A 52,485-nucleotide genomic window follows, 5' to 3' on the forward strand; every position below is an offset into this window, starting at 1 on the left:
AATAAAAATACTACAAAATAAAAATTTGTTGTAAATTGGTAATAATTAAATTCGTATTGTTAGATAAAATCTATCGCGCGACCGATTACGTGACAGAAAAGACCGCGACTGTTCCCGGGTTAAACGAGATAAAAGATAAAAAAAAATCGGCTACTATAATAGACATTTATAATGGGTGTAAACTATTCAATGGCCGCAACTGTACCGTACTTGGAGGGACCAGAAGAAATAAAAAAGATAAGCCCAAATTACATAAAAGACATAGGAATAATAACTTATATGGATTAAGTTCCCCTTTGTCTTAACTAGAGGGTTAGGGTTTATTGGGTTAAATTTATCTGTTTATAGTTTAGTTTTCATGTCAAATAGTCAAATAATATATTTTTATGTTTCAACCATTTTTTGCTTTAATTTTGGACTTTGTTGGATGTTGGAAGAGGGTGAAGTTTCCCATTCCCTCCGTAGATCCGCCATTGTTTTGAAACCGCCCATTTTAGTTCCCGGTCCAACTACGGGTAGCGCTCGTAGCGCGGAACTGTTGGGTGGATGTGGATATTCTGTCACTGTCACTGTCGTCTGTCATAAAATTTTTGTGGACATTGCAAATATTGATTTTTTTATTTTATAAAATATTAAACAATTCGTTCAGGGTTCAGGTGCAAATTCGATTAACATGTCGCTGTTTCCATTAGAATCAAATCCAGATGTAAGTAATTGAATTTGTGTTTGGTATTTATAAGTAAATAATTATTTGATTTTGTTTTAGGTTATGAACAAGGTAAATTATTGTAAGTAATGTTTCCTTCTGTTCTTTTATTAATAGCTTAAATTACAGTTCATGCATGTTCTGGGCGTTCCTGAGAAGTTTAAAGTAGTAGATGTGTATGGTCTAGATACAGATGCACTTGCTTGGGTGCCCCGGCCGGTGATTGCTGTTATCCTACTGTTTCCCTGCAGTGAAAAGGTAAAATTGCTTTTAAATAATTCAGATGTTTAATATTGATCCCAACCAGTGGCGTAGCTAGTCCCACAGGAACCCCGGTTCAAAGTTTGTCACAGGGTTCTTTCCGGGACCGATACTAAAGTCAGTTCTTGAACTGAACTAAATATTCATTAAATATAGTTAGGATACAGATAATATTACAAATACAGATGCTCCTGAGAGCCAATAATAAATATGTTACCCAAACAATTAAAAAATGAACTCTTCTAGCCTTTTGTTCCCTACACTTATTTATTAAAGCGTTCATACCTAAAGAAGATTTAAATTTCTCCAGATTTTTGGTTTCTGTAGACAGTAACAAAAAGTGATAGTTGTTCTTGTTCCATAGAAGTCCTTTGCGTTTATTCTTAAATCGAGAGAAAATTTTACTCCCTACTACGCTAGCTTGCTTTTCTACTCCTTCATAATTTCTCTCGATTTCAAAAAGCTGTATTCTTGAATCGAGGGAGTAGAAAGGAATGAGAGAAACTGCGAACAGTGTTGCCGGATTGTTGTTGAAAATTTGAACCAATCACAAAAGTTAAATATTGGCAAATGACATACCGTCGACTGTCAACCTGATCATTTGTTTTTGTTTACATGATTTTTCAACTTCCTACTTCGACAAACAAAAAAGAAACAGTTTTTCTGAAGAGTGTCGAGTATTTTCCTAAATACAACTCAAACTCTTGGATAGTTGTTTTGATTGTGGCTTTTAATTCATTTGCATATACATGCTGTGATAATAGTATTGTTTACCAGCTTTGCACCTTTATTTTATTTCTTTGTTGAGCTTTCTTAAACTCAACATTAAACTGTGCTTAAACTGGCCTTTATTTTCTCTTTTTGTATGTACACAACGTTGACAAAGATTTCTCGTGTTCTCACTAAAGTTACATGTTTTGTTTGTTATTCAATGTGTTTATTGGTTGTTGTTTTTTTTAGATATACAAAAACTATAACCTACCTAACTTTGTAGAATAAATAAGTAACCAACAAATTAAATTCATATTTAGTTTAAAATCATTTTGTTATACAGCAGGATAAAATAATACAAATGATTTTAGTAGCACAAAAAATATGATTATAACTTGGCCATATGATATACTATGCACTATGCTAAAACAAAAAAATGAGAGATATATACACTGTTGTATGTATAAAAAAGAATATTGTGAGGGCAGGAATATCTGTTCACCCACTTACATAATTATTTATTGATAATAAAATTATACATTGATTAAACCAAAGAATATAAACGTTAAACGAATATAAATGGAGAGTATATATTCTCTGTTATAACTGATTAGCATGTATGAGAAGTCTGATATCAATATTTGCTCGCTATCCTCTTGTTCTCCGGTTAACATTTACCTATACTTTAGAACTCCTTCTAAAAAAAATATTTTTTTGTATAAAATTGTGTAGGGGGTTAATTTTTCTACTTTAACAATACCTATGCACATCATTCCATTTCATTGATTCCTTGCTGATATTTTTTGTGTAGTTAGCTGTGTTTTTAACTAAAGCTTTAATATTCATGATATCTCGAAATATAATACAGTCGACTCCCGTTAATTCGAAACTCGAGGGACTCTTAAAATATTACGAATTATTGAGTGTTTGATATATCAAATGGTTTGAAATTTGTGAGAGAAAATAAGCAAAACTTCGAATTATTAAGTGTTGATCAATTATTATTTATTAAGTGCTATTCTATAACGATGACAAAAGTTTAGAAGTACATTCGTGTGCATACATGTATGTATTCATAATATGAATTAATCAATCTTTCGAAAGAACTCTATTATACTGCTTTGCTTCAAAGCACATTGCTGCTCAGACTGCTCAATAATTTTTTTTAAGAGAAAAAGTGCCTGAAATGCTTTTTCATCACTTTCGTTCTGTAGACAAAAGGTTTGTAAGGTATCGAATGAGGATCTTGCTTCCTTAACTGAAATAAAGGTGCGTTGAAACAAGTTTGAAAACTGTACTTACTACAATCTTTCTGCCTCTTTCTCTCTGCAACTTTGAATTGTCGAGTGTTGGATGCCGATGAGTTCGAATTAACGTGTCGTTTTTGACATATAGCAATGATTTTTTTCGTTCGAATTACCAAGTGCATAAAAATGGATTGATTTAGTTCGAACTATAAAGAGATTTTGTAAGGAACTCGTGATAACTTTGAATTATAGAGAGTTTCGAATTATCGCAGGTTTGAATTAACGTGAGTCGACTGTAGTAATATAGGGTTTTCCAGTTTTCTTTGCCCAATTTATTATAGGTGTTAGTTGTGAAGGCACATACAGTGGTCCTCCTTTCAGAGCATTTTATTTTTCACATTCTATAAGAGCATGCATTGTATCGCCCTAGTTTTGGATGTGTTCTACCACAAAGAACTTACGAGTAATGCTTTCAATATGTGTATTTAAGACAATGTATGATTAAAGGGCACATATAAACTTATTTTTATTTCGGAGCCCAACACTGAAAGGTACAAATGGACTTAACTGATTAAATAAAATAAAATATGACGTTTTACTGTAACATGATCCCTCAAATATTTCTAGTAAACAACCACCTATTTTGTTAACACCCCTACAAGCTACCCGTCGTACCATAAAAAGTAATATCCTTGTTTATTATGTATATCGTAAATCGTGTAATTGTAACAGGCAAGCCCTCTTTTATAAAAAAGTCACTTCTGTCTCCGTTTGGAACAACCTGAATTGCTAGCAAGTCAAAACAACATACAGTAGAACCTCGGTTAACCGATATCCGGTTAACCGAGGCCATCCTAATATGAATTTTATAAATTTTAATAAGAAAGTATCACGTAATGAGTGATAATTATTGATTCACATGTAGTGTATTTGAGATTCAACTGTTTTAAAGTTATGTATTATTAAATGCGTTTTATACCAAAATAATGTGTGTTTGTCCCAATTTTTATGTTAACCTTACAATCGTCTTTATATTGTACCATATTTAGGTTACGTTCCGTGTTATCAGAGTTTTGCCGTATCCGAGGTACCCTCGGCCCCAATTACCTCGGTTAAGTGAGGTTCTACTGTACTAGAGTTTTGACGAAGAAGGCAGTTTTAAATCGTTTTCTTTTCTAATTGACTTTGGTTCTTTTCATTAATGTGAGGAGTAAAGCTTTCCTGTTTTTTCAGATTCTCTTCATTAGATAGATCTTTAAAATATTCACAGAAAGAACATGCATTTTTTTGGCTGAAAAATTTAAATATTGTACTCAGTATTGAAAATATTTCCATATAAATGCTTTTTAATAGACTGACAATTGAATGGTGGGCTACAACAATGTTGTAAGCGACAGAATTAAGATTATGCAGGAGATGGAAAAAACTTATTGACAAGTCATTTATGACAATACGGATACCAATATTGTGGTACGAAAAACTCGGGGAAGGTAAAATGTTTTTGGCCTGATTGAAAGATGCTCGTATTGGTCATTGGATATACAATAATATTGCATTAAAACCTCACTTTGACCCAATCTGTCGCTTACAACGTTGTTGTAGCCCACCATTCAATTATTTTCTGTGCACTGCTTTAGATACAACTGATACATTTCAGATAAGTTCAAGCCCCCCTGTAAATATATTCTCTGTGTGTGAGCTAAGCAGTAATGAGATTCCATCATAGGAAAAGAATATATATGCCTTCTTGCGAAAATATTAATTTCTTTCATCATCTGTCCTTGGACATTCAGTCTTTGAATTTTTTTAACGTTCAAAGCCAACTCTCAAGAGTAAAATTTAGAAATCTAACTGTTTGCAACTGAGAAAATAAAACGCTTAGGAAAAAAATCAGTTACAAAATGAAACAACTCGAATTGTTACACTTTGGAACTAAAATAATTACCATTTTATGACAAAATATATGCATGACATCTTCACTGAACGTTATTATAGAGTTATTACCATTTGTAATTCGTAAATATTGGTTATTGAAGCACTTCCCAACATTTGCCTTGAAGCCACTATCATTCAGACTTGTTACTCTTTGAAATATCTTTGTATAGATAGCTAATAGACATTATTCTATAGATATGGAGATAGATAGAAACATCCATAAATCTGCATATGGAAGTTACACTATAACATCTACATGTGGATTGAAGGATAAGTTTCAGTGTAAAATGACAAGATCTGACATTGGGAACCCTCTCAATAAAAAAACCTCTCTAAATTGTAATTAAAAACCAGAGTTCCATACAATAGGATCAGCTAAGATATTTCAGAAATGAGAAAAGATTAATATTATGGAACACAAAGATGCATAGAAGACTTACTATCACAAAAACAGCTATGAATATGGAACACATGAAAATATGAAAAACAGCCACATAATATTATGCATCCCAAACATGGACATTGAAGAAAGCAGATAGAAATAAAATAGACGTTTTTGAGACTTCTCTCCGCTTTTGTAAGGTTATGTATTGTTATTTTCGCTCCCATTTTCAATTTCTCTTACATACTACCAGTAGAAATTATTACTCCCTTAGGGAGTGACATTTCTCTCAAAGATTAAGAGAATTTTTTTCAAGAATACAGCATTTTCGGTTTTAGGGAGCCACGCCTACTTTTACGTCACTTTCTCTTACCATTTCTACTCCCTGAAATTCAAGAATACGGGCCCTGAGGTAGTTTTTAATCATTTTTAATTTTGAAAAACTTCTTTCAGCTATGGCAGTAGCTATTTGAAGGGTTAAAAACAGAAAACATTCTGTTACTACCTCTGGAAAACTGGATGCAAGGTTATTTCATCATTAATAATTCTGAATGTTCTGTAACAGATTGAATTTTTGGAATTTCTGTAATTTTTCAAAATACAGTCAAACCTGCTTATTAAAATACTGGCTATAGGAATATCTTGGTTTAACCTTCGGAGTACGGAGATTATTTGACTTACTTAGATTACGAAGGTGGGTCAAGCGTGACCCATTCTCATTTTATTTATAAGGATGTTTTAAATAGTCAGTATTATTAAACAGTATCTTTAATTCAACAAACAACAAAGGAACACAAAAATTATAATCATAAATTTTTGTATTTAATTTTTTTAAGATGGTTCACCATCCTGGTCTTTTTGGCAGTAGTTGCATTTAATTTTGACAATATGGACTTCTTCGCGTTTTGAATGGGTATTACAAACAAATCTTTTACACATGTCACATCTTTTTGAATATTTATTTTCACTACCCCTACAAGAATAACAACGACCTCGTTTTGTTGCAGATTGCGGCACTTCGATTTGCTTTTTTGCACTAACACCGGTGGTTTCTATTGCAGCTGTTACAGATTTAGGGTATCCGGTGGGTTCTTCTTGTAGTGCTTCCGCTCTTCGGTTTATATTGGGCGAGGTTAATTGTTTTCCAAGCTCCTCCAGAAATAGTTTTCTGCAATGTTTTATATTTACTTGGCTGTTCCATTCGGGATTTTTCGTATTCCAGAGAACGAAAGCATTGTAGCACGCAATATCCAAAAAGTTGAAAAATATACGTAAGGGGCGTATTAGACACTACATTTGCTCCCAAGGTTAACTATCCACTAATATTTCTACAAACATAATCATTTGCCCTTGAATACATTCACTGGTAAACAGAGACGATTGCGTTTTACGTGTATCTACAAACACATTGAAAAATTCGTCGAAATCCGAAGACCGGGTCAGGAATGACCCGTCATCATAGATTTTACGTAGAGGAAAAACTGCAATTTGCATGTTCACGAATGATACACGAAAAAATAGATTGAAACAAATAAGGAGAACTTACGATCAATCAGATTTGTAAAAAAATTATTTCATGAAATATTAAGAAATAAGTGAATTTCGGGTCACTCTTGACCCAGTCTTCGTACTCCGAAGGTTAAGGAATAGAAATTTGAGGTCCCGAAACGTTTTTTACTAGCTACAAATGATCACTTATTAGATTATAGGCATACTTTTGCTTGACACAATGGCTATTCTAATAAACGGGTTCAACTGTAGTAATTATATTTTTACATTCATCACATTCGTGTTTTTTAATAGAAAATAAATTTATTTCCTATAAAGTTTTCATTATAAGTAAATGATTTTTTTATAACCCATAAAGCATTGTTCCTTGAAGGCCATCTAGTAGGACCTACTCTCTTGAAAGTAATTTTATATATTTCCTATGTATTGTTACTTAACATTGACCAGCTTTTTATACCATTACAATTACAACAAAAAAGGATATACTTTTTCCAAATTATCAAAAAAAAATTGGCACTTCATAAATGGGTTTAATCTAATCATTTAAAATTAAATTTAATGTGTGTGCCATACAATGAATGTAATCTGCATTTGGCCTATTTTTTTATAACATCGCGTTTCAGATTGACGCATATCATTTGTTGTGTTAACAAAAATGGTTTTTCATATTATTTAAAATTTCAGTGTTTGTTTGTACCTGTACTTATATTTCATTGTTAGAACAACTAACTATTGATTACTTTTGTTAATTATTTATTTTTAAGGTAATGAGACAGCAATATTTTCAAACTTACAAATTGTCATTATACTACATGAGTCTGGCTACAGTTCTGTCGAGCAGAAACTTATTTGCTTAGTTTCGAGATTACTCTTACACTTTTTATTTTTTTATGTATTTTTGACCGTTTTATATATATCTTTATATTAGTAATAGCGTTGATTGAAATATTGATATGTGAAGATCTCTCATGCTTCACTAAAAATTGAGGCATTCTATCACCGACATTCACCGAGTATCTCTATCCTTCTTTCAAAAACGCGAATACGATCTTCTGTCTCTTACAAACTGGAAAATTATTGAAAAATAGATTCTTCGATAGCTACTGCCCCAGTGAATTCATCGCAAACTATACTGTTAGCCTGTAGTTTCCTGTTTTATTTCGTTTACCGTTACACTCTAGACAAGGAAAGAGACTCAGCCAGCCTTTTTACACACCAGCTCTGTTGCCACATCTAAGAAATTTCTTGTTAGTCATAAAATTTAAATGATTCTTTCTTTGTAAATATATTATAGGTCTGAAAATGATAGGTCTGAAAATGAAAATGATTATTTTAGCTTTTTCAAATTTTAAATCGCGTATAACCCAACAACAATCAATTTTAGAGAAAAATAACAAGAGACCTTTTTTGCTGAGAATGACCAAAAGAATCTAAAAAAAATTGTTCGAAGTGAAAAAAAAAAATATTTTTGTGAATTTGTTTAAAAAAAATTTTTAAACAATTTTCCGACCGCGGTACCGCCCGGTACCCTGTGGATTTGTTATAAGGATCTCTTTTTGAGTAAATTTGTGCAAAATAATCGAAAAGGAATAATTTACATAACGGAGACGACTATACAGCTCGGACTAATAAATATTTTCGATGCCGATTATTTCCAAAACATTTAGAACTGGCAACCCTGTCGATTGTAGCGTTTTGTGGTCAAATCCAAAAATAATACAAGTTGAATTTTATACAAATTTCTTTATCGTTCTAAGGGTTAGAGATTCACATATCTGCTCACTAGATGGCTTTTGGCCTGCCATCTATGAGGCGAATATAGCAGAGGTCTCGTTTTCTTTCGTAACATGAGATATCTTCTCCAATACCTCAATCAACGGTAATAGTCGGTATGATGTACAAGCTGTTTAATGTTGATTCCTCAATCTCCTCAATAGTGAATAAAAAAAATCAAACACTTCAATAAAATAACTTTATACATCCACTGGGATAATAGCCATTGTCGACAGACCTGTCTTAGGTCTGATTTCACCAATACCAAAGAATCAATGAATAGTTATTCGCCGAATAAAATTTATTAGACGTTTATATTTTTATTTTGTTTCAATATATAGATATATTTATATATCTATATTTCTTTGTTATAGATATTTAAAGTACGGTTAACTTGTCCATTTATTCAAAGAGTAAATTTTTATTTGATAAATAAATAAAATAAGTCTTATTTGTAGACTAATAATAGAATAAACTACTATTTGTCGTTGGTGAAACTGGCCATTAATGTTTTGATTTAACTTGTTTGCAAATGAATCATTACGATTCCACTCTGAGTTTTTCTTCTTCTTCTTCTATGTCACTACAGCCCAAATTGAGCCCTGGCCTCCTTTATTTTTTGCCTCCACCCTTGCTTGTCTGTGGCTGCTCTTCTCCATACAGGGACTCCTAAAAGGGCTTGTGCGTCGCTGTTTACTGTGTCTTCCCAGCGCTTTCTTGGCTTTCCAACCGGTCTTCCAACCTGTGAGTTTTATTTGTTTGTATTTTCTATTTTATTAACATGTTCAGTGCTGATGACGCACCGGTGCATCAAGCTGTTTCTTGTAGAGGGGCGGATGACGCACAGGTGCGTCATATACCATATCGAATATAATGTTTAGTTGTATGCTAGCACTTGTAGTGTGTGTATCGCAGGAGTGATAGCACTTGTGGTAAGGTGTAGGTACTTATTTTGTCTTGTTTTTAACTCTTATAATAACACAAATTAACAATAATGGAGAGGCAAAAATGTAAAAAATATGTATCAGGCCGGCAGCAATGTTACTAAGATGTGAATAGCACTGAACGTGTTAATTGTTTTTAATAAAATTTTTAGTGCACTCCTGATGAAGCTGATAACCATTGGACAAATATTGAGTTCAACTAGATAATTGAATCATTTTATTTTTTACCAAAAAACATGATATCTCTCTTACTAGTTTATACAGTATGTCCCTGTAAGTTGTATCCATATGGAGAACTTTTTTGAGTGGAGAACTTTTGATATGGAGAATACAATATTGAAAATTGCTATTATGAAAAGTTGTTTGGAAATAACAACTATATAGGTCTGGATCCTGCATATGAAAAAAAAGTTGATTAATAGCAAGCTGAAAATTTGTTAATAGCTTAAGGGTGTCTAGTCGGACAAACTTTGATATATGGGAACACTGGAAAAGGGGAAGTTTTAATTGTGGAACAAGTTAAACATTTGGAACGGTCAGACCACAAAAACTTCACATGTATTTTGTCTGACAGAACTTCCAATTGATTTGTTACCCTTTCATTAAACTCTCATGCAAAAATCGGGCTGCTATTTATCACCAAATGGGCATTATAATGAGTGGAACACATAGAAAATGTCAAATGACAGGAATTATGACAGGTGATAAATAGCAGTCTGATTTTTGCATGAAATTTTAATGAAAGGGTAACAAATCAATTGGAAGTTCTGTCAGACAAAATACATGTAACATTTTCGTTTTTTGACTGTTTCAATTTTTTAACCTGTTCCACAATTAACACTTCCCCTGTTCCAGTGTTCCCATATATTAAAGTTTGTCCGACTAGACACCCTTAAGCTATTAACAAATTTTCAGCTTGCTATTAATCAACTTTTTTTTTTCATACGCGGGATCCAGACCTAATATTCTAATATGCAATTACATCCTTCTAATTGAACAAATTTTTTTTTTGAAAAATTGCAGATAACTGAGATAACTAACATTTTCAAATCCACGAGGAAAAATTTCCTGTAGTTGGCTGTATACCATTACAAAAACATAAAATCCTTTATAAAAGGTATATTTGTTAAAATTAAAATGAAACATTTTCAGTTATTTCAATTTTGATAACTCTTTTATTATTAATTTTACGAAAAAAAGTAATTCTTAATAAAAAGTTCTGGATGGTCTAAAACCTAAAATACAACCATCTTATATCAAATTTTATCAATTTTGTTCGAAGTATGCCAAACAAGATAAATTTAGATCAAAAGCAAAGTACCTTTATAGTTCAGAATAGTTCGATTAGAAGGATGTAATTGCATACTAGAATAGAGTTTTTAATTCTAAACAACTTTTCATAATAGCAATTTTCAATATTGTGAAAAATAAAGTTACTTTACTCTTGAATGAAATTCAAACTTTTTGACATACCTCATATAATATTCAAAAAATTTGATATTTGATGGTTAAATCTTAGGTTTTGGACCATGCAGAGCTTTTTATGAACAATAACTTTTTTTCGTAAAATTAATAATAAAAAAGTTTTACATATGGATACAACTTACAGGGATAACATAAAAAACTAAAAACTATCTTTAAATATTTCTGATTCTGAGCATATTTAGATTGTTACACATACATTTTTCACATATGTATATTTTAAGTTACAGTATGCAGAAATTTGGTTGTTGGTGTCTCCTGTAAAAATGTGTGTAAATAAATGATTGATATCGTTTTTATATAAGCCATCGATTATATTTTAAATAAGTTATTCTGTTTTAGTTCTATGCACACGCCCAGAAACAAAAGGAAGAATATTTGAACAAGGCACCAGAGCTTAGTCCAAATATATGGTATATGAAACAGAAAGTATCAAATGCATGTGGTACTATTGCTTTGATTCACAGTATTGCAAATAATGACGAGAGGTAATGGTTTGTTTGTTTTTCTTTTACTTCTGGTACTGGTAGATAATTTTTAGGAAGGTTGCATTCTATAGTAAATGTAAAGTCTCCTTTTCGGCATTTAAAAAAGGTATTCATAATATAAGCCGACCCCGCATAGGGATAAGGCAAAGAGAATGACAATTCATAATATATACAGAATTCCTTTTTTTTCATAATTTTACAAATCGGTCCACTTATATGGTTACGTTTTCCAAGACCACACTCTCCTACAACATTTTCTTCTTTATATTCATCAATCTTAGCATTTAGATTTAATTTCACTATTACAATTTTATCTAAAAATATCTTCAAAGCAGTTCCCCCATACTTAATGTCTAATGACTAAGGATTAGGTCACTGAAACCTCATAAAATATGCTAGTTCAGTTACCTAAATTTAGTAGGAACTGTATTTAAGAGGCTACAGTAGCCATCAACAGGTAGCAACAAACGCGTTCCAAGATTGCGGCTCTAATTTTGTATATTTTGTCGAGATATTTGGCACACATATTCTTAATATAATAAAGAATGGCGGTACAGAGCCCAATTTCAGAAATATGTTAGTACGTGGCAATTACTCTATAACTAAATAAAATATTGAAAAAAGGAGCCTGTACCGCCATTAAGAAGAAAAAAATAAACTTTCTTCAAATAAACTTTTTTATCCCATGCCTAGATTTTGTGTAATCTTGGAACTACTAAAATTTTTTATTTCTAACACGAAATCGAACATATAACTAAATAACTAATTAGGCAACATAGAGAAATTATCACTGTCATTTTGACAAACCTGCGTCAGATTTTCTCTAATCTGTTCTGTCATCTTTATCGATATTTGTTCAGTGCAGTAGTGTGTTAATTTAAGAATTTGTTATTGTTGTTTCATAGGAAACAACAATTCTAGTAGTGTTTATTGATAGTTAATTTATTATATATTTGTTGTTGTATAAGTTGTTGGCCTCTTTGAAAGAATAGATTGCTGTTAATTGTGAGTTTTAGTCATACGTAGGTAGGTAAGTATATTTTACGTAAAAATATTTCGAATTCTAATGCGAGTATATAAAGTTTTAGGAGGATTTTTTATTCTAAAAATATTATCAATAGTTTAACAAAATGGAAAAAGTAAATCAAACGAAAAATAAAGTGAAACCTTCCAAGAAAAAGTCCATTAAAAACCATGCCAAAATTATGCGAAAATCGAAATTTGTTTCGCTTCACAACAAAAAATGATTATTTGGGTCATTGCTTACAAAATGTACATTTTGATGTCCTTTAAGCAAAATTAATGTTTATTAAGAAAAAATAATTAGCATAATATTACACTCAAATAAAGTGCATTAGAACTTAGCTTCCTATGATTATTTAAATCCCACAAATAAAACCAATCCTATATTTCTTTGAAATTAAAGGAGTCAATTCTCACTTTCGTTAATGTCCCCACCTTGCTAATATAAGCTTTGAAACAAAAAAACGGCATTTTAACATATTATGTAAAATAAATAATTACAGAGAATGTAGCTGACATTATTTCTTAGTTTTATCATCCCCTATAAGAAATACTTTATTTTATAGTTTAAAATCAGATTTTTATAGGTGTCCTCATCATTCATTCTCACTTTCGTTAATAGAATTATTATTTCACATAAATTCAGTTAGATGGCGCTGATAGTGTGATATTAAGTGTTTGGACAAGTCTTCTTTAGTTGAATAAAAGCCTTGAGAGAGGTAGATTGTTCTGTGAAATTTAACAAATATTAATAGAAAAACGGAGTTAAGACCCACAGACTGTAAGCATAATGTTTCACTTTTGTTAATAAGTATATTTTGTGAAAATTGTTTAATTAGTAATGTTTGTAAACTGTATATGCTAGGAAATTAAGCAAAGTAGTTATTCTTAAAAAGGCGTCACCATCCAAACAATTTATCAGGGATTTGGCGGGAAGTTTAACATAAAACCTCACTTTCGTTAATCTCACTTGCGTTAATTTATGTGTTAACGAAAGTGAGACAGAGTTAACATAAATAAGGTTTGATTAAATTGTTACAAAATATTATTATTTTTTTGCTTAAACGATTGCTTCAAACTTATTTTTTTAAAAATAAACATAGATTTTTTTAATAATATAGTAGGTACTGACATTTTGTAGAAATGGCAAAGTCGGCGAAAAACAATGAAAAAAAGGAGAGTGTTCTTAGGGAAAGATCAAAAAATGCGATGCGTAAGTTCAGAGAAAAAATAAAAAATAATCCGGCATTACATGAAGAAGAAAAACGGAAGGCTAGAGAACGTTATAGAGCTATAAAAGAAGCCGGTAAAGTAATAGGTCTGGATCCCGCGTATGAAAAAAAAGTTGATTCATAGCAAGCTGAAAATTTGTTAATAGCTTAAGGGTGTCTAGTCGGATAAATTTTGATATATGGGAACACTGGAACAGGGGCAGTTTTAATTGTGGAACAGGTTAAAAATTTGGAACGGTCAGACCACGAAAACGGCACATTTATTTTGTCCGACAGAACAGACTTAAACTCTCCGAACAGAGATTAAACTCTCATGCAAAATCAGACTGCTATTTATCACCTGTCATAATTCCTGTCATTTGAGATATTCTACCTGTTCCACTCATTAAAACACCCATTTGGTGATAAATAGCAGTCTGATTTTTGCAAGAGAGTTTAATCTCTGTTCGGAGAGTTTAAGTATGTTCTGTCGGACAAAATACATGTGCCGTTTTCGTGGTCTGACCGTTCCAAATTTTTAACCTGTTCCACAATTAAAACTTCCCCTGTTCCAGTGTTCCCATATATCAAAGTTAGTCCGACTAGACACCCTTAAGCTATTAACAAATTTTCAGCTTGCTATTTATCAACTTTTTTTCATATACGGGATCCAGACCTATAAAGACAATTGATGAATTATCAGAACGAGAGCAAAGGAAGATTAGAAAATGTTGGCGAGAAAAAAGTAAAAAATCGTACTATGCTAAAAAAGGAAGAGAAAGACTTTTAGCTCAGCTTAATGAAATAACCCCACCATCCACTCCAGTCCCTGAGGAATTTGCATGAGATATTACACCTCAACAAAATCCACAGCCTGGTTCATCACGACAGTCCTTAAAAGTTTTTTTTTATAATTTCACATTGCATTTTTATAACAGAATAAAATTTTTATTTTGAAACTCATTATATTAATATAGATTCCTGTTTTCTCATTTTTGTTAATTACTGTCTCACTTGTGTTAACCAAAACATTACAAAATCTAAAAATATAAGCAATATAAAAAAATTTAAGCTTTACCTGTTATTAGAGTATTAATATTTAGATTTTCCTGTTCTATGAAGGTCTTTCATAGTTGGCTTTTTAAATTTTTAATTTATAATTTTTTTATAATTGAAAATGTACATTTCAGTAGCAATGCCCCATTTATTATTGTTTTATTATTAGATATTTCATGCAAATACCTTTCTAAATACCTATCTTAACATAAAATGTTACCCATTTTGGTTTATTTTTATAAATATCTATTTATTAATAATAAAATCGTTTTATATTACTTCCATTTAGCGCGACTATGATCCCGAACAGGGAGAAGTTGGTTTTTTGCGGTTTCCCAACTTCATTGCACAATTATACCTGTTCGTCCCAAGAAAATAGCCGCAACTATTTTCTCACTCGAACGCTCACTGTCCATGCTGCGCTCATAAGCCACCTCCTGACCTCCCACGAGGGACGCAGGTTCGCCTGTCGTTGTACAATGGTTTCTAGGGACCTTGGTCGAGAGCAAAGCACGGACAGTACTCGTAAATGTCTATGGAACCAACATCATTTCCATCAAACTTTCGCCTCTGTTCTCTTGTAGCCTTCTGGACACCACCGTCCGGCATAACCCAGGACACCAGGATACGACACATACCCCAGTGTGTTTTTCGGACTGTTTGCTTTTGCGGCCACTTTTTCGTTGTTCAACTCAATACATTCACTACAAACCCTGAAGAGGACAAAATCCTAAACGGGGACACTCATTGATAGCATTTCCATAAAGCATTTTATGTTTACACGCAAATCAATACAATGAGATGATGCGACTATGATATTGTCAAAATATTAATCTTAGATAATGTCAAAGATTACCACTGTTGCCAAAGTTTATGATACTCTCTCCCGAAGTTATATTTTATTGCTACCTGTTGATCGCTACTGTTTACTATTAAAATAATAAGCATTTTAATTTTTAATCTTAAGATTTAATTTTAAGATTTTAATCTCTTTTTTTTCTATTTCAGATTGCAGTTGGCAGAAGGAGCATTTAAAAAGTTACTCTCTGAGTCTAAGACTATGACCCCCGAAGAAAGAGGGGATATCTTGCTAAAGGCAGAGGATTTAGCCTTTAATCTGATTAACACTCATCAAGAACTTGCTATGGAAGGTCAAACAGAGGTAATGTATTAATTATACTTAATATTTTTTTTAATTAAAAAGTAGTTTATAATTAATTATAACTAAATTTTTAACTATTACAGTAGGACCCCGATTATCTGTGTGCGGATTATTCGGACTGCGGATTATTATTACATTTTGCTAGTGTATATGATTCACCCACATGCCGATTGCCCAAAGCGGACTCGTGTTCAAGTGCAGATATTTCTTTGTATACTATTAAAATCTCTGATATTTATGATGGTATATGTCAACTCAGAAACTCTTTTTCAACGGGACCAGATAATATTCCAAATTATTTCTTGAAACGTTGTTCATTTACAATATCCAAACCAATATATCTACTGTTTAACTTATCTTTGCTCACATGTTCCTTCCCTGCTAGATGGAAAGAAAGCTATGTATCACCTATTTTTAAAGCTGGTGACAAAAATAATGTAAAAAATTATCGTAGTATCTCTAAGCAATCAGCAATACCAAAGTTATTCGATAAAATAGTATACAATCAACTATATTGGCAATGTAAAGAATTATTATCTGTAGTTCAACATGGGTTTGCAGCTGGGAAATCCACTATTACTAACTTGGCAGTATATGAAATGGATCTGTTGGAGGCATTGGAGAGGAAGGAACAAGTAGACTCAGTCTACACTGACTTCTCTAAGGCCTTCGACAGAGTCAATTTCGACATTTTGCTTGCAAAACTCCTAAATTTAGGATTTACTAAGGAGGCCTTAGAATGGATATCAAGTTTTTTAAAGGATCGAAAACAAAGGGTGAAACTATTTAATTTCCTATCTGAATCATTTGAGGTTTTATCAGGTGTCCCCCAAAGTGGCCACTGTTCACCATTACTACACACACCGGCAAAATTAGCCGAACACGTTAAAAATGGGACATGTTTGATGTCTCGTATTTCATAAACCAGTGGTCCGATTTGAGTGATTCTTTAGTATGTTATAGCCTTATTATTTAAGAATATCGTTGTAATAATATTGTTGCTAGACAGGTAAATACCATTTTATACCGGGTGTACCAATCATACTGTGTTTTTTTCTTAAAGTTTGGAACACCCTGTGGAATATTCTAGCATATGTAAAATATTAGAATTAATACTCGATTGTAGACTTAGGCTTGCTTAACATTTTCCTTTTCGATTCATTTACTTATGTGAGATAATAAAAAAGTTATGTGCGTTAACAACTATCCATGTTTTTCATCAATAAATCCTCATAGTAGGGGAGGAAAGTATACTAAATTTGCAGTTACTCGAGAGTTATGGAAACCTATTGGATTGTGAAGAGTATGTGCTAAAATCAGAAAAAGGTTAAGTTAAGTTTTCCATAAAGTGGGGGACTTTTCATTTTTTAATTTAATTTTCCATTTGAAACAATCATTTTTCTCCGATTATAGCGCTATCTATCCATAATTCGAATAAAAATGTCGAATAAAAGTTGCTTATTTTTACGTAAAGAATCCAAATCTGCAATAAAAATTGGGGCTCCTATTTAAGATTTTAAATTAAATACCACACCCCACCTCCGTGGTGGCTCGTGACACTCCACGGAGAGGGGTGGGGGTAAATTAAAAATTATAAATACGAACCCTGCGATATTTTGCGAAATGAACATCAGATCGTAAAACTGCAAAATACACCTATTCAATATTTTTCAAAAATCTACCGAATGGCACCAAACACGACCCCCCACGGAGGTGGGGTGGGGGGTTACATTAAAATATAAAATAGGAGCCCCAATTTTTATTGCAGATTTGGATCCTTGACGTAAAAATAAGCAACTTTTATTCGCAACATTTTTTCCTATTATGGATAAATAGCGCTATAATCGGAAAAAACGATTGGTGGAAATGGAAAATTGTAGCACCCACTCTTCACAATCCACTCCAGGTCACAAGATCGCTCGAGTAATTGCAAATTTAGCATACTTTTCTCCCCTACTATGAGGATTTATTGATAAAAAACATGGCTAGTTGTTAAAGCACATAACTTTTTTATTTTCCAACATAAGCAAATGAATCAAAAAAGAAAATGTTAAGAAAGCATAATTCTACAAACGAGTTTAAAGTTTAATATTTTATACATTCTGGAATATTCCACAGGGGCGTTCCGAACTTTAAGAAAAAAACACAGTATGCTTGTTACACCCGGTATAAAATGACATTTACCTGTCTAGCAACAATATTATTACACCGATATTCTTAAATAATAAGGCTATAACATACTAAAAGAATCACTCAAATCGGACCACTGGTTTATGAAATACGAGACATCAAACATGTCCCATTTTTAACGTGTTCGGCTAATTTTGCCGGTGTGTGTATTTAATCTCTTTATAAATGATATTTCTGATAATCTTGAATCATCAGTTTTACTTTTTGCAGATGACTTAAAGTTATATAGATGTATAAAATGTGTAGCTGACATACATATATTGCAAAAGAATATTGACAGATTATGGACTGGAGTATACAGAATAATCTTACATTAAATATCGATAAATGCTATTATATCAGTTTTTTTAGGGGGAATAAACAATATGACTCAAACTATCTTATGAATAATGTTAACTTAAGATATAAAAATCAAGTTAGAGACCTGGGCATCACTTTTAATGAAAGAATTAATTTCAATGACCATATTTCACAGATTACATTGAAAGGTCTTAAACTTCTTGGATTTACATTAAGAAACTGTAGTGAGTTCGCAATTGATGCAACGAAAGTTGTGTATTGTTCTCTTGTACGCTCTCAACTAGAATATGGCACGCTAGTCTGATCTCCTATGTATGACCAGTATGTCAATTCTATTGAGAAAGTTCAGAATAAGTTTCTAAGGTATTGCGGTTACAAAATGGGAATTCCAGTTGCAAATATAGAAAAAAAGTAATTTTAGACAGATTAAATCTAACAACACTTTATAACAGACGAATTCAGTTTGATTCTGTATTTATTTATAAATTATTAAATAATTTAATTTAATGTCCGGAACTTTTAAGTAAAATAAGCTTCAATATTCCACAGCATAGACTAAGATCTTTTGAACTTTTTCATATAAACTTTCATGCTACCAATTATGCCTGCAATAATCCATTTGATAGGGCCTTAAGGTTTTTAAATAGTCACTGTGATATAGATCCCTTTAATTTAAGTTTAAATCAATTTAAAACCAAGATTTATAGTAAACTCTAGAATAGGGAACTTGCATAAATTTTTAAATATTAAAATAATATTAAAAAACATAAGGTAACATGATCTTAAAATGCTTGCATGTAAAAAAACAAATATTTTTAACCCATACGCTTATTACGAGGCTTTGAAAATTATATAAAATTCAAATTTCTTAGAAAGCGCTTGAACGTCCTTCTATTGGTCTGACGTCACGGACCACAACCGGGCTACGAGTCAAGCCCTGTTAGGCCGATGCCACATTATGCGTTTTGACCGGATGCGGTGAAAACGCATCCATTTCCAACGCAACCGGACCGACCTGTCACACTATGCGTTTAGTCTGGTGCAGTTTGTAAGAGCGTACCGATGACTCAAAACGCATCCGTTTCCAACGCAACCGGACCGATCTGTCACACTATGGGTTTTCATCGGATGCGGCGGAAACGCATCCGGTCAAAACGCATAATCTGACATCGGCCTTAAACGCGATTAGAGTATTACAGGTGTTGTATATAACATCTCAATCGTATTTAATAGGAAATTACCAGATATTAGTTGTATTCTTGCATAGTTTTACAATCAGTTTATTTAGTTTCAAAGTGAAATTTATAAATCTTTAGAAATTGCTACTTTCTAAAGTGCTTAAAACGCAAAGTCGATACTATTACTCACGAGGGTTTTTCAAAAGAAAGCGATTAGGCTATTCTGGAGAGTATAGTACATTTTAATCGTCTTTAATTGAAATGCTAAGGGTACGTTTAATTTAACTGGACCAACTTGGGTCCTTTACTTTCATTTTACCAATAGTCATCACTACCATTATATTCACTATTATCTTCAAATACAGAACGTCCTGATTCACTTTTTGTATCTTCAAATAATTTTTGCAAGTCTTTTATAGGTAAAGTTCATGCATCCTTATTATGTATTTTCAATTGCGACAACCCGACTGTAACACTCCTTTGAAATTTACACTGAATACCTTTATCTTAATCTACATAGAACAGAGTTATATGTGGAAGCGGCATCTTCAAGAAACTGACGTTTAACCCTTTTAAGGGTTGCTTCCCTCATGGCCTCATGTGCGGGACAACACCTGACTTAATAATTTTGGGACCACCCATAATATTGAATTTATATAGTTATCCATGTCTTGTTCCAACTGCAACAAATAAACAAGTTCAAGTAGGCACATTTCATGAAACGACAACTACCTAATATTTTTTCTTGAAATAGAAAATGTCTTATTAGTATTAGATACCTAATTAGATAAATACTCACATCGAAATGATCCTCACAGACATAAAGACCTTTGCTACTTTGTGAAATATCCTTTTTATCTCGCCTGCATGCCTTTAGCCATTTCATTCGACGTTTTTGCTTTTACTGGTAGAGTAAAAAAATTGTTGGATGTTCTGACAGTGATGTAACGAATATTCGTATTCGCATTCGCATTTGCGAATATTCGCATGTTTTTGCATATTCGCATTCGCATCCGCATTCGCGAAATTTGTGCGAATATTTTGCGAATATGAAAACCAGAAAAAAATAATTTTAACCCTTAAAAGACTATGGTTGCCATATGGCAACCATTGTAAGCAGTGATCTAAATAATTTTTTCAGTAGGTTTCTCTATTAAAAAGCAGATGGCTCATGCAGTTCTGAATAGTAAAATAAGTATATTTTAAGGTGTAGTACTGAAAGTTCAGTCTTAAGTTAGTGTTTGTTTGATTAACATCGTTGTGTATATATCCGATTTTTGTTGGTGCAAGAAAATGTACATCAGATTTGTGTAAGTAACTTTTTAATACCTAATATAAATTATTTTTTGTTTAGTATACGATTTTATTTATAAGAATATACTATATTTTAAAAATGTTGCATTAGTTTGTCTTTTTCTTTTAGTGTGTAATTATTTTAGGGCGGGAAAAACTAAAATTGCCATATGGCAACCAGAGTCTCTTTCAGTATCTATTATTTAATGTTTTTATTTTATTTTAGAAGAGGCTTTACTCTTGAAGAGGCGTTACAAATGCCGTACACGGACGATTTAGATGTGGGGGGAATCTACATTGAACCACCAGACACAAATGAATTGACCGATGAAGATTCTGCTGATGAGGATAATGGTGGTATGATAGATAATTTACCAGCAAGCCAATTACGAGTTCCCGAGATTCAGGTTCGCAATTCGAACGAAAAGGATTTTGCAATGGAGAAAATAGACGCTACCAAGGCATATTTTGTATTTTTACGACAAATATAGGTGATAAAGTTTTATCGGAATTTTGCCGCTACAGAAAGTAAAAAGGTTTTCCCAAAAAGAAAAGAAAAATATTTTAGTTCCTAGACCATATGTTTTCGGTAAATACAATTTAGCAATGGGAGGGACAGATCTCATGGACGAAAATATAGCCAGGTATAGAATAAGTATCAGGGGTAAAAAATGGTGGTGGTGCATTTTTTCTTGGCTTATTGATGTATCGATACAAAATGCGTGGATTATTTACAAGAAGTCTGGCCACAACTGTACACAGCTACAATTTAGATGTGATATTGTAAAAGTAGCTTCTACTAAGTTTCGAGATCCACCAAAAACTTTAGGTCGACCATTGTTAAGCTTATCATCCAGCACTAATAGTAGAGTTAGTGATGATATTAGGTAATTTGTGGTATCTACTCCGGAAAATAAGAAAAAGAAATGTGCAAATAAAACGTGCAAGTCTATAATGAGAACGATGTGCTCTAAATGTAACGTTGGCTTATGCCCAGCGTGCAATGTGCAATTTCACACTAAATAATTTATAGTTTTTATTGTTATTCATAGTTGCAGTAATTTTTTATGTTTATTATAATATAGGTAGTAGGAAGGACTACGGTTGCCATATGGCAATCTTCTTTTTTTATAAAAAATACTTAAATTGTTTAATTTTTTTTATTATAATTTTAATATTTGTTCAAAATAAAACATAAATCACGGACTTTTTTTCAGTTTTTTAATAAAAACAAAAGTCCGTCCTTTAAGGGTTAAGATAATATTAGGATAATAAAATCAAAATCTATTCACTTTTCATCTTTTTTTATTAAGAAAAGGTAACCTAAATCCTAACCTCAAACATGCAGCTACTCTCAAATGGAAATATGCAGGACACAACAGCAGACAAAGAGGTGGAAGATGGAATAAAGCGAAGCGATAACTCGCTGGAGACTGTGGAGACCTTGGGACTACAAAAAAGGAAGGGGCAGACCACAGACGAGATGGTCGGATAACCTAAAAAGATACACGGGGATCAGATCGACTGAACCGAGAAGAGTGGAAAAATAAGGGGAAGGCCTACGTTCAAATTTGAACAAATGAAGGGCAATAAATATATAGAACTTAACCTTGTATAATCACATTATCAGCCTTCACTTTTTTTATTATTTGGTATTATGTAATAAAGCTTAAGATTCAGATTGATCTACACTCAATATCAATTAACTTTTCATTATAAATTTAGGAAACATTACAAAAATGGAAACAAATTAAAAAAAACTGAATATTCGCATTTGCATCCGTATTCGCGAATGTCAGTAGAAGATATTCGCATTCGCATTCGTATTCGCGAATGTTCAAAAAATGACATTCGTTACATCACTATCTGGCAGTTGTGCTTTGGCATTCCGGCACTATATAGTTCTTATATTGCGCAGATTTGTTTTCCATTTTGATACAGTATATTATACACTAAATACAATAATATAAACACCGAGCAAACGAGACAATTATTCGACACGCACAACTAGCAATGGCAAAATGCATTAAATGCAATAGCTCACCGAACGGGCAAACTAGAACAGTGGTTGCTGACGTCAGACCCCAGCCAGCTCGCGCTCTTGAAGTTGTTTGAAACCAAAATTTTGGGCGCGGAACTATTATCAGTTGTTGTATGTACACTATTCATTGTTAAGATGTAATATTTTGAATATAACATTTTTAAACATTAACAATTTTATGCAAAAATATTTTTGTGTGCAAGTATTGTTTCTAAGTATTGTATTTTAAAGTGTAGTTATAAGATAAATTAGATTAAAAATATAATGTTATTATAATGCTGTAATGGGGTAACCTCGTCTATTTAATAAAAATAAAATATTATTTTTATTTTGAGTCTAATTTTGATCACTACTGGGTTGCTATCCGATTCTTATTCGGAACTCAGATATGTTTTTGATGATATAATTGCGTTTCTATACATTTGTCGAACTAATAAATAGTCTATTTGGTTTCTTACAATGTTTACAGTATCTTCTTTGGTTTAGTTTAAACATTTAATACAACATTTTCATTTAAACAAACTAAAAAGATCAGTAAACAATAGTTTACTGGTCTTTTTAGTTATGATTTTCACATCAGTTACCGTTTACAATTTTAGGTCCAACCTGATGAGCAAGTCAATCACCACTTTGTAGCCTTAGTAGAAAAAGATGGAGAACTTTACGAATTAGATGGACGAAAAGATTTTCCTGTTACGCACGGAAAAACAACTCAAGAATCATTTTTGGAGGTAAGGTTTCATTAGTATCATTCTAATTCAAGAATTTTAATTTCGTTTCTTTTAAAAAGATAGAAAATCTTTTCTCCTGTTCTTCTTATTTCTATGTTTGGTACTGTATCTCTGATGGTAATACCTAACATTGACCTTTCCATAGCATGTTGTGTAACTCTGATTTTAGTTTTTCCTAAACCTGTTGTCCGATTTAAGTGATTTTTTTAACATGTTATAGCCTTATTTTTTAACCATATCGCTGTAATAATATTGTTACTAAACAGGTAAATTTTCATTGTATACCGGGTGCACCAATCAAACTGTGTTTTTTCTCAAAGTTTGCAACACCCTGTGGAATATTCTAGCATTTATAAAATACTGAAATTAAAACCCAACTATAGCCGCAGGTTTTTAATATTCTGTTTTTTGATTCATTCGCTTATGTTGGATAATAAAAAAAGTTAGTTTTAGTTAACAACTAGCAATGTTTTTCATCAATACAGAGTGTTTTTAGATAAGTATGACAAACTAAGGGGTTATTCTGCATGACAAAATAATTAGTTTGTATTATAAACGTATGTTCGCAAATGATTCGTTTCCGAGATACGGGGCGTTGCAATTTTTCTTACAAATTGACCATTTTTGTATTGCTCTAAAACCGATTGAAATATACAAATTAAATTTGGTGGGTTTTAAGAGCTAGTTATTGTGCATTTTTTGACATAAAACTAAGAATTTTATATTCACCATTGGCGCGCATATGGGTAATATGGCCCGTACGGGCAATGGTCTGAATTTTTTATAGAAAAATCAGTACGGCACTGAGATATTTAAAATTAAAAATCATTTTTGAAGTCCTCGTTCAATTTACAAAAAAGAATGTGTGTGTGTACTTAGTACGCACGTAAGAAGTTATACTTCTATTATATGATTTCAACGAAATTAATTTACTTTAAACAGTTTATTTATATTTTATTTAAATATTAAACTAATTTTAATACTTACCACTTTTCAAAAAATTTTATTAAAACAGTACCATAAATTAAAAAAATAAAAGAATAAAACACACACAAACACATTGAAAAATGCCACAAATGATTTCTGAACAATAATTGTCTGAAAAATTTTTAACTAAGTACGTATTTTCTGAAAAAAAAATTATATAATAAATATACTTACAATCATAAAATGTATAAAAAAAAAATAAAAAAAAACAAAAAAAATAATAGAAGTTTCTATTGGAGTTCGAACCCGCTTATGTTTGCGCAGTTAGTATTGGAATTCATTCATTTTACACTTCTACCCACGGACTAACGTTACCAGGTGTCCCGATTTGCGCGGGACGTCCCGAATTTCAGGGATCTTGGGACGCGTACCGATTTGTACCTGATCGGGACACTAAATGTCCCGATTTTCACAAACGAAAACCAATTTCAGGAAGACTTACAGTGAATTTTATAACTATGTTATAAAAACAAGGCACCCCTAAAAGCGGCAAAATCGAATGAAAAATGTAATTTTAATAAAAAATAAATAGTTTACTTAATCTACGATTTTTTTTTGTAATTTCGTCTGATTATTATTATTATGTAGGATTAAATACAGATTATAGAAAACCTTGTAGTCCAGTAAATGAACGGGAAATACGGCGATACCGTGTAATTTTCAGGATCAACTCTTAATTGCATGAAAATTTGGACGACTTGTGCCATTGGTTGCTTTTACTCGGAGGGTGACAGTCACCCCTAGTTGGGGGTGAAAAACCGCGCGTTTAAAATAAATCCGGAGATGGATAAATTGACTAAATCTAAGCAATTTTAGTTCTACAGAATTTTAACTTGCTTAATATTTTCGAGTTATTTACGAATGAAAATGTTTATTTTTCGACAAAAAATCACGTTTTCAGGCGATTTTCACAAATAACTCAAAAAGTAAATATTTGATCGAAAAAAATATTCTTAGCAAAAATGTAGCATAATATAAAAAAATGAAAAAAATTGTGAACTCGTAAAGTCTATAGACCCAGCAAAAGCAAAGTTGTAGCTCATGAAAAATGCGTTTTTATTGGTCAAATTCCAAATAAAATATTTCTACGTGAAATAACCAAGAAATTAAGCACTTTTCGGGAAAAACCAAACTTTTTTAATAAAGCTTATTTTTATGTTTTAAAAAAGTTTCTAGCATCAAAACTAAGCGAGTTATGCTAAGATCAAGTTGACTCCTTTTTAACAGAAAAACAAAATGAATCTATCATATTTATAAAAGCAAAACCTACCTACTTTTTACTCCTTAAGATTTTTAGTAACTTTTTGAGTTATTTTGAAAAAAGGGCAATTTCCAATATTTTAGGAATTTTTTTTTACTATAAAACTAATTTTTTTCAAAACTAAGCACTCCCAACCGGTAAACCTTACAGATCGTATAAAATAAACAATACATATATAAAGTAAATGGTAAAGGAGTAACGATTAATTTTATTTACGGTGCTAAATAGGGGGAGATTTTCACGATTTTTTGTTAACAAAAAAAGGAGCCAACTTTATTTTGAGCGTAACTCGCTTAGTTTTAATGCTAGAGACTTTTATTTACTACTGGGCTATTGTTATTTATTTGTTCCGATGAACAACCCTAAATCCCGATTTGTTTTTGCTTATGTACCGATTAAAAACAAATCGGACCTGGCAACACTACCACGGACACACCTGCATTATGTGGGAAGATGGACGAACTAAACAGTTTAAACTTTTGACAGTTCTGAATTTAACCAAATTATTATTTTTTTTTATTTAAATTAACGTGCATGTGACATCTATGGTCATTAGCACGAGTTACAGTTTACATGGTAATATTATAAATTACAAATTATAAATATATAGTTAACATTAGTAGTAGTTAACATAAGTAAGAAAAGATCAGTTAACAATAATTATATTTTGTTTAACAGTTGATTCTTCTCGAGGAATTTGATAACCTTGTTGATTTGGTCTGTACTGTTGAGGACATCTTTGAAGTTAGGACTAATACCAAGCTGTTGGCGTTCTTTGGCATAAAAAGAACAGTCACTAAGTATATGTCTGATCCGGAGAGTAGTATTGCAGTGTTGACATTTTGGTAGTGGAGATGATGTTATCAAATTGCCTTGTGTTAGACGGGTATGTCCTATACGCAGTCTTCGTACGATTGCCATGTTTTTCCGAGATAAACTAGGGCAGGTAAATAGGTTCACTGAGGGCTTAATTTCATGCAGCACTGAAGTAATTTTATTCCAGTGAATTTGCCAGGTGGATAGAGTGTGCTTCTTCAGTCTGACTTTTAGATCATTGCAGATTTGTACATTAAGTATGGTATCCATCGATGATGCAGCTTTTTTGGCAAGGCAATCGGCTTTTTCGTTACCACTAATGCCAACATGGGATGGTACCCATAATAAAGTGACTTTTGTATTTTGATTTATAAGAAGCTGATAAATGTCATGAATATCTTGGACAAGAGGATGGTTGGTGGTTATAGTATTGATGGAGTGTATAGATGAAAGTGAATCAGTACATATGACTATGTGTGTGTTTGGATATTTTTGAGCATGTTTGAAAGCACACAAGATAGCTAGCAGTTCGCCAGTGTGAATACTACACCAAGGAGAAATTTTACAGAGTTGGATAGGCTGTTGAAGAGTAGTTAGAGAATATCCAGCTCCACTTTCAAATTTTGACGCGTCAGTGTAAACAACTATGTTATATTTACTTTTGTTTATGAGTTCTAGGAAGAGATTTCTTAATGTGTTAACACTGACATCTTCCTTGTTAAATTTGGTGAGGGACAAATCATGCTGAGGTAGTAGGTTGGTCCAATAGGGATTATTGGAGAATGGTAGAGTTCTGGTTTCAGACAAATTTTGTATCTTTTAATAACGGCTGTAGAAGATGAGGAAAAGGATGTATAATTAAGTTACAAGGAGCATTGTTATGAGGTTGATGTAATGATGTAATTAAAGGATACACTGGATTGGAGGGATTGGAAGAAATTGCTGCAGCCTAGGAGGAAAGCAGGTACTCCCGTCTAAGCCACAGGGGAGGCTCATTAGCTTCACAGTAAAGACTTTCTGCCGGACTGGAACGAAATGCTCCAAGACATAAGCGGATAGCCGTTGTGTGCACTGTATTTAGTGAATTTAGGTTTGACTTAGATGCAGACATATAGATGAAACATCCATAGTCAAGCTTGGAACGGATTAGTGATCTGTAAACTTTTAGTAGCGTAGTTTCATCCGCATCCCAATGATAATGTGATAGTGTTTTAATTATATTTAACCTTTTAAGGCACGCTCCTTTAGTTTCCTGAATGTGTTGTTTCCAGGTTAATCTTGAATCAAATATCAGCCCTAATATTTTGCAATTGTCAACGACCGGTAATTTAAAGTTATTGACGGTGATTTCAGGGTTAAAAGAATTTATTCTTCTACTAAATTTAATAACTTTGGACTTAGAATGGGAGAGAGTAAGTCCTAGGGAAGCAACTTTGATTTGTAGATCATTTACTACTGATTGTAGAATTTTACTAGTAGTAGCGTTGGATTTACCCTGGCAGTACATTATTAGGTCATCGGCATATAATGAGCATTTGATAGGTGGAGGGATATTGTGACATAACTGGCTAATCGCAAGAATGAATAAAGATGTGCTTAAAACTGAACCTTGAGGAACTCCGTCATATTGGATATGTGGAGAAGAAAGGAAGTTATTGGCAGAAACCCTGAATGTTCTAGATGTTAGGAAGTTTTTTATAAAAGCGTATATGTTGCCAGTGATGTTACATTGAAAACGTTTGTCAAGAATTGCGTTTCTTGAGATGGTGTCAAATGCGCCTTCTATGTCGAAGATTGTAGCTATCAGATCTTGTTTGCTATTAATCGCGTTAGATATATGGGTTTGAAGTAGTGCAAGGTTATCTCTTGTGGAGCGCTGTCTTTGGTAGCCAGATTGCATTCTTGTATTTTTCAAAATACCATAGCAGTCGTTTGTTGATCATTTTTTCCATTAATTTGCACATAGTGCATGTAAGGGAGATAGGTCTGTATGATTGTGGAAAACTAGTTGGCTGATTTGGCTTCAGTATAGGTATTACAATAGACTTGCTCCATTGGGATGGAAATTTGTGTGAGCTCCAGATTAGATTATATAAAGTTAGTAGTTTTTTAAGAGCATAATTAGACAAGTGCTTTAGAAATGCATAAGGAATATCATCGGGCCCAGCTGCAGTGTTTCTGCTATTAGCTAAAGCAGATATAAGCTCATGGATAGTGAAAGGAGAATTAAGGGGTCTGCTATGTTCAGAGGATATCAGGTTATTTCTGTGTGAATTTACTTCACGAAAAGACATATTAATATGATTAGTTTTGTTTCTGAATTTATCTTCGAAATGTTTAGCAAAGGTGTTAGGAATAAGTTCATGTGAAGTGATCTCTATACCATTTGAAATTAAACGAGTAATTTTATTATTAGTTTTGTGACCTTGAATTTGTCGTATTTTTTTCCAAATTTGGCTAGGATTGGAATTTTCATTAATGGAAGATACATAATCCTGCCAGGATGATTTTTTGCTTTTTTTACTATGTGTTTGGCTTTGGCTTTAAATTTTTTGTAATTTATTAAATTTTCAAGGCTTTTGTTTTTTTGGTACTTGTTTAGAGCTTTTTTTGGATAGACGAATTGCCTCTTTACAAGAAGAGTTCCACCAAGGAACTGCCTTATGATTTGGAGAGAATGTTGTTTTGCCGATGTGAGTCTTAGCAGCCGTGAGAATTGTCTCTGATATTGACGTTAGTAAGTAGTCAACATCATTGGTTAACGGATGTTCATTTGCGAGCAAGAGAGTATCAACAGATTTTGAATATTCTGACCAGTTAGCTTTGTTTAAGCGCCAATAACTTTTGGAAGATGCAGCTCTACTACAGTTGTTGGAAATTATTATAGGATAATGATTGCTGTCAAAGAGATCATCGGCTGTTTGCCAGGACAGAAAAGGTGCTGATTTAGGGTCACTAATACTAAGGTCAATAGCAGAGAATGATCCAGAGGAAATGTTAAAGTGAGTATTAGATCCTGTGTTAAGAAGACATGAGTTTGTGCAATTAAGGATATTTTCAACTATTTTTCCACGACCAAATGTAGATTTAGAACCCCACATACTGTTATGTGCGTTAAAGTCTCCTGTAAGTATAAACGGCTGTGGTACCTAGCTGGAATATAAGGTCTAGGAGCTCTTCCTCTTTTAAAGGATGGTTTGGGGGAATATATATGGAACAGATAGTAAGCTTATTAGGGCAAAATGTAGTTATGGCGATTGCTTCAAGATTCGTTGTTAAAGGAAGCATTGTTGAGTAGATTTCACTGGAAGCAAAAATTGATGCACCTCCACTAGCTCCGATGCAGTTCGTCCTAATGAAGTGGTATCCTTCAAAGGATTTAGGGTGAGGAATATTATTTGTAGTAAAATTAGTCTCTTGTAGACAAATAAAATCTGGATGGTAAATTGATGTAAGATATTGTATGTGTTCAAGGCGCGGATAATATCCGTCGCAATTCCATTGTAAAATAGTGAAAAGATATTTTTTTATTTTTAGAAAAGATCGGTATCATTGGTGTTGGAGGTACATGAATTATTGGATGAAAGGCTTGCAACTTCGTCAGCGTCTACGGGATTTAATGTGATCTTAAGCTTTTTAGATAATCTTGTAATTCGATTTTTAAGCGATCTATCAGATACAGTTTGATATATTTGCGTAAGGTCTTCTAAAAGAGACTTAATGTTGGTGGTAAAGTTATGAGCTTCTTTGAGAGGATCACTGCTACCAAAGGAATTTTCCAGGAAGGCAATAAGCTGTAATGCTGTCAAAGAAAATTTCTTTGGATTAGCACTAATTAATTGTTCAATAGTTGATTGAGCAGAGGGAGTAATTTTACCAAGTTCTTTGTCATCAGTTTTTAATTTCTTTTTAGGAGCTGTTTTAGGAGTTGCAAAGGCTGTGGTAGATTTATCATTTATAGGGTTTAAGTCTGGGGGGTTATCAGTAACCGATAAAGTGGGTGATTCGAGACTTGTGTCGGTAGAATAAGTTCTTTTGATGCAAGGATTTGAAGGTAAGGACACTGACATTAGAGACTGTTCATTTGGAATTATTAAGTCGTTATTAGTTGGATTTATTTCTTCTTTTGAGGAGGAGGAAGGAGGAGACACAGTAGAAGGAGGTTCAAATGGGATTAGGCTAGAAGTTGTATTTTGAGAAAGATTGGTAGATATTTCTTGAGGGTTAGAACAGGAGTCTGCAGTGTGTCCAGATTGTTTACATAAGAAACATTCAAGTTTATCCGAAGTGATAAAGATTCTATTATTGGTATTTTCATGCGATATTAAAATTGAGGTATTTAATTCAAAGTTTTGTTTATCCGGTATAATATAGATAGAGCGTCGAAAACTGAAAATGTGAGCGTATTCGTCCTCAGGTGAGCCGCATCGGATAAAAGAGATAGGAGAAGCAAGTTGTAATCGAAGTTCGTCTTTAATTGCTTGCTCTATGAGTGAATTCGGGATCGAAGGGCTCACGTTGGACAGTAGTAGCCTCTTTGCAGGTGTAATAAGTCTGCGAATAGATACTGTTTGATTTCTAACAGTAATGGTCGGATAATTTTGCAGAAGATTATCCACTACGGATAAGGAAGAAAGATATATGCATATACGCTGGTTAGAAATTCGTGAAGCAAAGGTTATTTCTTTAGGGGTAACAATTTCGCCGATTGCCTTGATGTAATCAAATAGCACGACGTCAGGAAGAGCGTTCATAACGATGGCGAAACTTCTACTGGGACATGATATTGCTGTTGTAGGTTTTTTTGGTGTGATTTTTGTTACTGCAGCGAAGCTGGGTTGTACTGTTTGTGATGATGTTTGTGATGTTGTTTGAGATGAGGTTGATGCCATAATTTGATTTTAATATTCTGGATGCCAAAATATTAAATATGTATGGCCAGTAAGTATGTCGATATTTGCTGTTAATTAAAAATCGCCTTACCACTATTTTTGTTGGTAAACACAGCACATTAACTAACTAGTTTTTATATGAAACACTATTAGCAGAGACGATAAGCGAGGAGTACTTTACTCGTTGGCCTCTGAAATGGGAATGAAATTATTATTATTTATTTTTTATTTTTGTAGAATATTGAAATATTAAAATACAACAAAACATAGAGTAAGAAAACAATATATTAGGTGAATATTGGCAGAAATTTTGATGGTAATCAAATTATGTAAATCAAAGCATTACATGCTATTTTGATAGGTTCATTTTAAATTTTCCAAATAGGTAGGTACCTATGTAATTTTTATTAGGATACTGAAACATTTACAATTATTACTTACCTGTCGCTTTTAAAAACTATTTAAAAAGTTACTACAATTATAAACTTGCTGTTTTCTCTGCCATCACAACATTAAAAACTAATACACACAACATTTGTTGATCCATATCTCCAACAATTATTGACAGATGATTTTAACACCCAATACGATCCCGTATAACGTTTGAGCGAATAAATATACTTTCATATATTGAACTAATATATGATATTTCATAATTGACTAATATACTGTCGGTATGCGCATGCGCCAGGGAATGTAAAAAATTCACCCTCATGCCTAAAGAAGTATAACTTCAATAAAAAATCTTTCTTCCCATTTTTTCATATGAGGCACCGTTTTTATGCAAAAAACATCTTAACGTTTACAAGTATTTGAAATAAGTTTCTATGGATATGGAAACTACATCGAATACTTTGTAAGCGTTAAGATTTTTTTTTCACAAAAAAAACGGCGCCTCATATGAAAAAACTGCAAGAAAGATTTTTTATTTTAAATTGAACGAGGACTTAAAAAATAATTTTTAATTTGAAATATCTCAGTGCCGTACTAATTTTTTCTATAAAAAATTTAGACCATTAGCCGTATTACTCGTATACGCGCCAATGGTGAATATAAAATTCTGTAGTTGTATGTCAAAAAATGCACAATAACTACCTCTTAAAACCCACGAAATTTAATTTGCATATTTCAACGAGCTTTAGAGCAACACATAAATCGTCAGTTGTAAGAAAAATTTCAACACCCGGAAACCAAGCATTTGTGAACATATGTTTATAAAGCAAACTGTCGTTATTTTTTCATGCAGAATTACCCCTTAAAGTTTGTCATACTTATTTAAAAGCACCCTGTATTGATGAAACACATGGCTAGTTGTTAAAGTACACTTCGCGTCAAAAAAACTGGTACAACTCTTATAACCGAAAATCGTGTTTTTCAAGTTGTGTAAGTTGATCTTGTCACAAGTGTCATTCCAATTTCTAGGGTAACGTTGCCAGTTCAACGAAAATATTATATCCAACTAGGTAAAAACGGGGCTGTGCGTCAGACCGCATTTTTTAATATACTAAAAACTAAAAAATTGTAATTTTCCGTCATCTCAATTAAGTATCCATACATTGATTCGTGCTTTATTATAATTTATGGAAATATTTCAATTCAAAAACAATGATAGATAATAAATCTTGACATGACTTTAAATTATTATGTTTAATGTCAAATGGAGAGGTGTGATTGGTTTCTCGTAAATTGTAGGACAAAACTGCATTAAGTTGTGTAGAATAAATAAAACATACTGGAAAAATAAAAAAATTAATTTGAAATTAATACAAAATGAATAACTTTTACAGTGAACAAATCGAGGGTTTAGTGTCAAACAACGTTATCTACATTTTTTGTGAAATTGAGATATATCTATAATCGAGTTTACCGTTTTCGACTTCATTTAGTAACAAAAACCTGTAGCTCTATCTGCAGCAGATTACAAAATCCATTAAACGTTAACTACCAATTGTGAAAAAATTGTTCGTGTCAAAAACATCTAAGAGGTGATAACGTTATTTCACAGTGAATTTCGTGATACATCAAAAACAGTTATCGACTGTTAACGTTTATTGACACTAATATTTTAAGCTGTAATTGTAGACAGCGTTATTATTATAATTCGTATTTGTTTGAAAAACGTCATTTTGATACTGGATAGCTAAATAAATTTGTTTATTTTCGATATTGTTCGATTCTACCATCTGATTACTCATTACATGATTACTTGATTACAATAATCTGATTACTCATTACATTTTTTAGTTTTGCCGAAGTTAAAAGAAAACATATATGTTATTTTCTTATTGTCGGTTACGTATATATTTGTCGTAATTATTTAATATTTTGATTTTGTCAGTGTTTAACACAAAAAATGTTTAGTCGTAGCACAAAACTTTGTATGACACGAAGCACTAGCGGGTCGTGGATCTTCTGAGGTAGTCTCTTGCCTTACAAATACAATGAAAAGTGAAGTTACTGGGAAAGACTTCGCTTTTATGTCTGAAAGTTGTTCGGGAAAAAAGTTTCTGTTTGTTGTTGAAACACTAAATATTTCAAAAATCGACCAGTTATTTTTTGAGCCCGGATATTCCCAAATGGAACGTGATATGGTCCATGCCCACATCGAAAACGCGAGTAAAGGCTTGGAAATTTATGATCCATCCATCCATATGGGATGGTATATGTACAGTGATTAAAATGGCTTTAAAGAAATCAAAATACGAAGTAGTTGAAATATATCAGGAAGACATTTTGAATTTTAAAAAACTTCAAATTAAAATGATTAAAAATAAAAAAACTGACATTGAAGGAAATGTTATCAAATGGTTGAACATAGTTTGGCTACAATATACATATTATAAAAGAAGACACTGCACACAGTTATTTAAAATATAATTTTAAATCAGACAACTTTACGAAATTAAAAATACAGAGAAGGCAACTTTGAACATTTTCAATTAACAAACTTGTGCCAAGAAGAAAATATGACAAACCGTTAACGATTAATAATAATAAGTTAAAAGGTTTAGTAGAACTCTGTGAGCAAAAATCAAAGACCAATATCACTTCTTTTACTAGAATCTTCAAGGAAGGGGTGATGATCATAATGAAAATGTTTCAGAAGATGAAGACGTTTAAAGATGGTACCTATAAGTATTTAGACATTTGATAAGTTTAATATTTGTATGTTATTAGAAAAATAAAGTTTTTTATTTAAATACACTTGATAACATTTTTTATAATACAGGGTTAGTGCTGCATTGGATATCCTGAAAATTTTGAAAATATCAGCGAATTTAAGTTAAAAGATATCCTGAAAAAAGGGGAAATATCAGTGAAATTTTCTCAACATTTTAGGGAAATTATATTTTTACATTTTCACCCAGCAGTGCTAACCCTGTAGTAAAACTATTATTATCAGTTGCGACGTTAACGGTTACAAAAAATATATATCGGTAATATCAAAAAGCGTTATCAGGACATTATTAGAAAAAAATTCTATTTTTTTCTCTGTAGAATAACAATAACCTGTAATAATTTTTACCATATGTCAAAGAAACCATAATAATACTATATAAATTTACAGATTTCTATTGTAATGTATTTTGCCTCCGTAATTACAAATTTGTTGGCCGATATTACGTTTCAAAACAGTTTTTCGCATTTTCTGCCACTTTATGTTTTTGTAGTTAACGTTGTTTGATACTAAACCCTCGAAATGTGTAATTTAAATATATATATATTACAATTCGAAATATATACATGTTAAACGTTATTTTTTTGTATTTAAATTTAGTGCAATTCCGTTATCTGTTATGGCAACAACGAAGTGATTCACGAACAATAATTGTCAGTCTGAACACAGGTTTACATTGGGAAAAAAAAGTGTACCAGTTTTATATGACGCGAAGTGTACCTAACTTTTTTATTATCCAGCATAAGCGACTGAATCAAGAAACAAAATGTTCAGAAAACCTGAGGCTATAGTTGGGTTTTAATTTCAGTATTTTATAAATGCTAGAACATTCCACAGGGTGTTGCGAACTTTGAGATAAAAACACAGTTTGATTGGTCAACCCGGTATACAATGAGAATTTACCTGTTTAGCAACAATATTATTACAGCGATATTGTTACAAAATAAAGCTATAACATATGGACAAAATCACTTAAATCGGACAACAGGTTTGGGGAACTTGAGACATCAAAAATGACCCATTTTTAAGGTGTCCGTTTTTTTTGGCCAGGAGTGTAGTTATAAGCTATAACTTAGTCGATGCCATGGCTTTCAATTTGAATTTTAACGCTGACTACAAGGTTGCTCATAAATTTTGTCTTTGAGTTGTTAATTTTAAGACTAATTGATTTTGACGTTTCATAGATGAAATTGATTATTATTATATTATGTAATTACTCTATTTGTTTTAGGATGCTGCAAAAGTATGCAAAGAATTTATTGAGAGAGACTCTGAAGATGTTAATTTTACTGTGATGGCATTGGTTGAGGCCGAGGCTTCTTAAAAATCGAAAAATGATCTGTCTAAAAGCTTATTCTTACTATGATTAAATTTTTGTTTGCAAAATCAGCTGTTACTCATTTCTACGGTGTAGCTTTTGTACGTGCCTTGTTTTTCTATATTATTTTTTGTACTGAAATTGTGATATGAGCATTGGAGCCAAATAAATAAATATTAATCAAATTTTTGTAACATATTAATATTGCGATATTTCTTTAAGGATAGAAAATGTGGAGATCAAAAGAGGTGTCCTGCAGGGATGTATCTCATCCCCACTCCTATTCAATATTTATTCCGAGGAAATATTTAAAAAATGTATGGAAAATGCAAATAAGGGCATAAAAATAAACGGTGAGTTAACCAACAATATAAGATATGCCGATGACACTGTGATCCTTGCCAGTAGCGTAGATGAATTACAACAGGCAATGGAAAGGGCTAATTCAGTTAGTGATGAATACGGCCTGAGCCTCAACTTCAAGAATTCAAAATGGATGCTGATAAGCAAAAAGCAACAACCTGCTCGACAGTTACGGATAAACAACATACTAATTATAGTTCAGAGAAATAAGGAAAAAAAAAATAGCCCGTTGGTGACACAACCCCCTCCAGGCCGAAACGAAATTTTTTGAGTAGTATGGTCATCTATAATATTAACCTATATGTTTCCTGCAGCCGATTTTGATGATATACATAGTTATAAACAAATGAAGATCAAAAAACGGTAAATTTTCGCTTTTTTTCATCTATTACTAAGAAAATAGTCATTTTAAACAAATTTGAGAGTAAGAAACTCATAAACGGTATAAAAAACTTCAATATGGCGTTTGCTTAATATGTCTATCCTTATTGGTTGCTTAGAAAATTGCAAAATAAATCATAAATTTTGAGTCTTTATAAATATTTATAACTTATGTAAAAATTAACTTAGAACCTTCTTATTACACGGAATGCTGAGACTTATGGTGCTTAATTCATACCCTAAATAAATTGGTCAAATAGTTTAAAAGTTATTTAATTTGTTTTTCCCAAATTTATTTTTTTTGCAACACTGTAAGTCAGAAAATGATGAAGCTACAGTAATACTTTGGATAGTTTATGGAAGAAGGAAATTTACAGTATTAATTTAATTAAAAAAAATTACAAAAAATAATTATAAATATTGCAAAATTATTTTGCAAAAACATGTGAATTAAATAAATGGGGGGGCTAACTTTGTCCCTAATTTTCCTAGGACAGTTGTTTTTATTTCTAAATGTGTATAAAAATTCGGTCTTTCTAAATATGAAAAAATAATTTTTCTACAGGTAACGGTTAAAAAGTTATTCTAATTGTTTATAAGTAAGCAAAAAATCGACATGTTTTTTCAAAATAATTTTACACTGTTTAAAATTATTTTTTGTCATTTATTTTTAATAATGGTAATAGTATAAATGTTCTTCTTTCATAAACTGTCCGAAGTATGATTGTAGCCTCATAATTTTCTGACTTGTAGTGTTGCAAAAAAAATGAATTTGGGATAAACAAATTAAATAACTTTTAAACTATTTGACCAATTGCTTTGAAATTTAAAATATAATTTAAGTACAAGAAGTATCAGCATTCCGTGTAATAAGAAGGTTCTAAGTTAATTTTTACATAAGTTATGAATATTTTTAAAAACTCAAAATTTATGATTTATTTTGCAATTTTCTAAGCAACCAATAAGGATGGACATATTCAGCGAATGCCATATTGAAGTTTTTTATACGATTTATGAGTTTCTTACACTCAAATTTGTTTAAAGTGCTTAACTTTTTGGTAATAGACGAAAAAACCGAAAATTTAGCGTTTTTTGATCTTTATTTGTTTATAACTATGTATATCATCAAAATCGGCTGCAGGAAACATATAGGTTATTAATATAGATGTCCATACTACTTAAAAAATTTGGTTTCGGCCTGGAGGGGGATGTGTCACGAGAAAAATCTTATTTCTCTGGACTATTAACCATGTATAATCTTATGTATACCTAGTAGGGTGGGCTGAAAAAACAATTTTTTTTTATTTGATTCGCAATACCTCACAAAAGTTGTTAATTACCTATCTGAGTAAATTTCTGAAAAAAATTTCTAAATAAAAAAATATCTTCCGTTCGCGCATTCCATTCAAACTTTTGAAAAGTTGCGAAAATAATATTGTGAACTAAATTCACTATTATCAAAACTCAATAGGTCCTAATGTTGAATTTAGCGTATGAGAAACCTAAAAAAAAAATAGAAATCAGTAGTTTTTCAACATTAACTGACCGCGCAAATCGTGTAAAACATGGTATTTTTACAACTTTTTGCTTAATTTTGAACAAAACTAGTAATAATAAGTACCGCTTATTTCAATCTCCCACCGAAGCTGCGGTTTGAACAGTTCATATGGTCGTATTCTAAAGTAATAATCGAATGTAAAAAATCGTGTAAAACCGGTTTCCGCCCGGGCGAATTTACTATACGCGGTTGTTACGGAGGTTACTCTAGATCATATGATCTGTTGGGGGAAACCGGTTCTTCCCAACACTCCCCACTCTTCACCCGAGTGTTTCTCTATCTCGTCTAACCTTCCTTCCTCAGTTACCTACTACCTATCGATTACCGAAGTCATATTTGTGAACTGTTTCAAGTTCGTTTTCAACATTTTGTTTTGTTCATCGTGTTAGTGAATTTTGGTAAAAAATGTCGTGTAAAAAAGTCACTACAAGAAAGGATTTTGAATGCCCGATTCTTGGTAATCCTCGAGATTTTCCAAATAATAAACTCCCCAATTACGAAGATGTCTTATTGTGCTGCTTCCAAGTAAGGTATGAGATGTCACTCTACACTAACAACAAAAAAGTGAGCTTTAGTGAAGTAGCTAATACGGTTGCTACAAAGATAATGAATTTGTATTCAAAAGCTTCTATTCCTTCGGTGACCAAAGAAAGAATAGCGCAACTTATTAATAAGTACCATGATAAGTACTACAAAATCAGAAAATCTTACCATCGTGACATAAACAAACCCGATTTCAAAAAAAAGATTGACGAGTTCAAACGTGATTCTGCCTTGCTTTTTGATATGGCTGCGTGTAAATGTCCAATTGTCGTGAACTGCACTTGTAAAAAAACTAAGTTGAGTGAGTGCAAGTGCACGATTTCAATAAACTGTCATTGTGAGAAAGCCAACAAAATTCCAGCTATTGAATTACGATTTATTTATCTACAAAGAAGGTATGGTTTGGGAAAGATTGGATCGTTGGACTTGCAGGAAACACGCGAATTAGCGAAACGGCTTGACAGAAAAACCAAGAACATAGAGCCCCAGCCAAGTACGTCGAGAGGAATAATTAAGGAATCTGACGAAAACGTACAGTTTATAAAGGTCAAAAAAGATTCTGATAGTGATGATGACCTTGACTTATACGACCCTCCAGTGCGGCACCGAGTTGTCAAAAATAAAAAATCATGGCAGATGAGGATCAATCTCAAAACAACATCTCTAGCTAGTGATCGTTTCGGAGTCTCTGATCGAGCCACGGCCGCGATCGCGTCATCTGTCCTTCAAGATTTTGGTATCATTAATGACACATACACTTCCCAAGTTATTGACAAAAATAAAATACGCAGAGGAAAAACTCAAAACGGAAATTTTTTGCAGTGTCAATCGATTAAGGAAGCATTACATGGATTGTACTTTGATGGGAGAAAAGATGAAACCATAGTAATAAAAGAAATTAATTCAAATCGCTTTCGAAAAACTGAGAAAGAAGACCACTATTCCCTCATTCAGGAACCTGGATCAAAATATATTGGCCATGTTTCTCCCTCTTCAGGACTATCCAAAGACATAGCTTCTTCTATAGTTGCCTATTTGGCTAAACAAGGGATTTCCCTTGAAGAACTTGATGTGATTGGGAGTGATGGAACGGTGATTAATACAGGTTGGAAAAAAGGTGTCATTCATCAGATTGAGTTGCATGTTGGAACACCAGTGCAGTGGGCTATTTGTCTGCTGCACTTCAATGAGCTACCGTTCCGCCACCTTTTTCACCACTTGGATGGAGTTACCACAGGGCCAAAATCTTTCAGTGGACCAATTGGGAAAAAACTTGTTGGCTGTGAAAAACTACCGCCGGTCCAATTTGAGCCTGTGGATTGCCCCATACCTATTATAGACAGAAAAGTCCTGAGCAAGGATCAAATGTACCTACTTGACATTTCTGTTGCCATCAATACAGGTACTATTTCAGAAGATTTGGCGGCCCGTGATCCTGGCCCCCCTTTCACATTCAAGGTGGTTGACTGCGGCTAATCGAGTACTCCGACTTTATGTAAGCATGGAAATACCCTCTGAAGAGGTTAAGCAGTTAATACATTTTATTTTAAAATGCTATATGCCTCTGTGGTTCAAAATTAAAACAAGCAAAAAGTTTACAGATGGTCCGAAAATTGTTTTTGAAACCATCAGAACATCACGCTATCTATCTCAAAACTTGCTGCAAGTCATTGACCCTGTGATTGAGCGGAACGCATTTTTCGCTCATCCCGAAAATTTGCTTCTTACAATGAGAGTTGATGAAAGTAGATTCATCAGGGAACTAGGGTTGCGCCGAATTTGGAAAGCACGATCGCTTATGAAGGGAAAGCTAATACGAAATTTCACCACTCCGAGGATAAATTTCGATGCTACAGACTACACCGACATGCTTTTTTGGGACACGTGTAAACTTTCTCCTCCTCCCCTTTTAAGGAGGATCACGGATGAAGAAATTAAACAACTGATACACTCTGGCACCTGATTTTGATGATTTTCCTTGTCACACACAAGCAGTAGAACGGTGTGTAAAGCTCGTTTCTGAAGCTTCAAAAAAAGTGTGTGGAGTAGACGCAAGAGATGGCTTGATAAGAACCACCCTCCTGTCACGGTCCATAAAACTGTTCGTCACTGTTTAATAAAATTGTTTGTTTTTTGTTTAATTATTTTATTTTGTTCTAATTATAGTTATTTGAGTAAGTAAATGTGATTTAAAAAAAATTGGAAAATCGGTCATTTTTGTGAGAAATTGTAATAGTTAACTGCTTTGCGCGAACGTTTAACAATAAAAATTTATTAAATTCGTCGTTTTTTTGTTTTCTTCATGCCTTAAACTCATCATTAGGAGCTATTGCGTTTTCATAATAATACATTTTGTATTTTTAAAAAAATTAAAGAAAACAGCAAATTTTCACAAATTTTTAAAAGTTTGAATGCAATGCGCGAACGGAAAACATTATTTTATTTGGAAATTTTTTTCAGAGTTTTACTCGGACAGGTAATTAACAACTTTTGTGAGGTATTGCGAATAAAAAAAAAACAAAAAGTGTTCTTTTCTTCTTCTTCTTCAGGTGCCATCTCCGCTACGGAGGTTGGCAATCATCATAGCTATTTTAATTTTTGAGGCAGTAGCTCTAAATAGTTGTTTCGAGCTGCATCCAAACCACTCTCTCAGGTTCTTCAACCATGAAATTCGTCTTCTTCCGATGCTTCTTCTGCCATCTATCTTTCCCTGCATTATGAGTCGTAGGATACCATACTTCTCGCCCCGCATCACATGTCCGAGATACTGTAGCTTCTTTTCTTTAATTGTAAGTTCAACTTCCTTTTCTTTACCTATTCTTCTCAGTACTTCATTGTTTGTAACTCTATCTACCCAGGAAACCCTCATAATTTTTCTATAGGTCCACATTTCAAAGGCGTTAAGTCGTCTCATTGTCTCTACATTTAACGTCCATGATTCCACTCCATAGTATAGAACACTGTAGACGTAACATTTTGTTAGGCGTACTTTAAGAGCTAATGTTAAATCTTTGCTACATAGGACCTTTTTCATTTTTATAAAATTAGAACGTGCTTTTTCGATTCTGACTTTTATTTCTGCAGTGTAGTCATTATTTTCTGTTATAAGTGTTCCTAGGTAAGTGTACTTTTTTACTCTTTCGATCTGCTGGCCCTCTACTATCAAGATTTCGTTAGTATTATGGTTGTTTTTATTAATTTTCATAAACTTCGTCTTTTTGATATTGAGAGAGAGTCCGTACTCCCTACTACACCTTACTATTTTACTCATGAGTCTTTGCAGGTCTTGTAAACTATCGGCTATTATTACTGTATCATCTGCATATCTGATGTTGTTAACTAAGACTCCATTTACTCTTATGCCGACTGTTTCATCTTCCAGAGTTTCTCGCATTACCTCTTCAGAATAAGCGTTAAATAATAGAGGTGATAGTATGCAGCCTTGCCTGACTCCTCTCTTTATTTCCATTTCTTCAGATGTTTCTTTTTTAATTCTTACTATTGCTCGCTGATTGTAATAGAGGTGTGTTATTAGTCTTAAATCTCTTTCATCTAGGTTTTTATTTTTTAGGATTTCCATGAGTCGATCATGTTTTACTTTATCAAACGCCTTATTGTAGTCTATAAAACAGACGTAAAGAGGATGGTTAACATCCAAACATCTCTGTGTCAGCACGTTGAAGGAGAATAATGCCTCTCTGGTACCCATACCATTGCGGAACCCATATTGAGTGTCACTAATATCCAGCTCCAGTTTAGAGTGTATTCTGGCGTGGATAATTTTCAATAGAATTTTCAAGGTATGTGACATTAAGCTTATGGTTCGGTAGTCACTGCATTTTTTTGCATTCACCTTCTTTGGCAAACACACAAAGGCTGATGTCAACATTTCTCTAGGGATGATTCCAGTAGTATAGATAGCGTTGAACAGTTCTACTATTATGTCCAGGTTTTTCTCGTTGACCAACTTTATCAGCTCGCTAGGCAATTCATCTGGACCAGCAGATTTATTGGTTTTCATAGAGTTTATTGCCTGACTAACCTCTGATTTGGTTATCTCTGGGCCTACATCTCCCGTTTGGCTATCTATGGATGTACTAGCTTCTCTCTGGTCATGAAATAGTTCCTCGATATACTCTTTCCATCGTCGTAGTTTTCGTTTTGTCTCCATTATAATATTTCCATTTTTGTCGAGCAATATATTTGAGGTTCTTCTATTTCCTATTCCGGCTAGTTCTTTGACTTTTTTATGTAGGTTGAAGTTGTCATATGTGTTTTGCAGTTCTTCTATTTCTTTACATTTTTCAGAGAAGTAGGTTTCTTTAGCCTCCCTAATTTTTCTTCTTATTTGGTTTTGAAGCTGTTTATAGCGGGTCTTATTAATGGTTTTGTTTTTTCTTCTTTCATTCATCAAGTCTAGAATTTCCTCCGTCATCCATTCTTCTTTCTTACATTTGGTTGTAGTAAGTACTTTCTTACTTGGTTCTAATATAGAGGTTTTGAAGAATTGCCACTGCTGTTCTACGTTGCAATTATTTCCTGGGTTTCTGTCTAGATTTGTGTTGATTTCGTGTTTCAGATTTTCTTTTGTTTCTTCTGACTTTAGTTTCTGTATGTTAAGTTTATTGTTGTTGCGGCTTTTTTGCGTCTTTTTTAGTTGAAGTTGAAACCTAGCAATAAGAAGACTGTGATCAGAGGATACGTGTTTTAGTGTTTTTTTAGCCCACCCTAATACCTAGGTACCACCGTAAATGCAAAAAGGGAACAGAAATTATGGCGAGAATAGAGCGAACAGCATTTATTTATTTTATTATCCCGGTTATTTATAGCGTTCTTCGCTTCCGGTTCTCAGTTTCCAGCTTCGTCGGTCGTTCCATTCGCCAGGATGAAGATTCCTTTCCGACATTGCCTTTTGAATGCCGCCTAGCCAGGATTGTTTCGGCCTTCCTCTCTTCCTTTGGCGTCCATTTTAGAATTTGTTTTGGCAGTCTGTCGTCGTCCATTCTTTCTACATTGCCATACCAGATCAGTTGTCTCCTTTGAATGACGTCTATGATGGTTGACTTGACTCACATTATATTTCTGATTTGGTCATTTTGTATTCTTTCAAGCCTTGATTTTCTAGCCGATCTTCTCCAGAAGTCCATTTCCAATGCAAGTAGGCGTTGTTCCAGGGATTTAGTACGTTGCCATGTTTTGGCATCCATAGAGCACTATACTTTTAATGATTGAGTTAAAGATAAGATGTGTTTTCTTTGATTAGATAGTTCTTTTGACCATAGCATCGGGTTTAGGCATCCACCCAGACAAACAAACGACGTTTTTATAATGTAGATAACACGTCATAAAAATGACCAATTGACGTGTTTCTATGACGTAGTACTGACGTTGAAAATCACGTGTATTTGTCTCATCGATTTGACGTCATAATTGTGACGATTTTAAAACGTCAAAAAGATAACAACTTTTACACGTCGCCGTCGGTAAAATCACGTCTGTAATACTTTCAAAAAGTGACCTCTTTCTCTTTCAGATGTTTCAAAATAGTATAAAAAATAGGCTGCTGTATTTCACCAACTTTGTTCAAGATATATGTTGCAAAAGCACTAAACCAGTGGAAACGTAAATGCCACGGTATGGGTATAGACCTCGGGGAGGTTTGTTTATATACCTTACAATTTGCTGATGACCAAGTCATCATAGCTAATGATAAAGACGACCTACAGTATATGGCAAGAAAACTAAAGGAGGAATATGAACAGTGGGGCTTGGAAATTAATGTGGAAAAAACTAAATACCTACCCATAGGAGCTGAGTTATCCAATATCGAACTAGAGGATAATGAACAAATCACATCCTGTAGTGAATACACTTACCTGGGAGTAATCTTCGATAGAACGGGAAAAGACGATGGGGAAATAAAGAAAAGGGTAACACAAGCTAGAAGAACAATTGGCTGTCTAAATGGAATACTTTGGAGCTCCGAAATAGGAATACAGCGAAAATACAATATCTATGAAACACTTATTAAAAGCAGCCTACTTTACGGAGCAGAAACTTGGAGAATAACCGAGAACAACAGGAAAAAATTAGACGCTGTAGAAATGGATGTGTTTAGAAGATCGTTAGGTATATCCCGTAGGGAAAGAGTTCGAAATGAGGAAGTAAGACGACGAATTGGAATAGATGGTTACTTAACAACATACATTGAGAGGAAACAGTTGATTTGGTATGGTCATGTTCAAAGAATGGAAGACACAAGATTGCCCAAAAAATCATGCAGTGGGTACCACCAAACCGCAAAAAACGAGGAAGACCCAAAAAGACATGGAAAGAAGGGGTAACCAAAGCAATGAGTACAAGGGATCTTAGAGATGGCCAATGGGATGATAGAAGGACGTGGAAGTTAGGCATCGGACAACGTCGAAAGACGTTCTAAAACCGATACATACATACATACATAAAAAAGAGGTAACATAAAAATGTAGGCTAAAAATTAATTTAATTAAACTCGATAACACATAATTAGTTCATTAACAGAAAATAAACATAACCTCAAATAGTTGACAAGAAGAATTACTGCATTAAACTAACTCACTGAGCAAAAGCGAATAAAAATCTCTTAATTAACACGTTTTTTCAACTAAATATCTCAATGAAACATCTTATTTTATCACACAAGACACAAAGAACGTAAACAATAAATGAGAAATTTCTTATGAACAACGTTATAGGTAAACTAAATTGTTTGAAGTCAAAACAAACAAGCTTTTTAAGCTCCTCACAATTTTGTGACGTCAGACTTAGGCTGTCTCAAATGAAAACGTATTTTAACGTCATTAATCTTACGTATTTAAAATCACCTACAAAAGACGTCTATATGACGTGATTGATGTTCAAACACGTGTATATATTCAACCAAAACTGACGTTTCCTCGATGTTATATGACGTCACGGTTGCCTGGGCAATTACCCTTTTTCCTTTCACGATCCTTTGCTCTATCTCTTTTTCGGCAACAGCATTTAACAATATGAAAAAGCTTCTCATAAGCAAAGATTTATCTCTTACCCTAAACCCATGATACTATGACCTATGACAAGAAGATAAATCAACGCGCAGGATGGTCTTGCATCCCTATCGCTCACTGTGACGTAAACCAGAGACAACTATACAGAGAATTCTTTATTTGTGTTCATGTTCATTCGTGTTAATACAATAGTTATCTCTCACGTGTTGCTTCAAAACGTATTGAATGAGATTTTTGTGTATTCGTTTATGTAGTAAATACTTTTATATTATATAGTTACATAAATTTTGTGGTGAAAACGTTCAGTTTACTGTGTTAATATCACCTAATTTGTTTATCGAACGCAAGTTGCTCTCGGCTATCTGTTCCTACTTTATAAAGAAGACTAATTTTTGTTTACCATGTATTGTGCAGTGGTGGGTTGTTTAAACAATAACAATAAAAAAAGTAAAACTTTTTCGAAGTGTCGTTTTTTCGTATTTCCTAGAGACAAACACATACGTAAAGTGTGGGTCTCCAAGTGTTTTCAGTGAGCCAAATTTAATGTCGATACCGCGAGAATAATATGCTCAAAACATTTTACAGAGGTTGACTATTGTTTAAAAGAAAAACTATTGGGATTACCTGACAACAAGTGGAAGTTAAGAAATGATGCAATACTTTCTCTTCATTTAATAAAGACCCCAAGTGCTAAAACATCGATTGAAAATACACGCAAAAGAAGAATAGAGATAAGAAATGTATTAAAAAACATGTAAGTATTTTGATTTTATACACAATTTAACGACAGATAAAATGTTTCTATAGATACTAATGGCCATTTTAATAGAACTCTGAATTCGAAGTAACACTTTATTTTTGATAGCTCTATAAATAACTTATTTTTTACTACGAATATGGTAATGGAATGTCTTCTTTGTATATTTAACTTTTATTACAGAGAAAACACAAAAGAACTACAACCTGAAATGTCAAATGTGTTAGATGATTGCACAACAAGCAGTAGAAGAAACTTGCGACACAAAATTTAAGGATATCGCTACTCAAACTGTAATGTAAATTACAGATGTAATGTAAATTAAAGAGAAAAAACCTATTTTTAAAATCTACAAATTTACATAATACATATTTTTTATGATCTACATACTAAAAAATTATTTAATTTCAGTGAAAAAGACATAGTCAAAAAAGCTATTAAACAAACAAATAATTTGCAAACTGAAAATAAAAAATTGATTGAACTTCTTAGTAGAGAGAAGGAGGAAAAAAGTGCAGTTGAAAGAATTTTTACTAAAGGGCAGTTAAAAAAATTAAAAACTAAAAAAAAATTGAGTGGTCAATTGAAGATATTGCTTCAGCCATTACTTTGCACGCTGTAGGGGCAAGATTGTATCGTTTATTAAGAAAAAGAGGCTACCCCCTTCCAGCTGTAGGAACGTTAAGACCATTGGATGCCGGATGCTAACGATAAATCGTTTACCTGGGTAAACCACCCACGTTTCTGAGGGTTGTTTACTAAAACCAACCCTGGAATTTGTAACTAAATGTAGTGAAATGGAACATATTTTTCGTACTTATAATCGCAGTACATAAAAAAATTAGTAAACATTATCTGAAAAACTTATTAGAAGCCGCAAAACAAGTAAATCTCAGTGACGACGTAAAAATTATTTTTTTAGATGTAAAATGTATCTTATGTAAAATAAGGATGCTAAATAAAAATATTAAAGATAATTATAATATCCGCAAGAGAAAAATCATAAAAATTGTCAAATAATATCATAAATAAATAAATAATAATAAATAATATTCATACAGTCTGAAGTATGACACGATTTTCGTTTATTTTTCAAATTATTTACGTTTTACCGGCTTTGTATGATATTTAATTTATGTCTTATAGCTTTATTTATTTTGTTTGTAATGTACTCAATCAAATCGTACATTCATATATTTATATAATTAATTTTACAAATTAATTATGCATTTTCAAACCACGTATTCACATAAAGTAACTAGTTATGAATTCTTAGTGCAACATATGGCATCAAGGGCCACTCACCGTTCACAGTTCAAGTTTCAAGTATTCATTTATAGTAATGAAACAGCGTTGCCATATGATTCATCGTCAAAATAAGATACACACGAGTTCCCTGGTTTAGTCTCGCAGTGACGTCATGCGCCAGTCGATTGAATTTAGAATTGCAAGTGTGCATATCTTCCTGTCATAGTATCATGCCCTAAACCTACGTCTAGTTCAATGCTATATTTTTTCAATCTTACTATATGGTGTGGATGCCTGGACGCTGACAGAGACGCTCAGGAAAAACTTCGAAAGTTGGGTGTACCGACGCATTATTCGTATATCCTGGACCGAACATATCACCAACATAAAGGTAATCTACAGAATTGGAAAAGAGAAAGAAATCGTGAGCACAATTAAACAAAAAAAAACTTGAATATCTAGGCCACAGGCAGGAAAACTAAGCGAGGACCAGGCAGGAGAAGACACTCGTGGCTCCAGAGATCTGAGGAAATGGTTCGGGCTCACATAAGTGGCATAAGCCAGATCAGAATGGCCATGTTAATAGCCAACGTTCGCAACGGACATAGCACTTGAAGACGAAGGATAGAAAATGTTGACCTACAAAAAGTAATAAACCTACTCAGAACCACATACAAAAAGATCCAACATCGGCGGAAAAGGTATTATAAGACAGAACCAAATATACCAAGATGCTTGAAAACTGATAGCAAAAATATATCAAGGAGAATAGTACGAACACGATAGACCACAACTAGATAGGTAGTGCACAGTATCGGTAAAACTTTGTGCATATTGCGAAAATTAAACTGTAAGCCCAGCCGCACACCAAAGAAACATGAAACGTAAATTACGTTTCATGGAAATAAAACAGTGCTAAACAAATAAACGTCCACCCATTTATGAAACTCCGAAAATAAAAATGTGTCATGAGCATGAATCACACTCGTTTCATTGGTAGGCGGACTTTGAGATTTGTTTAGCAGTGTTTTAGGTTCATGAAACATGTTTTTCGTTTCATGTTTCATGTTTTTCGTTTCATGTTTCTTTGGTGTGCGGCTGGGCTTAGAACTACAAATATTGAGGTGAAACAGTGAGAGTGATTATTCTGTTTTAGTGGGAGTAATTAGAAATATTACACATGAAAATGCTGCTCTACATAATACCGGATCTCCACTTATATTTCCCCCATTTTAACTGCCTATAACTTCTAAACGGCTCAAGATAGAAATATGCGGTTTTCGCTGAAATGTTTTATTTTAGAAAAAGTTTTGTTTGAATGTTTGAACAACTATACAATGTTCCACGTTAAGAATAGAACATTGCGCTTATGAAGATCGGTGTTGCCAAACCTCTCGGACATGGGTGGCTACTCGACTGCCGATATGCGATTCATTCTATCGAGTATGGCATGGCATCGGCGCGCTTCTATTGTTCATAAGAAATACATGGGGCTATCTCCGCAATGTTCTATTCTTAACGTGGAACGCTGTATAGATCCAGATAAAGAGATAAAATGTAGAATCGAGATAGCCCGCACATTTTTAAAAATAAGGTTATTCTTTTGTAATCGTAACTTGCAACTTCAACTTTGAAAGCGTATTATTAAATGTTACATTTCTCTTATATGGTGTTGAATCATGGGCATTAAAAATAGCCAACATTAATCGTTTGGAGGCCTTTGAAATATGACTGCACAGACGTACACTAAAAATATCTTGGACTGCTATGCTGACAAATGTGGCAGCATTAAGAGAGCAAATGCTACTCGCGAGCTGTTTGATAATATCAATTGTAGAAAGATGGCCTATTTTGGACATGTAGTAAGGGGAGACCGATATAATATTCCTTCTTGTTATGATAGGTAAAATCGAAGGACGCAGAGGAATTGGTAGAAAACAGGCCTCTTGGTTGAAGAATATCAGGGAGAGGGCAGGCATAAAGAAAGCAGAGCAACTACTTAGAATAGCTCGAGGCAGAGATAGTTTCGCCTCGTCATGTTAATCGCCAACGTCAAGGGAACTTGATGGGGCACGTTAAGAAGAAGAAGAGAAGAGGGCAATCTTAACACATTAAACGTATAACCTCGTCTACTATAACATGTAACGATAGTAATCCTGAGGAAATGAAATGTTTTCATTCGTAAACCATTCTTTTATTATACCGGGTGTTCACTTATATTTTCCTCCATTTTAACTGCTTATAACTTATAAACGGCTCAAGATAGAAATAGGCGGTTTTCGCTGAAACCGCAGCGAACTTTTATTTTAGTAAAAGTTTTGTTTGAATGAATTGAATTTTTCATATCACTTTCAATTACGAAAAAAAAAATGGCAAATTTTACTTAATGGAACGTGCAGTATATTTTTTTGTAAATTGACAGAAGGGTCATTCATTCACCTATCCGGCGATATAAAGTTTTTTTAAGTCAGTTGTCAAATGACTGCGTAATTAATTTTTAAAATGAGAGATGCAACGTGGAAATTACATACAGTTGAGTCCCTGAATCTTTACGCGTGCGTCATCATTTAAAGCATACGAAATAAGTCGATGATAAGTCGGAAATTGAAATTTACTAAACGCAACAGCAAGTGACAGTAAGTGACTTGCTGTTGCGTTTAGTAAATTTCAATATCCGACTTATTTCGTATGCTTTAAATGATGACGCACGGGTAGCTAAATAATAACATGATTAAAATAACTGAGCAAATTAATATTCTGTTATGTGATTTCCACATTGCATCCATCATTTTAAAAATTAATTACTCGGCCATTTGACGACAGATTTTAAAAAACTTTATATAGGATAGGTGAATGACCGTTCTTTCAATTTACAAAAAAATATACTGGGTGTTTTCTTAAAAAAAGTCAACAAAACTGGGCACTCTTTGAATTATATGACCATCAACATAAACCGTGAATCCTGATGTGCTAAACGGCAAAATACCATGTATTTTGTTTTTGAACAGTTTATGTTTAGGCCAAACTCTCTTCCCACTGTGTCAATGGCATTTAAAAGGCATTGCAATCCATTCATGTCATCACTTAAAATAACTGTATCATCTCCATATCTGATTGTATTTATCAGGATTCCATTAACTTTCACGCCCCATTCCAAATTATGTAGCGCTTCTTTAAATATTCTATTTGAATATAAATTGAATAACAGTGGGGACAGTATACAACACTCTCTGACACCTCTTTGAATTTTACATATTTCTGTTGATTTTACATCTATGCAAGCCGTCGCTGTTTGACGCCAGTATAATTTTTCTATGATTCGTACGTCTGGATTGTCAAGTCCTGTATCCTTTAATATTGTAATTAAGTTATAATGCTCTACACCAGGGGTCACCAATTAGTTTCCCTGAGGGTCCGTTTCGAAAACCTATGACACACTTCCGGGGTCCGGATTTATACTGCCTGTGTCTGGCTGTTCTGATTCGGATTCTTTGCGGATTCTTGTTAAAAAATATCCCCTATAAACAATTCAGAAGGGTACCGGTCGACATTTTTGGGCAGAAATTGTTGTAACATTTTTTTTAACAAATTCAAAACATCACCTTTTTGCCCGGTAAAATATGTTTTAGCATTTTTGGGTCATCTTAAACAAAAAAGATCTGTCATTTTATTAAAACTTCAAGCAGCAAGAGCTTCAAGAGTTTTGAAAACTATTAACTTTTCAGAAATATGACAAGAGACCTTTTTTGTTTATAATTACCCACGAAACCTAAAAATGCATTTTTCGAGACAAAAAAGTAATTTTGAATTTGCTTAAAAAAATTGTTTCACCCGGCACCCTTCTGATTTGTTTAAAGGGGACATTTTTGAACAGGAATCCGCAAAGAAATCGAGTCAGAAAGATTTTTCATACCAAAGTGTCCTCACACATGGACTAATATGGAAAGGAAAACTAATAATATCTGATTGTTTTTTGGTTATTGCATACTTTTCTCTAAGTTTTCCTGGTACAATAAATAAAATATAAATTCATTGTGTATTGTTTTGATTTTATTATCAGTATATTTTGAAAACAGTAGCATTATAAATTGTTACTGGGAATATTTTAAAAGTTAGGAATTTATATTTTGAATGTAATGAAGTTTTTAGACATCTTCAATTTTGTAGAAAGGAAACTGAGGAATTTAAAATAAATAATCATAGTACAAAATGGTACTATGGTTAAGATGTTATCTTTTCTACATTAGTTTCAATGCAAGGTGTTTGTTGCAAACTTATTAAATCTGAAAATTATTTTAATTAAATGCACATCTGAAAAGTACTCCTACTTAACGTATAGTAATGAATATGCACATGACAATTTTATATTACAGTTTACTTAATTTCAAAATTAATGATTAGTAAGAATAACAATAAGGGGGAAAACTCTTTACAAAATTAAATTATCAAAGAGAAAAATGACTTTTTTTTATGTACAACCTGTCTGAAGTTTGGAGTGAGTTTATTGCAACTGAGTCTCATTAGGGAGTTGA

The 52,485-nt window shown here is 32.8% G+C and overlaps 1 protein-coding gene across 2 annotated transcripts; it reads left to right on the forward strand.

Annotated features, from left to right (window-relative positions):
- The first annotated feature begins 524 nt into the window (after window positions 1–524).
- LOC114333143 (ubiquitin carboxyl-terminal hydrolase) lies at window positions 525–36,260 on the forward strand. 2 transcript variants are annotated; one of them, XM_050661364.1, is made up of 6 exons: window positions 525–706; window positions 824–964; window positions 11,293–11,438; window positions 15,737–15,890; window positions 23,492–23,623; window positions 35,989–36,260. In XM_050661364.1, exons 1-6 carry the CDS (start codon window positions 674–676, stop codon window positions 36,079–36,081), a joined length of 699 nt encoding a protein of 232 aa, XP_050517321.1. In that variant the 5' UTR covers window positions 525–673; the 3' UTR covers window positions 36,082–36,260. The 2 variants fall into 2 exon arrangements, with proteins under 2 accessions (XP_050517321.1, XP_050517322.1); XM_050661365.1 differs by lacking the exon at window positions 525–706 and adding an exon at window positions 755–778 and having other exon boundaries at window positions 836–964.
- The last annotated feature ends 16,225 nt before the right edge of the window (window positions 36,261–52,485 follow it).

This window comes from Diabrotica virgifera, chromosome 9 (genome assembly GCF_917563875.1).
Source record: "Diabrotica virgifera virgifera chromosome 9, PGI_DIABVI_V3a".
Classification (NCBI taxonomy): Eukaryota; Metazoa; Arthropoda; class Insecta; order Coleoptera; family Chrysomelidae; genus Diabrotica; species Diabrotica virgifera.

Coding starts and splice junctions, on each gene's coding strand:
- LOC114333143 (XM_050661364.1), top strand. CDS start 674: ATGTCGCTGTTTCCATTAGAATCAAATCCAGAT. Junction 965..11,292: donor TGTTTCCCTGCAGTGAAAAG/GTAAAATTGCTT, acceptor ATTCTGTTTTAG/TTCTATGCACACGCCCAGAA. Junction 23,624..35,988: donor CTCAAGAATCATTTTTGGAG/GTAAGGTTTCAT, acceptor TATTTGTTTTAG/GATGCTGCAAAAGTATGCAA.